Raw genomic sequence first — 70,808 nt, 5'->3', positions numbered from 1 at the left:
TCACTGTGGGCCAGGTGCAGTGGCTCATACCTGTAATCCCGGCACTTTGGAAAACCGAGGTGGGTGGTTCACCTGAGGTCAGGAGTTCGAGACCAGCCTGGCCAACATTGTAAAACCCCATCTCTACTAAACACAAAAAATTAGCAGGGCATGGTGGTGGGCACCTGTAATCCCAGCTACTTGGGAGGTTGAGGCAGGAGAATTGCTTGAACCTGGAAGGTGGAGGTTGCAGTGAGCCAAGACTGCACCATTGTACTCCAGCCTGGACAACAGTGAAACTCTGTCTCAACAACAACAACAAAAAAAGGAAGTAAAAAAGTTCACTGTGGGTCCAGCAACTCTTCAGGGTGACTCCCTTCCCAGTGGTGATTCAGAAATCCAGCCTGCTTGTGTCTTACAGCAATGCCATCTGGAAGATTTGGCTTCCGGGTCGCCATGGCAAGGAAGAGAAGCCTGGAACATCACTCCCTGGCTCTTAAATGTTTCATCCTAGAGTGTCCACATATCACTTCAGCTCACAGGCCACTGGCCAGACTAGTCACATGGCCCCACCTGGCCACAAGGAAGCTGGGAAACATAGGAGCACATGAATTCAATAAATAGTATGTGTTTCTGCCATAGAACAAACTATTCATCCCAGTCAGGCTGCATCATTAAAGGTCTAATACCCAATCGGAAGAAGGTGATGGGTCTGTTCAGTTCTATCACTCCCAGGCCATACCTGGAGTGTTAGATCTAGTTCTGAGTATTGTATTTCCAGAGGCTCCCATATACATTGGATTCCCAATACAAGAAGAGACCAAGTTAGGGAGGGGACCTGAAATTTAGTCTTGTGAAGAGTTGAAATGATGTTTCCTGGAAGAGAAGAGGCCTTGGATATCTAATTTCAGATTTTTTTTTCCCAGATACTTATAAGGCTGTCACGGGAACAAAAAAAAAAAAAAATTACTCTGTGTGGCTCCATGGGACAGAGCCCAAACCAGTGGAAGTTACGTGGATGATGCCAAGGGGATGGTGGGTGCTGAGCACTTTTACTGCCTCAGGACAGCATGTACTCTTGTCCCAGGAATATGCAAGCAGAGTCGAGAACGCCATTTGGTTTGGATGTTGTGGAAGAATCCCTGTATCTGAAGGAGTTGCAGTAGGCATCGAGTAAGCATCCTTACAGATAGAGTTTGAATGGCAGGGGCAGGGAGCACAGCCACATTCAAACCCTATAAGCCTGGCATCATGGGGTATCAGAAAGGACCTGGCCTCCGGAGTCCCTGTTAGTCAGATTAGGCTAAGCTTTGCTACGGTAACAGCAGCAAAAATGCAAAACGAAAGCTCCGTGGCCTAACAAATAACAGATGTATTTCTCTGAGTCAGGATGGACTGTCCAGACCTGTCCTCCCTGAACTTAGCCTTCTCTCCTCTGCTCTTCTGGTGCGAAGCTCTGCATCTGGGTGCCTCCCACTCTCAGGGACACTTATGAAGGACACCCAACGTGAAAACAAATAAAAGGAAATCACCCCATCAGAGCTATAAGTAATAATCAATAATTCAAAGCCTTGATAAAGTCTTGCTGGAGAGCGCTTCAGAGAGAAGGCACGGGCTGAGTTTCATGGTTAATTCAATGTCAATTAGCTGATTGCTAACTTCCCTCCAGCGAAATCGCATGCAGTGCAGGGGAGAGAAATCAAACGTGCTCTCGCTTTAACAAGCCTGGTGCTTCAATCATTCATCTCTGGCCGCAGGCTCAGAATCAATGTCAACAGACGTTCCCTCACAGTTTTATCAACCATTTCTACATGTCACTGTTTTCTCAGCTGCCCTTAATTGTCCCAGGACCATCTCTGGGAACCAGGGCTACTTGAAATCCTAAGTAAGTCAGAACAGCCTTCTGCTTCCTGGAAGGTGTAGGACCCACAGGTCCTGAAACACAGTTTCCCATGATAATCTCTTCCTCCAAGAGACACTGTAATCAGTCAATATGATACATGTAAAGTGAACAGCACCAGGCTTGGTACATGGTACATCCTTAATTAGGGTAGTTTTCCTCTGCCTTCACAAGTCCTGAGGTGGGTACCCTGCTCACCTCCAGTCTTCCAAGACCCTGCAGAGGCCATGGCCACCTTCAGCACCATGGCCAGAGCCTCTGTCCGGAAGTTGGAGGTGGGAGGGGAGGAACAGGCTGAAGAGAAGCTTCAGGGCTCAGAGCTGGAGAGTCAGTGGGAAAATTCGTGTGAAGGAATCCCAGAGATCACTGAAACCAGCCAGCTCCCTTTGCATAGGAGGAAAGGAGACCAGAGAGGCCAAGGGATTTGCCCAGAATCACAAAGAAGATGCCATGTCTCTGGCTCCCAGGCACAGCATCTCCACACCTCATGATCCGCAGATTGTAAGGTCAGGATGCAGGGTCCCCTCTTCCTTCCTGGGAACCTTTAGGGATGGGACACAAGAGGAGAGTTATTGATGTACAGGGAGAACCAGGAAGGGTCTGCTTGGGGGAATAGATGGCAGCAAGAAACCTGGGCTCTCCCTGGGGGCACAGCCCTAGCCAGACCTTCCTGGAAGAAGGTCTGCCTATCTCTTCTCCCCAGAGTTCTGAGCTGGGGCTTTGGTTGATCTCTCACAGGCCTAGCACTGCACAGCACTGGGAAGATAGGGAGAAGTTCCCTGCATGCATCCAGCAGCTTCTTTTCACAGGTAGACAGACATCTCTCACAAGCGTGGAGCATGCCCATACCTTGTGGACCGTACCCATGTATAGAATGAGTACAGATGCTGTGTCCTGTGCAAGACCGAAGACATTCCTTCCATGGCCCACAGAACCTTTGGATCTCCTCTCCTTCCCCTGGGCCATGGTGAGGAAGGCCACACTCTTTGGTCTCCTCTATCACAGCCTGGCTAGGCCTTGCCCAGTGTGGCCCAGGCCAGGGCTGGAAGACCTAGGAGTTGTGCCTATCAAGGCCACTTGTGGCTCCTCCTGGTTAGGGATATGTAAGATGTTTGCTTTTTTTTTTTTTTTTTTTTTTTTTTTTTTTTGGCAGAGGGGGAAAAGTCTCACTCTGTCACCTAGACTGTAGTGCAGAGGCGCGATCTTGGCTCACTGCAACCTCCACCTCCCAGGTTCAAGAGATTCTCCTGCCTCAGCCTCCCAAGTAGCTGGGATTACAGGTGTGCACCACCACACCTGGCTAATTTTTGTATTTTTAGTAAAGACAGTGATTCACTATGTTGGCCAGGCTGGTCTCAAACTCCTGGCCTCATGATCCGCCCACCTCTGCCTCCCAAAGTGCTGGGATTACAGGCATGAGCCACTGCGCCTGGATGGTTGCTTTTAGGAGAAGAAGAAAAACTACAATTTCTGGTCCCTGTTAGGCAGTGAAGCATAACAGTGAAATTCTACAGAGGCATCGAGACCTGGGTTTGAATCCCAGCTCCACTATATACTAGCTGTGGGATACTGGAAAAGTTACTCCCAGAGCCCCAGTTTCTTCATTTGTAAAATGAGGCTAATGATAGTTTCAAACTTATAAATTGTTCAGAGAATTAAATGAGATAATTCATGCAAAGTGCTTAGCATGGTGCCCAGCACAGAATAACTATTTCATAAATAAAGATGATCTTTCTTCAGTAAAAGTTTCCTTTGGAAAATTTCCAAGCCTCAGGGGTATTCCAGGCATCTGTCCATAGCAGAATTAGTATGAAAGTATTCAGGGGGTATCCCAGGCCTCTCCAACCTCCTGGTCCAGATGCTTTTGGGGCAAAATCTGAACCATGTTCAGGGACCATGTTCAGGGGCTGGGGTTAGGGTTCAGTGTGAGGACAGGTTTCAGGCTCAGTCTGGGCCCAAATTCAAAGCTCTGCAACTAACTCATAATATAGCCTTGGGAAAGTCCCTTCCCAATGAGCCTCAGTTTTCTCATCTCTAAAATGGGAACAACATCCTCACCCAGCTTGCCTCCCGGAGGCACTGGGGGAGGACTGTCGAATTATGCGTGTGCAGGCTCGTGCGAACCCCAGGGATCAGCCTCACTCTTCAGTGTTCCTTATGTTCCTCTGGCCCTCAGGCCTGCTGGATGAGAGATTCTTCTCCCTGTTTCCATGAGCCCACAGTGGAGGCCATTCCCCAGGGCTAGAGCAGCCAGGCAGGGGACCCAATGGAGACGGGGCAGGACACCCCAAGGCACTGCTGCCCCTCCCAGAAGCTGGGAACAGAAGGCTTGGAATTCACTACGCACATATTTGCTGACTTCTCTGCGCTCTGCCTGCTTCGGGCATTCACTTCCCAGAAGTTTATTTGAGGAGACGCAGATGAGCCGGATTTGAGTTCTGCAGACCTGCCCAGACAAATGGCTGAGCCCTTTCTCACTCCCTCGCTCACACACTCTCCACCTCCCTCGCTTTTTCTTTGTCTGTCTGTCTCTCCTGGAAGACCTGCCCTTTGCTCTCGCTTTCTCCCCGTGCTGTTTATTCTCCATTTGATCCCCGGGCCCAGATTCATGCCCTGCCCTTCTCAGCCCTGCGCTGTGCCCCAGGAGAGTGACCCCAGAGAACTGCCTGGCCTGCGTGCCCCTGGTTGGGTTCAGCTGGTGGGAGGCACCGACAGAGGTTGGAGGGAAGGGGAAGAGGGAGGTCAGGGATTCCCTCCTCACTCCCTCCCTCCTGGGCAACATTTTTAGCAGTGGCTGTGTTTCTCCATGACTACGGCTTGCACCAGGCATTCCCTCCTCCACAACACCATTCCCTCCTCTCATCCCATCAGCCCTTGAGGTGGTAAGGGCTTCTGACTGGTGCTAGTCCCTGGAGCCTCACCTCTCTTGCTGCTTCCTAAAATCTCCACCCAGGCCTCTGTAGGTAGCGCATTCATCACAGTCTCTGCATAGAAACCATTAGGAGTGGATTCTGTTTGCTGCCAGGCCCCTAACCAGACACTCTTCAACCCCACCACACACTTCACCGGTCCTGTATCACTCACCTGTCTCTGATACAGCTCTCCTGAGCTCAGGGTGGGAAACATTGAGAATGTTTCTGTCACATCCCTTAGTGGAGACCACCCAAGGGTGCTGAGGGCTGGGGGTAAGGGGTTCCTGCTGTTACACCCACACACGCGGAACCAAGAGCCCCTCTCATCTTCTGCCCAGGTCAGGGAGACTAGGGACAGCATGAAACTTAGAAAAGCTCGCTTAGAGCACCCCCTTTACCACAAACCAGCCAAAGCATTTAATAACCTCCATTTCTGCCAGTGTAACATAAAGAAATGCAGACCTCTCCCTGAGCGGTTAGGGGATCTATCTGGTAGGCTGATGGACGTGGGTGTGGTTTGTGAACTGTAACCATGAGACAGATGTGAAAAATTATTACGAGTTCTCATAAGAGGCCAGCAGGACTCCTCCCGTCTCCAAGCTGTAAGGCACGGTGGGGGGAAAGGATGACAGGCCTCTGGGACAGTCAACATCTGAGGAACGTAGCTGCTCCCTGCCCACAGGTGAGGAGGAGCCACAACTTTTGATCAGTGATGCTGGGGGTGAGGTCTGGAATGGGGGCTAAGGTGGAAGTTGGATCTGTATTTAAGTTGGGGCTGAGATACAAGCTGATTTTGAGATGGAAATAGGGGTGGGGCTACGGCTGTGATTCGGTTGGAGCTGGGGTGGGGTCAGGTGTTGAGTTTGGACTTGAGGCTGAGATCAGAGTTAGAAATGGATTAGGGGTTGAGGCTAAGTTTGGAGTTTGAGTTGGGTCAAGGGCTAAAAGTTGATGTTGAGGTGAAAGCTAAGACTGGCACTGAGTTGGGGCCTCGGCATGAGGTTCCAGAATCCTCCCTACCCACTCAGACCTCCACTGGGCTTTGGGAATGTAACTGACCTGCACAGAGGAGGTGTGGCCATATTGACATCTCCTCCTTCCCCTCCCTGGTGTGACTACATTCATTCATTCATTCATTATTCCATCCAGTCACTCGATACAAAATTTATCCATCACCTTTATGTGCTGTATACTATACTAGATCCTGGAAATAAACTGGCTTGTCAAGCAGGTGTAGCCACTACCCTCATGGAGCTTATGCTTTAGAAAAGAAGAAAGACAAGAACTCAATAGTCCTGGAACTAGATGCATAATTACGAGTGTGCAAAGGCCCAAGGAGCCATGTGTCAGAAAGCACAGCAGGTAGAGAGTCATGGAAGGCCACTGAGTGTGAGCAAAGCCTCCTAAGTGGTTCAAAGTCAGTACAGGAGAACAGACAACAGAGGGGATGACTCTAGCTAGTAACCGAGAAATGCTTGTGGAAGGGGTGGCACTGAAGTTCTCTACAGTCTCTTCTAACTATGACACTAGGAGGCAGTAGATGCAGTAGATTTGGAGCCAGATAAACCTAAGCTCAAAGCCAGACTGTGTCAGGTACAAACCAGCTGAGCTGTGTAACTTCGGGCAAACGACCTCCCCTCTTCAAGCCTCAATTCCATTCTTTAAGATGGTGATAGTAATTCCTAGTTTGTGGGGCTGGTGTGAGGATTCAAGACGATGTATATAAAGTTCCTGGCACTCGTTAGGTGCTCAGTTAATGATAGTTCCTTCCCCATCCAGGGCAAGGAGAATAGGAGGAGCTCAGTGCAAGCAGCCGACTCCCCACAGGGTCCAGCTGTTCAGGCTTGAGCTGTCACCCCTGCAGGCCCAGGCGTGATTTCTCCCTGCAGTTCACGCTCCCCAGGGTGCAGGCATGATTTACACAGCCATTGGGACAACTCCGAATTGGACTAAAACCTAATGACTGGAAACAAGACAAGTAATGAAATTCTACGCAGAAAATTTACAGGGGAGATTTATTAGGTGAGTTTTATTTATGATGCTGAGCACTTAGGGCTCTGGGGTGGGGTGTGGCATTGGACAAATAAATCCAGTCCACACGCTCCCAGCCCAGACATCACCTGCCCTGGCACCACCTCCACTCCACAGTCCTAGACTCCTGCTGGGCAGGAGACCTCTGCCCAGGCCCCCTGTGCCCACTGAACTCACAACCTTCCCAATCTCTTTCCTTTTTTGCCACCTCATCCCTACGTTGCCAGCCTCTCCAGGCCCTGGGTCTCTCCTGCATTCTTCTTGGGGCAGATTGTGCCTGGAGGCTGGACCTCAGGAACATGGAGGGAAGGGGCTGGAAAGCAGGAGCTCCAAGAGTGGCCAGTCCACTGTTAGCACTTTACAAGCCTGACCATGGAGTCAGTATTCCCTAAGGTGTGAGGGGCAGGCAGAGAGGGCAGCAGAAACCCAAGGACGAGGAAGACGCCATTTCAGACCAGCAGTGCCCTTAGGGCAGGACTTTCTTGTGGCCAGGACAGAGGAGCAACTGGTAGGAGTCTAGAGGGGAAATCGAGGCAATTCTGCATTGCAACTGGGTCTACAAAGGGCCAAAGACCCAGTCAAGAGCTGCAGGACTGTTTTTGGCTACAGAAAGCAGAGCCCTCTCTTCCTCCCTCCTCTCGAAGCTGTCCCTCTCCTGCTTCTCATAGGGCAGAAGGAAAAGCTGTTGCCTCTCATAACCCTCTCCATGCCCACCCTACACCACCACTGCCACTAGCCCTTCTTTCCCTCACTTGCCTCTCTTGACTCCAATAACTCCTTGACCAATTTTCTCCTCTGTTCTGCCCGCTCCAACCACACTGGTCCCCTTGATGTTGCTCAAACATGTCCAGCAAGTTCCTACCCCAGGATCTGCACTCGGCCTAGAATGTTCTTCCCCCAGTAAACAGTACAGCTCACTCCCTCACTTCCTAAACTGTCACCTTCTCAGTGAAGTCCGACAGGCTCCTGACCAACCCATCAAAATCTCAACGGCCCCTGGACACTTTCTAGCCTCTTCCCTGCTTTATTTTTCCCCTGAGCACATATCCCTAAATGCTTTATATTTTCATTCTTTATCTTGTTTATTAGATGTCTCCCCCACCAGAACATAAGCTTTGTCCAAGAGAACAAAGTTTTCGTCGGTTTTATTTACCACGATAAACCCCAGCTCCTGGAACAGGGACTGGCATATGAAAGGCACTCATCAAAATGTGCTGGAAAATGGAGCCCAGGCTCTAATAAGCACAGCTGCCCCTTACTGGGCATTGTGCACAGGCATGTGTGCCAGGTGCCAGGTGCTGTGCCACATGGTTACCCCCACTAGTAGGTCATTCAGCAAGCACCCTCTGCACTCATTCCTGGACCAGGTACTGAAGGCACCAGAAGAATCACACCCAGATACTGTGCTCAAGCAGCTCCCAGTCTGGGGGTGTCAGGAGAGACCTGGGCCCAGTAAGGACAATTCCAAGTGCATAGCTCTGGGGAGACAACAAAGGAAGTCACAGAGGCCCAAGTACCAGGACAGTCACAGAGACTTGTAGGAGGCACCCACATGCAGCCCTTGCAGGGAGGCAGGGACAATATAGTATCTGTCAGCACCAGCCATGGAGCCAGATAGGGGTCATAGCTGGGTCCCAGCTCTGCTGTTTATCAGCTGTGTGACCTCAAGTATTCCTTAACCTCTCTGTGCCTCAGTTACCTCATCTGTAAACTGGAAATAATACTCACTGGATGTGAAGTATGAAGTGAATCTTGTAAAGCTCTTCCAACAGACCCAGAAAATAATTAACAAGCACGTAAGAAATGTTAGCCAATATCATGACTCCTCTTATTATCATTATTGAAAATTAATAGGCAAGGCCAGGCGTGGTGGCTCACACCTGTATTCCCAGCACTTTGGGAGGCCGAGGCGGGCGGATCATGAGGTCAGGAGATCGAGACCATCCTGGCTAACACGGTGAAACCCCGCATCTACTAAAAATACAAAAAATTAGCCAGGTGTGGTGGCAGGTGCCTGTAGTCCCAGCTACTTGGGAGGCTGAGGCAGGAGAATGGCGTGAACCCGGGAGGGGGAGCTTGCAGTGAGCCAAGACCATGCCACTACACTCCAGCCTGGGCGACAGAGCGAGACTCTGTCTCAAAAAAAGAAAAGAAAAGAGGCAAGAGGGAAGAGAGGAAAGACTTCACGGGAGCAGTCGGCGAAGAGATAAAAGATAGAAAAAGTATAGGCGTGGCCGAGCACAGTGGCTCACGCCTGCAATCCCAGTATTTTGGGAGCCCAAGGTGGGCGGATCACTTGAGCCCAGGAGTTCGAGACCAGCCTGAGCAACATGGCGAAATCCCACCTCTACAAAAAATACAAAAATTAGCTGGGTGTGGTGGTACACACCTGTAGTCCTAGCCTCTCAGGAGGCTGAGGTGGGAGGATCGACTGAGCCCAGGAGGTGGAGGTTGCAGTGAGCCAAGATCGCACCACTGCATTCCTCCACCCTGGGTGATAGAGCCAGACCTTGACTCAAAAAAAAAAAAAAAAAAAAAAAAGGTATAGGCATGTTCTAGATGAGATGCAGCAGAGCCTTCCATACTGGTCCAAGAGCTGTGCTACTAAATGTCTAACAACTGGCACTAGGGGTGCAGAACCCTGATTTGTAGCATTTGCTGAATTATGTAATGTAAATCCTCCCGCCATGACCAATTTCAAACAACCAACGTGACGTCACTGAATAAGAAGTTGGAAAGAGATGCACACCTGGCACCTGTTGTCCCCTAGAGCCATCTCCAGCCTATGGGCCGGATGGAAGGGGCGGGCCCCTACCCACCCCACCCCACCCAACCGTAGTCCCTGACAGGGTGGCTCCATCTGTAACCTGCCTTTGGCACCCATGTTGGGCTCTAGAAAGGAAAAAGATTAGGCGTGGCGGGGGGGGAGGGCAGGGAGAGGTCAGCTCAGATATGGCCTGAAGTCCATGTGTGGCTGGATCTCAGAGATCTCTTATCATAGCGGACTTTGGGAGCCAAGCGCTCACTCTCTCATGCTCTCTCTCTCTCTTTCTCTCTCAAATACACACACACACACACACACACACACACGTACATTCACACGTGCATACATGAACACACACACAAACACACACACCCCTGAATCCTCAGCTCTGAGCCCCATGTACCCTAGACATGGGCACATCTGCCTCGGGGGAGGGCCAAGGTGATTTGAGCTGTTGGTGTCCTAGATGGATTGAGTGACAGGACCCTCCCCAGACCCCACATTCCAACCTCCCATGTGATTTCCCTTTAGGAGGTCCTGGTCCCTTCCCATGGGCTTGGATGGGGGAGGTTCTAGAAACCAACTTCAGAGACTTGGGGCCAACCCCCGCAGAGCTGCTCTACTGACAGGGGAGGGACCCTAGAAACTCCAGGGCTTGCCACCTTGCTCCCTCCCTCCCATCAGCCCTCCCCTGCAGGTTATCAGCGTGAAAACAGGAAGGCTGGCAGTGCTATTAATAATACATGAAGCCGAGCTCTGCCCTGATCAGGCGGGCAGAGGCGGAGAAGCAGCTCCAGTCCCCAAGGGAGGGAGACAGCCAGGCTGCTGGGGGCCTGCCTTGCTGGGCCTTGGGGCAGGGGTAAGGGAGCCCCTCTCCTCCTTCTCCCATTTGTTTCGTGTGCACCCAACACTGAGGCCAGACATTTGTGCTTCCTCTATTTGCTGTCGTTTCCCTTCTCATCCACTGCCTGCATCCCACAGAAGAGCCAGCCAATATAGAAAATCTTCTGGCCTGAGATGCAGGACCTGGGTCCTGGAATGTGGGAACCCACAGAGGCCAGAGGAACAACAATCTTTGGTATCAAACAGATCTGGGTCCGAATCCCAGTCTATGCCCTCCTGCTATGTGACTTCAGACAAATCACCCAACCTCTCTGAGCCTCAGCTTCTTCAACTGCAAAATCAGAGACTACTAAGAAAATAATGCAAATAAACAAAAGAATGGATATGAAATCCCTAGCATAGAGTAGATGTTCCATAAATGGTAGCTGGCTATTACTATTTCCATGCCTATGAACTTGGGCAAGATTCTTCCTTCCCTAGATCTCGATCTCCTCCTCCATAAAATGGGGGGATTGAACTAGTTATCTCTAAGAGCTTCCCAAGTGCCAATGGATTTTCATGACTACAGGATGAGAAACCCTAGGCCATGTATGTAATGTTACATGAGAGTTAACGTTCTGCCCAAGGGATTGGAGAATACAGAGGCATTTGTTTTGGCTATGATGGACAGAAAAGGCCTCCCTGAGGAAGGGACATCTGAGCAGAAATCAGAATCAAGTGAGAGAGTGAGCATATGGAGAGCTGGCAAATCAGTCCCTGCAAAGGGAACAGCAAGCAAAGGCCCTGGGGTGGAAATAAGCTTAGCAAGTTTAAGGAGTTACAGTGTGGCTAGAACAAAGGAGCATGTGCTAGCCACGCACAGTAGGAGGGAAGATCTGCAAGGAAGCAAGAGGGTGAATTACCCTCAAAGGGTCTTGAAGGCCATGGTAAGTAATTGGCTTTTATCTTGTGTGACAGGAGCTTGTAAAGGGTTGTGAGCAGATGGGCATGGCGGTGCACGCCTGAGTACCAGGTGCTCAGAAGGCTGAGACAGGAGGATCACTTGAGCCCAGGAGTTCAGGGCTATAGTGTGCTATAATCATGCCTGTGAATAGCCACTGCATGCCAGCCTGGGCCACACAGTGAGACCTCCATCTCTTAAAAATAAGAAAAGTAGCCAGGAGCAGTGGCTCACGCCTCTAATTCCAGCACTTTGGGCGGCTGAGGCGGGCAGATCACCTGAGATCAGGAGTTGGAGAGCAGCCTAACCAACATGGTAAAACTCCATCTCTACTAAAAATAAAAAAATTTTAAAAATTAGCCAGGTGTGGTGGCACGCGCCTGTAATCCCAGCTACTTGGGAGGCTGAGACACAAGAATTGCTTGAACCTGGAAGGCAGAGGTTGCAGTGAGCTGAGATTGTGCCATTGCACTCCAGTCTGAGTGACAGAGTGAGACTCTGTCTCAAAAAAAAAAGAAAAAGAAAAGTCATAATAATAAAGAGTTGTGATCAGAGAAGGAACATAATCACCAAGATCTTAAAGGATAACGCTGGTTGCTGTGTGAATAACAGACTTCAGAGCAGCACTGTCCAACAGAAATATGTTTCAAGGCACATGCATAATTTAAAAATTTCTAGTGGCCAGATGAAAAACAGTAAGGAATCAGGTGAAATTAACTTCAACAATATATTTTGTTTCACCCAAAATACTATCATCTCAACATGTCATCTATATAAAAAAAATTATTAGCGATGTTTTACATTGGTTTCTTTATACCATGTCTTCAAAAGCCAGTACATATTTGTATTTACAGCACATCTCAAGTTGGCCTAGTCACGTTTCATGCGCCCACTGGCTACATGTGGGGACTGTACTAGACAGCACAGCTCGAGTGCGGCAGGAGTGAGACAGCAGGAAGACCAGGTAAGAGGTGGTTCCCAGGTGCTGAGGGGCAGGGCTTAGAGTCCCACCCCTGCTGGCAGCAGCAGAACGGGCAAGTCCTACTTCGTGGGATCATTGTTGGGGTAAATGAGGTAGGAAGGGAACGAGAGTGCTGGGTGAACGTTATGGTTTGGTATTATTATTTACAGTTACCTGACCACTGCAATCTCTGTGCAGCAAGCACAGTACCAGAGACTAACCCTCAGAACTTCAGTGGCCTCTCATCTGATCCCTTAGACACTCAATAAGGCCAAACCCTGGCCCCAACAACAGAACTGGGTATAGAGAGGGAGATATGAGCCTGGAGCAGTGGTCACCTCTGAGACAATCCGTCCCTGAGCAAGCAGAGCCTCCCTGCCCAGAGATGCCACGTCCTGTCCCCTAGCCATGGACCCTAAGGATGGGGGAGAGAAGAGGCTATGGGGCTGAGAATTGAGGCTTGAGCCCAGCTTGGGAACTGGACACCAGGGCCTGGGTCTTCCTCAGCCCAGAGCATTGTATGACCTTGGCCCAGCCCTCTCTGCCTTATCTGCAGAGTTGCCAAGTGAGGAGCTTGCACTGCATGAGGTTATAGGGATACAGGGCAACACATGGGACTCCTTGTTCACTAAAGAAATAATTCCTTATGTGTGTGTGCATCTCTTAGACATGGGATCTACAGTCCCACCAACCTGGAGGATCAGGTGTTATCTTACAACTAAAAAAATAATAATAATGATAATAGCTAACATGGGCCATTTTGTGTTCTAAGTACTTTGATATAGATTAACTCATTTTGCCCTTATTACCCAAGGTCACCCAGCTTCTGACTGGCAGGGCTGGCATGTGAACCAGGCAGTCTGGCTCCAGCCCCCGAACCACCACATCTCCTGCCTCTCTGGTGGAGCAGAAAGGCGCCAGTCGTCATCACTCAAAACCATCAAGCACCTTTCATGTGCCAGACAGCACAGGGCCCTGCCCCTTCTGAGCTTACCCCCTAGGGGATGAGTTCTCTATGATTTTTCTTCTGGGAATGCACAGGGGGGTTTTGCCCAGGGTGGAGAGGTCTGGATGAACATTCCCTCCTCCTACAACTTCTCCCTGATACACACAGATACCTGTCTGATGTCGATGAGAATTAGAAAGAAAACAAGGATGGGAGGGAGGGGAGCTGAACTGAGTCCAGGCTGGTGTCCAGTGGTTAGCGTTAGTGTCATAGGTCAGAATCCCTGGAAATACTCTGAGACCGTGAGATTGGTATTGGCAAGGCAGAGAGGGCTGGCCCAAGGTCAGGCAAGGCTTCTGGGCTGAGAAAGACCCAGGCTCTGGTGTCCCAATTCCCAAGCTGGGCTTAAGGATCAATCCTCAGCCCCATGGGGCAAGCCTCTTCTCTCTCCCATCCTTGGGGTCCATGGCTCGGGTTCCAGACATGGCATCTGTGGGCATGGAGGCTCTGCTCACTCAAGGATGGATCGTCTCAGAGGTAACAACTGTTCCAAGTTCACATCTCTTCACCAGTTCTGTTGTTAGGGGCCAGAGTTTGGCCTTCTTGGGTGTCTAATCTCACAGCCTCACCATCTCTGGGGGAGTTTACTGGGGAGTAATCCCAAGAACAACAGGAAGCGAGGGAAGCAGGGTTGGGCAAATAGAGAAATTGATCTGCCACGCAGTCATACCAAAGGCCTCAGCCAATCTCCCAAGGACCTCTGGAACTGGGATGGCCCTTCAGTGGTGTCACAAGTTGATGCAAGGGGACTTGGCCTTTGTACAACCCCCCACCCCCAAAATCAATAGGCCATTGGATACAAGCTGCCCCCGGGGAGGAGGAATAACCTTGGGCAAGGTTCTCCCCCCACTTCCATCAAAGGCAATTCCCTGAGACAGATTCAGCTGTGAGTCATCCACAGCCCACACACCCAGAAGCTGGGGAGTGAGTGCCTCAGACCTGAAGGGGAATCTGAGCAAGCACCACAGCATCCACTACAGTCAGCAGCCGGGACTTGAGAGCGACGCACCTCCTCCCAGGAAACAAAGCAGCACTGTCATGGTGGCAGGAATGGTGAGCACAAGCCTGGCCCGGGAACACAGCTGGGGAAGACTCGGTCACGGCAGGGACTCGGGCCCAGCTGGGGGCTCTGTCTCTAAGCCACTCATCACCCCCACCCTGTGTTACCCACTCCAGCCAGTCCCAATTCCAGTTCCAGCTCCCATCCTGCATCATGGATGATCTCCAACCCCATCTCAGCCCAGCTATCAGGAGGCCTGAATGAGTTTTGGCAAGTGGGAAAGTTTGTTCACTGTAGGGTGCTGTCCACACAGGAGGGGGCTTTTCTTAAGCTATCATTACTCTCTGCATCCCCTGCCTTTGGAAGACCTGCTCCCCTGAGCCCACCACAACCCGCTTTGTTCCCTTGCCCCAGACTCCCCTCCCCTGATCCTTCTCTTCACAGTCCTTCGAATCTTCCCTCTCTCACTGACTCTGTCTTGCCTTTCTGAGTCTCTCTCTCTCTCTCTCTCTCTCTCTCTCTTTCTCCACCCTCCCCACCTACCCCCACCCCCTCAATCTCCATATCCCTCTGCTCTATTCGCATCTCTATCTCCGTCTGATTTGGGTCTTTGCCTCTGGGCCCTCCGCAGTTTCACTTCCAGCCAACACAGCTCAGCGCCTAGCCCGTGTGCTGCCGCACATCTGCTGTCCAAGCCAGGTCTGGGTGGGGCCGGGAGAACTGGCCTCAACTCTCAGGCCCATAGCAGCTGCTGGGTTCAAAGCTCATCTACCCACTCACCCCTCCGAGAACAGAGATGGCAACTACCGCAACCCTTCCTGGTCCCCAGGCCCAGAGTCCCAGACTTTTTTTTTTTTGAGACAGTTTCGCTCTTGTTGCCCAGGCTGGAGTACAATGGCGCAATCTCAGCTCACTGTAACCTCCACCTTCCGGGTTCAAGTGACTCCTGCCTCAGCCTCTCAAGTAGCTGGGATTACAGGCATGTGTCACCATGCCCAGCTAATTTTTTGTATTTTTAGTAGCAATGGGGGTTTCACCATGTTGGTCAGGCTGGTCTCGAACTCCTGACCTCAGGTGATCCACCTGCCTCAGCCTCACAAAGTGCTGGGATTACAGGCATGAGCCATCATGCCTGGCCCCAGACCGTTTTCTACAGTAGTGTGGAGAGGCTCTGCAGCAATACAACTGTATCACTCTAAAAGCTTGGTGCTGGCTGGAGGCCAACAGCCCCTCAGCATCATGGGCAGGCTGCCAGGCAACAAGGCCCCACCCCTGGAGCAGCGCAAAGCCCTGGCCCCGCTCACCTGGTGACCACATTGGCATCCTCCACAGCTGGGACTGAGAGTCATAGGCCTGGTGCAGCAGGGGTGGCAGTAGCATGCAAGATTCCCATTAACCAGGGTGCCCAAGCCAGGCAGCTGCTGCCAACCCCACAGCCAACACAGAGCCCCTCCTCTTGGCTCTACAGAGATGGAGGAACTTCACTTCACAAGGAGCTCTGTACAAACCGGGTGAGGAGAGGAAATGCACAAACAGAGGGGTCCTAAAAGCATAAATACTGACTAGCTCCCAGCACATTCACTCAGTAAGCATAACTGAGCTGGTGGCTGCATCAGGCAAGCAGTCAGTGGGTGGGTGGGTGGATGGATGGAAGGAAGGAAGGAAGGAAGGAAGGAAGGAAGGAAGGAAGGAAGGAAGGGATTATGGATGGTTGGCTAGATGGATAGACGGATTAATGGAATGACAGATGGAGTCATGGTTTCCAGGTTAGCACAGCCCATCATACAAGACCTTCCTTTTCCTTCACCCCACCCAGAAAACCCCCTTTACCAGGTTTATTTATTCACCGAAGATTACTGGAACTGCCAGATCTGTTCCATGGCCTCTGAATTTTGAGCAATTTTCTATTTAATCTTTTCTGCCCCTTTTCCTCCAGGGTGAAGAGGGTGAGGAGCCCTGATCACAGGCACAAGCTGGGTGCACAGGCACAGGTGGGCAGTCAGGAACTAAAAGGCCTGCCCTGGCTGAGGCCCTGTGAGCTGATCATCGTAAAGAAAGGACAGAGTGAGTCAGGCAAAGTGCGAACCACCCTGCTGCCCCCGGCAGAGTTAGTGAAGCCACAGGGAGTGTTCGGGGACTGCCCCATCAGAAAATGGATTTTTTTCTTTTCTCCCTGCCAGCAGTCTCAGACCTGAACTGGAACGTGGCTCCCTAGGTAGAGCCCAAAAACAGGGGCTTAAGCTACACAAAGGGGTTGGACGGAGGCCAGGAGCTGCGTGGTAGAGAAGGGACAGAGAAGGTATAACTGGAAGCCCCCTGGGAGGGGATGTTCTGAGGCAGGCCTGACTGGAGAGCACCCTTTCTAGCCTGTCTACTGGGTGGCTCCCAGGAGGCTCACAGCCTGAGCCTCGGCAGGGCCCAGTCAGGATGGGAAAGACCCTGCAGCAGTCATGTTCTCAGAACTGCCCCACCTCACCCACTGTGGAGATCCTAGTCTTCCTGGGTGGCACACACTGGGTGCCTGAGGTGGCTGGGAGATGGGAAGACGGTAGAGGAATCAGAGGAAGACCAACTGTCTCCCCAGACTTCACCAACTCAATGTGGTGCTGTGAAGACTAAATGAGATCATATACATAAAGTGCTTAGAAGCAGTGAGCACCAAATAAGTGTTAGCCATTGGCACCTAGGAGAGTGCCTGGCACAAAGCGAGTACTAAATGTTTGTTGAAGGAATAAATGAATCCTGTCCCCGCTTGGCTCCTCTACTTCAAATACTGGATCATTGGAGTCAATACTGTCTCCACAGCTACTGTGGAAGGTGGATGTACACATTAAGTTCATTCCCACCCCAGGGCCTTTGCACTCGCTGTTCCCTCTGCCAGGAGTGATTTCCCACACATTTTCACATAGTTCAGTCTCTCACCTGATTTAGATCTCTGCAGCTGGAAATACGAAAGTGCTCTGACCACTGCCTGCTGGGAGAGTTCCCCACTTCCCAAAGTTGTCTCTCCTTCTCCAGACCAGGACCCTCACCAAGTCTACACACAAACACACACACACACACACACACACACACATATCCAGGCAATCCTGACTAGACAGCCTCAGTGTCCCTACCCTATCCAGGACTGGGCCTTGAGCCAACAGAGGATCTGGCCTGGCAGGTGTCCCACCCATCTGCTGATAACTATCAGTGTCCCTGCATGACGAGGGCTCACTCAACCCATAGCAGAGGTCATGCTCTGTTCCCAACCATCTGCCCTTCCAATTGACCTTGGCAAAAACCACAGTACCATGCAAACAGGAGGGTGCAATGAACCAGGATTTAAGAATCCTTGCTGTACCACTTAAGAAAAAAACACTTTTACTGAGGACTTACTCTGTGCCAGTCACCATGCTAAGCTGTCCACACACTTGAGCCCATTTAACTCACAAAAACTAAATGATGTTGGTTTTATCCTTATTTTACACCTAGCTGAGGCAGAATAAACTCTCAAGTGCTTGGGCTCTGGAATGAAACAGAGCTGGGTTCAAATCTAGACTCCTCCACTCACTTGCTGTGTGACCTTGGGCAAGTTACTACAGCTCTCTGATCCCTGCTTCTCCCCTATAATGAGGAGATATGCCATTAACTGCCTGTCTGGGCCTTTGTGAGGATTAAAGGAGATAATGGATATAAGTACTGCATGGTGCCAGGTACAGAGCCTCCCCCAAGGTCAGGGCCTGCCCTTCCCTCCTTATCTCACCAGTTCTCCTGCCAAAGTTTACAGGCTAGGACTGATCTTCTCCACAGTTCCAGTCACAGGGCTGGGCATTGCCAGCACACAGAATATTCTTGCCGATTGGCAGATTTTCTCAATTCCTGTCCCAGGTCTTGATTGCAGAGAGCACTCCCTTTCTCAGAGCATCTAAGCAGAGGATTCCTGCCCTGGGCACCACCGGGGTGCAGGCACTCTGCAGAGACAGCCTCTGAGTTCTGCCTTGTTTGGAAGCCTTTCCCACCACCATGAGTCCTAGAACCTGAGCTTGTCCTGGCTCCCTGGGTCTGAGTTCCCACCCAGAAAATGTGGCTGCCACCCAGGCTCCTCCAAGACCATGGCCAACTGTGGGCCCACAGTCACTCACCCCAGTGCCTGGAGCCCTGACCTGCGCCCAGCCCCTTGGCTGGACCCTGCCACATGCTAACAGACATCCGCCACTCACACCAGCTGCCCAAATCACCCTAGAATACCAGGCTCCAGGCTGCTCACTGTGCCCTCTATGGCTGCCAGCCACTACCCACGGCTGTCACTTTCAGTCCACCCGAAACCGCCACATGCTCACATGGAGCCTGCAGCCATATCCATGCCAGCCATGCCCTTGCAGGGCCCAGAAGCCTGGCAGAAAAATCACACAGGCACTTTGACATTAATCAAAGACACTCATAAATAAATATGTGTAAATTGTATGCAAACCAAGGTAGGAATTTACATCTTTCTCTGCTGAGTCAGCATCTCAAGGCACCAGGGAGGCTGCCTGTAGCTCAGGAGGTTTGGGACAAGAACCCTCAGCATCTAGGGGTCCATCGAACAGTCCCAAATTCATCACCTGAAGTTCTAGAACTTCTAAGTTTGAAGAATCAACCACCATTTACTGACTGCCTGCTACACACCGTGCATTATCCTACATACTGGCTACTACAGGTATGAAATGAGATAGCCTGTAAAGTGCTTAGAAGCACTTACTGCTGGCACCTATAAAGACCTAATATGGCCCGGCACAGTGGTTCCCAACTGTAATCCCAGCACTTTGGGAGGCTCAGGCGGGAGGATCATGAGGTCAGGAGATTGAGACCATCCTGGCTAACACAGTGAAACCCCATCTCTACTAAAAATACAAAAAATTATCTGGGTGTGGTGGCGGGCACCTGTAGTCCCAGCTACTCGGGAGGCTGAGACAGGAGAATGGTGTGAGCCCAGGAGGCGGAGCTTGCAGTGAGCCGAGATCACGCCACTGCACTCCAGCCTGGGCGACAGAGCGAGACTCTGCCTAAAAAAAAAAAAAAAAAGACCCAATATATGTGAGCTCTGATTAATATCCTCCAATTCAACCCTCACAATGACAATAATCATTAGTAAAACTACCATTAATATTATCAGTAATAATTACTGTCATCGATTGGGTGCTTCCCATGCCACAAGCTCTCCATGAGTAGCAGATAGTGCTGGCACTCCACCCCCATTCCTCCAGGCCCTACAGTTTCAGTGTACTCCAGCCTGACTTCCAAATGCCTGCAGCTGCATCTTTGCCTGAGGGCTTCTTCTGGTCTCCAGGAGGCTGCTCTGCCCTCCCAAGGCAGGACCAGAGTGCTGGAGAATTAACCTCCACTCCAACCCCCAGAATGACTGACATGACAGTACATAAATGGCCTGGCTCCCTCATCTAGCAAGTGGGGTAACTCTCAGAAGTGTGTTCAACACAGGCACCCAGTGATCCTCAGTGGCACAGTTACCCATAATGTAACTCGCAACTTGCTCCAAGGGGCTCCCTCTGTGGGCTTCCTCCCCTCCCAGTCTCACAGGCCCACTCCTTACCAGCATTTCCTGGAATCACTTTCCTGCATGTGTTCAAATCCTTATCTCAGGATCTGCTTCTGGGGAAACCCAAACATGCATATCTTGTTGAACCCTCATGAGAACCCTAAGAAATAGAAATTCACCCTCAGCAGGATGTCAGACTCCTGACCACATTCTGCAAGGGCCTGCTAGGTCTGCATCACTTCCCTCTTGGATCTCAGCTCCAGCTGCTCTCTCCTCTGCCACTCAGCTCCAGCAACACCAGCCGCCTTCTGTTCCTTGGACACACAAGGACACCTTGGCATCTCACAGTCTTCCCTGCCAGGACACTCTTTCCATGGCTCTCAGCGTGACCGGCCCTTCTCATCCCCAAGCCTCAGCTCCCACATCACATCCTCAGAGAGGGTTTTCTCAACCACTGCATCTAGGCCCCTCCAGCAACTCTCTCATAGCATCCGATACGGTCCCTTCAAAACTCTTAGTACAATCTGTAGTCATCTCATGTGAAACTGTTTACTTCTTTCCTGTCTGATTCTCTTCCCTCCTCTTCTAGAATGTACATTCTCTGAGGACAGTGACTTTTTCTATCTTTTTCATGGCTACATCCCCACTGCTTGGCCCAAAACAGGTAATAAAAAAATATTAGTTGAGGCCAGGCATGAAGGCTCATGCCTGTAATCCCAGCACTTTGGGAGGCCGAGGCAGGTGGATCACCTGAGGTAAGGAATTCCAGACCAGACTGGCCAACATGGTGAAATCCCATCTCTACTAAAAATAAAAATAAAAATAAATTAGCTGGACGTTGTAGTGGGCGCCTGTAATCCCAGCGACTTGGGAGGCTGAGGTAGGAGAATTGCTTGAACCCAGGAGGCAGAGGTTGCAGTGAGCCCAGGTCACACCACTGCACTCCAGCCTGGGCAACAAAGCGAGACTCCATCTCAAAAATTTTTAAAAAATTAGTTGAAATGTAAAGACAAACTATCTGTAGGCTGGTGCGGTGGCTCATGTCTATATTCCCAACAGTTTGGTAGGCCCAGGTGAGAAGATCGCTTGAGCCCAGGAGTTCAAGACCAGCCTGGGCAACATAATGAGGTCCTGTCTCTACAAAACATATTTTTCTTTTTTTTTTTTTTTTTTTGAGGCGGAGTCTCGTTCTGTCCCCCTGGCTGGAGTGCAGTGGCGCGATCTCGGCTCACTGCAAGCTCCGCCTCCCAGGTTCCCGCCATTCTCCTGCCTCAGCCTCCCGAGTAGCTGGGACTACAGGCACCCGCCACCGCGCCTGGCTAATTTTTTGTATTTTTAGTAGAGACAGGGTTTCACCCTGGTCTCGATCTCCTGACCTTGTGATCCACCCGCCTCGGCCTCCCAAAGTGCTGGGATTACAGGCGTGAGCCACCGCGCCCGGCCAAAACATATTTTTCTTAAATAGCTGGGTGTGGTAGCACGCACCTGTAGTCCCCAGCTACTCAGGAGGCTCAGGTGGGAGGATCGCTTGAGCCCAGGAGGCTGAGGCTGCAGTGAACTGTTATCATGTCACTTCACTCCAGCCTGGGCAACAGAGCGAGACCCTGACTCAAAACACACACACACACACACACACACACACACACACACACACCCCTACCCCTATTTGTACTGTATTCCTGGGTTAAAGTTAAGTATGGCTAAGACAGTTTAAGCAAATTGCCCCTGGTCACACAGCTGGTAAGAGGCAGCACCTACACTCAGAATCAGGTCTGCCTTGCTCCAAGCCCATGATCTGAACTACTGTGGTACTCTATTTTCATTTTACAGATGGGGAAAACTGAAGCACTGGGAGGAGCCGGAACAGGGACTTGAGCAGGTCTCCAAGCTGTAAAACCAGCACTCCCTTCCCTATACCTCAGGCCCCACCCACGCTCCCCCCAAACCACAGCCTGATACATAAATCCTCCTGCGGCATTCCTGAGAGCAGCTACTCTGCCTTTACTCAACTCCTCCAGCGTCAGGGAGCTCAGTCTGTGACAAGGTGGTCCTTAGAATGGGGAACCCGAACGCTGGCTCCCTAAAATATCCATGGTTTGATCTGAACTCTGCTCCTTCAGGTCACAAAGAGTTTATCTGCTCCCTGGGGCCCAGGACAGCCCTGCAGACAAGAGGCAGAAGCTGCAATCTCAATGTCCATCAGTAGATTTTAAATAAATTACAGTGCATCAACACAATGAATACTGCACAGCCATTTCAAAAGAGTAACATAGATGTATTAAAAAAATAGACACACATCCAAACACCGTGAATTTAAAAAAACAAGTTAGAGGCCAGGCACGGTGTCTCACACCTGTAATCCCAGCACTTTGGGAGGCCAAAGCAGGCGGATCGCCTGAGGTCAGGTGTTCGAGACTAGCCTGGCCAACATGGTAAAATCTCATCTCTACTAAAAATGCAAAAATTAGCCAGGCGTGGTGGCACGCACCTGTAATCCCAGCTACTCGGGAGGCTGAGGCAGGAGAATTGCTTGAACCCGGGAGGTGGAGGTTGCAGTGAGCCAAGATTGCGCCACTACACTCCAGCCTGGGCAGCAGAGCAACACTCCATCTCGACAATAACAACAACAACAAAAAAAACAAGTTACAAAACACTGTATGCACTGTGGTTCCATCTTCTGCCAAAAGAATTCATATCTCTATCTATCTATATATCTGTACATAATAGATTCATAGATACCGATACAGATTACTACCTGGATAACCTTGGCAAGTTTGAGTTCAACTCGCTGAGTCTCAGTTTCTTCATTTGTAAAATGGGAATAATAGTTGCAGCTAACCCATAATGTTTTTGTGAGGATGCAATGCGTAAACTCAGGTAGAAGCATTTAGCACAGTACCTGCACATCATAAACCCTCAAGTAACCTAAGCTATTAAGTTATTAAGTACTGTGCGTCCACACAAAAAAGGTTCTGGAAAGATATAGCCACCAGGAGTAGTTATGAGGAGTGAGGCAGAGAGGCTGATGGAGGACTTCCATTTTCTATTCTGTATACTACTTTTCTAGTGTTTACAAATGAGCTTGTATTGTTTTGTTTTTATCATCAGCAAAAAACATAAAGATATTCCTATTTGGTGGAATAAAAGTCACAAAAGCAGAGATCATGTCCTCGGAACATTCACTTCTCAGCTACCTCTTCACGGTCTCACATGGCCCCCTACTCTGGCCTCTGTCCCCATACACATTCCTAGGGATCCATGTCCCTCTGAAGCTGGTTAGGTGCCAGAGTGTCCTGACCAGTGAAAGCAGCTTGCTCTGGACACAACATTGATATTGATAACACTTTTTGTGACTTTCCCTCTCTGGCAAGACGAGCATACCTAGGAACCCTGTAACTTCTCCATTCGCGCTGAGCCAGGCCTCTATTCTCCCACCTGTCCCCGAGGAGTTGGGTTTGGACCCAGGTCAAGGTCCTGACATTTGCCCGACACAGTTCTCCTTATTAGACTTAGTCCCATCCCTGCAGCCCACAGAGAGGCTATTATGCCTGGATTCATTGCTGCCCTCGACCTTCACTGCACTTTCCCACTCCTGTCAGCAGCAAATGTATCGACTCTTACCAGCCTATATATCTTCGTCTTGGTCAAAGATAAAGAACCTTGGAGAGGACAGGGCTCCACCAGGCTCTTGTCCAGGGCACTCTGGGTCCATTACCCAGTGCTTTTGGCTACAGTCAACCAATCAGGTATGAAAAAGACATGCCGTCTTCTCTGAAGCCCACTTCTTCTTCTGAGACTGAAAACCAGTGTCTATAGTATCCATCTTACCCCCATTTTAAAAAAAAGAAGGAAATGAGATCACAGGGGCACAACCTGTGGTCATTCAACAGGCATTGTTTATTGGTGCCTACTATAGACCGGAAATTGAGCTGGGTGCTGGGGGGCAGAGGTGAAGCAGATCCAGTCCCAGAGCCCCAGAGCTCACAGTCCCATGGGAGAGACAGACACACAAAGAATTAATGACAACACAGGCCTGTAAAGGCTAATGCACAAATGGACTGTGGAAGCAGGACAGAGTCTGTGGCTTAGTCTAGAGTGGAAAACTTCCCAGGGCTGGTGACCCTTGTGCTGGAATTTAAAGGATATAAAGCAGAGACAGTGGACGTTCCAAGGAGAGGGAACCATGTGTGCAGAGATAAGGGGTCTCGGAGGGCCACGTGTGTTTGCAGGAACAGAGCTCAGTGTTGCTGGATTCAGAGGGTCAGCAGAGGCAGGATTACCAGGGACTTTGGGCCTGATGATGTACATAACAGGGAGCAATAGAAGTGTTCTCAGGAAAATTAGCCAGGTGTGGTGGCACGCACCTGTAGTCCCAGCTACCCAGGAGGCTGAGGCAGGAGAATAGCTTGAACACGGGAGGCCGAGGTTGCAGTGAGCCGAGATTACACCACTGCACTCCAGCCTGGGCAATAGAGCGAGACTCTGTCTCAAATAAATAAATAAATAAATAAATAAACAAATAAATAAATAGAAGGGTTCTCAGGAGCCAAGTGCCAAGTGACATGTCCAAGTTGTATCTTAGTGGGAACACTGTGACCTGACTCAAGTACCTAGATGAGGGATTGGAGGAAGGGAGAATCATCCTAGACTGGTCGCTGGATTTTATAACCTATCAATCTCCCCATACGTTCTTTTGACTTTGGTTTCCCAAAGCCACTGGGGTTGTAGGCTTTGGCCAGTGCTCGAGGTACCCAGAGCAACCAGGTCAATGGGCCAACAATTGAAGGTAAACTGAGGCATTCCACCTAAGATCCCTTTCCTCGGTAGAAAGGAGAACAGGGACATGAGCCCTGTACACACTCTGTGTTCAGCCACAAACCAAAGCTGAGGCTCAGGGGTAATTTTATCTGCAATGACAAGTCCATCCCCAGGCTCAGACAGGTATTGTTCCAGGCCCAGCAGATGTCCCCAAGTTAAACACACATCCAGGGCTCAAACAGACATTGCCCCCAGGCCAGGAAGATGATGTACCAGGCCCAGACAGATGTTATGCCAGGTTCAAACACATGTCCTGAGCCCAGACAGAAGCTGTCCCAGGGCCAGATAATGTGCTGGGCTCAGCCAGGTGTCCCAGCCTCAAACAGATGTTATCTCTAGCCTAGGCAGATGCTACCCTAAGCTCAGACAGATGTCTGCCACCAGAGATATAGAAAGATGCTGAGAGGTCCCTGGCAAAATATAATTCCTAAATCCTCCTTCACCACTTCCACCCTCCACTTGCTACCCCCCAAGAAAGCTGAAAAAAGATCAGCAATAAGCCCAGCCAACTTTCCCCAGACCTTCCCACCTTGCAAAAGCCAAGTCGTTGTATCATTCCATTCTTCCCCCTGACTACAGGCTAGACTACTACATTAGAGGTGTGGGGAGACATACAGTGGGATGATGAACGAGGCACATGTACAGGAATACAGGGCACCTGTGCCATCTGGGGAGTAGTGAACGGTGATGCCCAGGCTAGCCAAGCTGACCCTATATTAGGACAGGGAGGTGGGGGTGGTTAGAGGAAAATGTGGGTTGATGTAAGGACTAGGCCCATTAAATCCCACCTCAAACCTCACACTCTGTGACTAGAAAGTCCTGTCACAGAGGGACAGTCCTGGGGAAGGGAAAGTCCTGACTTCATCCCCGTACACACACGCTCTGCTCAACACCCAGGGAATATGATTACTGGGTCATGTGAAGGTAATTACTACTCCAAAGCTGGGCTGCATTAAGCTAGGGAGAAAGAGAGGAATAAGAAGGCTGATCCAGTGTGAACAGAGAATGGGGAGGTGGTCCCATTTATCAGCTTAATCCTGGCTGGAAGAATAACCTTCCTTCCCCAAGATCCCTCACAGGAGTGTCCAGAAACTGACAGCTTCCTGATAGAGTGGCCACATTACTCTTACCCTACTGGAAGCTAGAGTTATGTGTACTGTGGCTATGCAGAGGTCAGGTTTCAGGAATTGTGGGTGTTGGAGGTTCCTGAGCCATGGGGTGGAGGCAGCCACTACACCTGAGAGGTGTTAACAGTGACAGCCTGACCTCCCCATCTGCCCTAAGAGGTCTCCCACTTGGGCTCAGACTGAGTCTCTTCAAGAGAGCTCCCCAAGCCACCAGGCAGCTAGTCATGATTATGTAAATCAACCTTGAGCCACACCCCCCAGCAGGTGCTGGTTGGGACTGCCCTCCTGTTCTACCTTCTTCCCCTAGGGAGCTACCCTGAGGCTGAGGAGGGTGAGATGTGGTCTCCCACCAGAGGGGATGTACTCACACACACAATAACACAGTATCCCAAAAACCCTGTCAAACGGAAGCACTGTCTGACGCAATTACAAACCAAGTGTCTGACACTAATACAAACCAAGCAAAAGCACCCTAACACAAGCACACAAATGGGCATCTATAAAGTAGAAACATATGAATTCATGCAAGCATGCTAACATAAAGTCACCATATATACAAGCACACCAAGCCACCTACACACTATTATAAACATCATAACACACATAATCACAAGGGAGCTGCCCCCCCTTCCTCCCATCCCACCCAAACTGCCTACTCCCACCCTTCAATTGGACTACAAAGTCAACCCCAGGCCCAGGAAGGCATCTCACTTTTCTAATGATGGTGACAAGGACTTAAATTATCGTCCACTGCTCCCACCCTATCCTGTGGTGGTGAATTTTGCAGCCATCCGGATAAAAAGTATGTTTAAAAAAAAAAAAGAAAAGAAAGAAAGAAACTAAAGCCTGGTCCCAGCCTTTCAGAGTGATTAATCCCCACTAATGATTTACCGATTTGCAGAGAGCGTGTTCTGCATAACCGGATTGTGGGCATTAACACCGGCTCAAAGGCTGATATTCTGCTAAAAACGAAAGTAAATTTCAAGAGGAACTGACCACCCCTAATTTGAATATTCTACTGACACTCTGGGAGGACCCCTACCCACACCCATTGCCTAGGGGCTGAGGCAGAAAAACAAAAATACAAGGAAAGATTCTTCCCCAAGAGATATTTCACCTTCCGTCCCTCCTTCCCTTCACTAAGACCTGAGATTAAATAAGTTAGATCGCTCCTTTCTCTTCTGCCAAAGGCAGCAACGGCCCTGCAGTTACTCCTCTCCTCTGCCTTGGGCTCTAAAGACCACAAGGAGGGCAGAAGAACTGGACACCTGGAGGGGCTGAGCTTCGAGGGAAAGAGGTAGGGGCTTTGAGGGCTCAGAAGGGTGAGCTCATCCTATGTGAGGAAACTTTAGGATGGTGGCAAGCACTACAAATCTGTCTAGACGGCACCCACCCTCACCAAGGTAGTGGATCAATAAGATGACCCTGGCACCCTCCTAAGACTGGGAATTTATGACAGCTAGGACCCTGCCAGACTCTTCCAGTCAAAACCACAGTGCAGCTCAGAATGAGCGGGCAGCAAGCCCCAGTGGGTGTGGTCCCTCCTGACACTCTTTAGCAAGAACTGGTTAGGGGAGTAGGCAGGTTCCACGCCTGCTTACACAGCCTCTTACTCACCCCAGATGGCCGGCCAGGGAGGGAAATCAAGCCACACTTTCCCTTTCCAAGTTTTCTTCAAGCAGTGATCTCACCCCCCATCTTCTCAAGCAGCCAAAAGAGACCATATTGCCCAATTTTTAGATGAGGACACAGAGGGTTCGGAGGCTGACACTGGCCCAAAATGAGGCCTGAGTCAGGGCCAAGATGAAACCCAGGACCCTTGACTGCCAAGTCAGACCACTCTGAAAAGGCAAGATCCAGGGCATAAGGAGACTGCCAGGAGGGAAGGGAAGTGGCTTGCGGGTGCTGCCCCGGTCCAGCCAGCCTCAAAAACTCAAAGTCCCTGCATGCAGGAGGCATCCTGAGATACACAGCCCATCCAGCAGCACTTCCCATGGGCCCCATCTCTCCTCTTTGTATCTTCTCAGCATTCCTGACTTGTGAGGAATCCAGGTGGAGCATCCTGGAGCCTGTCTTCCCCCAGCACTGAAAAGGCCTGAGGCCTGAAACTGCATCTGCTCTCAGCCCATCCTGGACTCCTAACCAACTGACCAACTCGCAGAAGACAGCTCAGGGGCTCAGAGACCAAAGGGGGAAAGCAGCCAGACCCAGCTGCCTCCAGGAGACGCTGAGCAAGGCTCTTCCTCTTTCTCCTTCCCAAAGCTGTGCTCGGCGTGCCATTGTCAGGCCCCGGTCATCTGGGATGTGTGTCTGGAATACTGCCCTGCGTATGTGGCCGCCAGGGTGCTGATGGCGACTGACTCGTGAGTATAGTTGTATTCTAGGGCCCACATCTGTAACCCAGGGCTTTGCAGAAAGAGTATAAGGAGCTGGAGCTTGTGTAGCCTGTCCTTCATCCCTGCAGAGCCTCCCTCCCACTCCCAGCCCCCCACAGCCCCCGGCTCAGAGACCCCCCACAGCGAGGGCCCCATCTGCTGGAGGCTCGGTGACCTGTGTCAAATGAGCAGGCGCTCGGTCACACTCCAGAGCCTGGAGGAGGCCGCTGTGCTCTGGGAAAGCCCAAGCAGCTCCTGCCTGGGGGCGGGCTGGGCAGAGGCCCCGCTGGGGAGGGAGGCCCGGGAGCCTCTGAAACTGGCGGCGGCCTGGCTGGGAGCTGCCCTCCACAGACAAGGAGAGTGGGAAAAAATATGAAAAGAAAAGCCTTCCCTGTTTCCTTGTACCTAGCGCTGCAACCAAACCATGTGGACCATACTCTGGGCTGGATGCAGCCCCTTCCTCTGCTTTCTGATCCCCTGAGCACACCTGCTATTTCTTACAGGGTATGGGTAGATATATCTGTGTGTCTCTGTGATGTGTGGGGTGAGCCTCTTTGTGCATCTGGGTGAGAGGGTGTGCATGGCTGGCTCCACGTGCTCATGTGTGTGAGTATGACGGTGTGCCTGTGTGTGTGACTTGGCACACCCGCTGAGAGTTTCCACATTTGTGGCCCCAAGAGCCTGTAGGTTTCAGGTATCTCTGTGTCAGCAAAGCAGTGCCTACTTGAGCGTATTTCAGCCTATGTGCGGGTTCTGTGTATTAGACACATGCCTGTATTTACCACTGGGTGTTGCTTTGTGTGACTACGAATATTCAGCCTAATGGTGCAAGTTTGTGTGTTCCTATTGTGGATCTGTACATTCGGTCCTGTGCTAAATTGCAGGGTTGTATCTGTGTGTGTGTGCGTGCACACACCTGTTCTCATGCCCAAACCACTCTGTGTCTGCATGGGCCAGGTGGGTGTCTGACCTCTCTGTGTACACCCTGCCTACGTGTTGTGGGTCTGAGGATGAGTTCTCACCAGGGCCTGAGAAGGTGGTGCTCCAGGACAAAGGGGTTGCTCAGCTGCAGATGTTTCTACCAGTGGCCATGTCTCAGCCCTAGTGTCCCACACAGAATCTTGAGAGCGATGTCAAGACTTCCTGGGGGAAACTTAACTCAAACACAAGAAAATTCTGACTCAAGACTAAACCCATATTCTTGTGGAAGGTCTAAAATTTCCAAAGCAGAGAAAGGAATTATATCTTTCCTACTTCAAACTTCTTCCCACCCCAGGCCAGCATCTAACATTTAAAGGGCACCTAAATTGCATGCCTTATTTCATCTGTGGAGCCTCAGAGCAATCCTGAAAAGCAGGCATTATTGTTCTCACTGTAAGATGCACAAACTCAGGATCCAAGAGGCAGTGTGGCTCACACAAAGTCACAGGGCTGCTAAAGGGCGTGGTGGGATCGGGACTTTGATTTGCTGGGTGACAAACTGATAACCTAGAAGCCTGGCTACTGCTCTACTGCTGATGCCTCTCAATTCAGCACAGACCTGGGAAGATGGTTTCAGGAGCCCCAGCAGGCCCTGGCCTATGCTTGAGAACTACCAGAAACAGGGCTGTGGGCTCTCTTTGCTGTGCCAGCCAAAGCTGCTGCCTCCATAGGCCCCCATCACATGATAATGGGAAGAATGATGAGTGGAAACTCACAGGTCCTGTGCCCTTGGACAAATCTTGGGTCCCTTATCTAGGCAATGAAGATAATAATCTCAGTGCTTTCTCACAGGGCTGAGAAGTACAGGTAAAATGATACATGTAAAAGTACTTGTTAAAACACCATGCCTGTGTGTATATCTATGTAACAAACCTGCACATTCTGTTCATGTATCCCAGAACTTAAAGTATAATTTTTAAAAAAACAAAAAAAGAACACCTTGCCTGTTGGTCATTGTTCTTCTAGCCTCAGTGGAAATCGAAACACCTGCCCACTGTCCAGACTTCCTCCAACAGGAACTAAGACAGATTCACAGAATCACAGACCATGAGAGTGAGAAGTGCCAGAGAGGTCGACTAGTCCAAACCTCTGCAATCCCATGCTACAGGTGGAGAAACTGAGATTTAGTTAGGGAGGGAGAATGCCTTGCCCCTCACTGAACAGCAACAATGGAAACGACCAGAGTAAACATCTATCTGAGAGCTTTACGCCCCCTTTGTCTCACACTACTATCTGACCTACCTTAGTGAGAGAGGTGGGCCGCCTATAGTACTGTTATTCCCAACATACAGGAAGGAAAACCAAGAGCGAGGCAGGCTGGACCAGAGTTACTCCTGCCCAGGGAGATGATGGCAGCTCCAGGTTGAAAGCCCAAGCTTCAACATCACACAGGCCTGGTTAGGGCTGGCACAAGCAGAAACTTCACTGAGGGATTACCAGCCTTCCCCCTACCTCCTGGGCCTGAGAAAGGTGAAAGACCTGGGCTGCCTCAAGGTGACCATTCCCTAGGCCAGAGTCCAGGAAAGCCCAGTATCTCTAGCCGGGTTCAAACACAGAGCTCCATCGCAGCTCTTACAGCTAGGGTGGGACCACGGAGCCTGCTCAGGGCAGTGGCCAATGGCCGGACAAGGGCCCTGCTCTGTCCCACTCCTTCCCTGGCTGGTCCTAGGGCATTCAGGGCCCACATGATCAAAGTCTGTGCCCAGGGTGACCCCTGTCACTGTCAACTCTGTCCCAGAACCCTGGATCATTCCAATGGCAGCTACCACCTGAGCCCCCAGCACCTTTTTTCACACTAAGGCTTTATTCCACAGACCTGACTTGCCCAATGGGGCCTTAGCTGGGCCCCCAGCTCAGTTCTGTGATCTGGGACCCCAGGGCCCTGTAAGCTATAAATCCACTTGAGGCAAGATCCAGGAGAGAAAAGAGGGAGGACTAGGAGCTGAAGACTCCCTGGGACCCAAGCCTCAGTGTGGGGAAGAGGAGAGAACACAGTTCAGTCCTCTCAGCCTGGTCGGGTAAGAAGGCACAGAGGAACTGCAGTGAGGTCCAACTCCACTCAGGATCCTTCAGGGAGTCATCAAGGGCTGGGGTGTGAGGAGGTAACTGAATTCCACTGCCCACCTTTTCAATAAGGCCTCCTCAATCTCAATTCCTTTTTCAGCAGCTCCAGGCAAGTCCGGGCAAACTCCAGCCCGGGGCTCTTCGCAAGGCTGGACAGCTCCCAGCCTGCACGCCAGATTTCTGGAGTGCCCGCAGCCCTTCCCTGAACCCATCCTTCTCCTCTCCTCTCCCGGGGCGTGATCCCACCACGACCACAGCCGATGAGCCGTTCAAGCTGGGAGAAGGATCGAGAAGGCTGCAGCGGCGAAGGTCAGATACCCCTGGGCCCAACGTACACCCCCTGCTAGCGCCTTTGCCAGCAGCGTTTTCCCCGGAGCCACAGTCTCCACTTTCAGATCCTCTCCTTCTGGAACCCCGGAGCGCGGCCGGGTACCAGGGGCTCGCGTAGGACTGTAGAACCGCTGCCGCCCGCCGTCCCTGCCCCAGCTGCCCGCGCGGTACTCCATCCCTGCCCCAGCTGCCCGCGCGGTACTCACCTGGGCCGCAGTGCCCGGGAGAAGAGGTGCCCGCGCGAGGCGTGAAGCCCGAGTCCGTCCGACTCCGCCCGCGCTGGATGCGCTCTCAGGGCAGCGGAGATCGGCGGACTTGTGACGCTGGGACTAGAGGGAGGAGAAGGAAAGCCGAGACGGGCCGGGCAGACGCGCCGAGGAGCGCCCAGTGCACGGGGCAGCCGCGGGAGGCAAGGCGGGCGCGGTGAGCAGTCGCGCCGGAACCGAGCCGCGAATCCGCGCCGCCTCGCGCTCGCAGCCGCCAGGACCCGCGGGAATCCTGGTCCGCCGGCAGCGGTACTGCGGAGGGAGGGGCGCGGGGCTGAGCCGCTTCTCGGAGCCCGAGCGCCTCCCGGAGCCCGCAATTCCTGCTGCCCGGGCGGGATGCGGGCGAGAATTCAGCTCGCGTGGAATGTGGGACCGGCCGGGCTCGGAGTCTCCAGCGCTGGGGGAAAGCGGGGCCCACACAGCCAGGACGAGAGGGGGTGCGGTCCGAGGGCCACCCCCGCGCCACTCCCCACGTGGCGGCCGCGCCCCCGGGGCGTGAGTGTGTACGCGGACGGTAGGGGGGCCGTGAATGAAGCCCCAGCGGCCAATCAGCACGGCCGGCGCGCGGGACCCCGGGAGCGACGCCCAATGGAGAGCTCTGGGCGGCCGGGCAGGGCGGCGGGCGGGCGCGGGGGGCGGGGGCCGGGCCGGGGAGGCGGGAGGTGGCTCCGCGGGCAGCCAATGGGCGGCGGGCGGGGTGGGGCTCCGGAGCGCCGAGCGGGTCGGGTCTTTAAGCCGGCGGAGCGAGGCGGCGGGGCCCGCAGACGGAGCGGAGCGGCGGCGGCGGCGCGGCGCAGGGCGCGGGGCGGCATGGCCACCACCGCGCAGTACCTGCCGCGGGGCCCCGGTGGCGGAGCCGGGGGCACCGGGCCGCTCATGCACCCGGACGCCGCGGCGGCAGCGGCGGCGGCTGCGGCCGCCGAGCGACTGCACGCAGGGGCCGCGTACCGCGAAGTGCAGAAGCTGATGCACCACGAGTGGCTGGGCGCGGGCGCGGGCCACCCCGTGGGCCTAGCGCACCCCCAGTGGCTACCCACGGGAGGAGGAGGCGGCGGCGACTGGGCCGGGGGCCCGCACCTAGAACACGGCAAGGCGGGCGGCGGCGGCACCGGCCGAGCCGACGACGGCGGCGGCGGCGGAGGTTTCCACGCGCGCCTGGTGCACCAGGGGGCGGCCCACGCGGGCGCGGCATGGGCGCAGGGCAGCACGGCGCACCACTTGGGCCCGGCCATGTCACCGTCGCCCGGGGCCGGCGGGGGCCACCAGCCCCAGCCGCTCGGGCTGTACGCGCAGGCGGCCTACCCAGGGGGCGGCGGCGGCGGCCTGGCCGGGATGCTGGCGGCGGGCGGTGGCGGCGCGGGGCCGGGCCTGCACCACGCGCTGCACGAGGACGGCCACGAGGCGCAGCTGGAGCCGTCGCCGCCGCCGCATCTGGGCGCCCACGGACACGCACACGGACATGCACACGCGGGCGGCCTGCACGCGGCGGCGGCGCACCTGCACCCGGGCGCGGGCGGCGGCGGCTCATCGGTGGGCGAGCACTCGGACGAGGATGCTCCCAGCTCGGACGACCTGGAGCAGTTCGCCAAGCAGTTCAAGCAGCGGCGCATCAAGCTGGGCTTCACGCAGGCCGACGTGGGGCTGGCGCTGGGCACGCTCTACGGTAACGTGTTCTCGCAGACCACCATCTGCCGCTTCGAGGCCCTGCAGCTGAGCTTCAAGAACATGTGCAAGCTCAAGCCGCTGCTCAACAAGTGGCTGGAGGAGACCGATTCGTCCAGCGGCAGCCCCACCAACCTGGACAAGATCGCGGCGCAGGGCCGCAAGCGCAAGAAGCGCACGTCCATCGAGGTGGGGGTCAAAGGCGCGCTCGAGAGCCACTTTCTCAAGTGCCCCAAGCCCTCGGCGCACGAGATCACAGGCTTGGCAGACAGCCTGCAGCTGGAGAAGGAGGTGGTGCGCGTCTGGTTCTGCAACCGGCGGCAGAAGGAGAAGCGCATGACCCCTGCGGCCGGCGCGGGCCACCCGCCCATGGACGATGTATACGCGCCTGGGGAGCTAGGGCCCGGCGGGGGCGGCGCATCGCCACCCTCCGCGCCCCCGCCGCCCCCGCCGGCGGCGCTGCACCACCACCACCACCACACACTGCCCGGCTCCGTGCAGTGACCCCGCGGGCCGGGCCCCCGCCGGCGCGCTGCAGGGCGCGGGCGCGCAGCCCGCCCGCGCGGCCTGGACTCTTTTTGTTCGGTTGCTTTGGATTTTACAAAAAAAAAAAAAAAAAAAGCCCAGAAACTTTCGAACAAAACCAAACACCCGGACGACCCTCTCCGGTGAGCGGCGAAGACGGCCCGGTAGGCTGCGTCGCCCGAGCCCCGGGAGAGAGGAGCGAAGATCCGGAACTCGCCAACTCACCCCGGGCATCCTGCCCGCCGCCTGCTCTCTGCCCCCACCCATCCCCTCGACGACCCCCGCCCCTGCCCCCCGGGCTGTTCGGGGCCGGATCCCGGCAGCGGCCTCCCCAAAGCGACAGGTAACGCGGTGCGGGGTTAGGGATTCCCCGGGAGAGAGGACCAAGCGAGGAGAGTTCTCCATCCCCTCTCCCCGCGTGGACTCCTGAGCCTGCGGGTCCAGGGTGGGGGGCTGTCACTTTATTCGCTACACACCTCTTCTCTCCTATAAGGATGCGCCCCACCCCCTTTTCCCCTTTCTCCGGGCTTGGTTTTTTTACGGTTTTTATTTATTCGTGGAGCCTCTCGGCTCCTGGGGTCCTTCTAACTCCGCCCGCGCCCTTAATTTAAATCGCTGTATACTGTATTTATCGGGGCCCCGGAGGGGAGGTCGCGAGAGCCGCGTCTGTGTATAAAAGCAGGAAATAGCCAAAGCTTTAATCTAGCCTAATTTATTTTTCCCCTTATCTTTCCCTACCCTCCGCGCCCAAAAAAAAAGCAAAAAAAAAAAAAAAAAAAAGCTAACAAAAAAAATTTCGAGTGTTCATTTTTCATTTCGTTTCATCCGAGCCCCAGCTTGGTTCCCGGCCACGCCGGAGGGGTCTGCGCTCCCACATACCCAGATGGGAAGGGGCTTCTGCCCTGCTGCAGACCGACCGCCGCACAGCGGGGCCCCTGCTCCCCGCGGGGCCCTGCCCTCCTGGCCACACCAAACGAAACTTGGAAAAGTTAGAGAGATTTTTTTTAACCAGCTGTAGAAATAAGCCGTTCCCTGAGAACCCTCCGCCTGATTCCCTGCAGCTTCCCTCTGCTCCCTTTCCAGCCCGCCGGGATTGCGGGATGCCAGGGGAGGCCGGGAGAGAAATTCCCCAAGTTTGGGGTGAGGTGGGAACCATGTAAATATGTGAGATATGTACACACTGGCGGGGAGAAGAAACATTTTGTGCTTGGTTTTTATTTTTAGTTTTCCGGGTTACCCGTCCTTCCTACCCTAAAGGATTTTGTATACTGACTAATCCGAAAAAGATATTTTAATATGATTTCCGAATTTCTGACCCATCTCTATTTATTTTCTGGATGTGTTTGGAGCTTCCCCCTTCTCCATTTCTTCTTCTGTTTGTTAAGGTTTGAATTTAAATTTTGTTATTTTATTTTTATTATTTTTTGAAACAATGTTTCGGTGCATTCTCTTTGTATCTTTATTGCAAAAAAAAAAATAATGTAGACTGGGAAGTTCCCTTTATATTTATGTTATAGTAAATATTTTATTACTCACATAAACATGTACCCCAGGGCTGTGTCCTGTCCTCTTTACTGCTAGGGCTGGGTGGGTTTTGGGGTGAAGCGATGGGATCCCCTGCTTCACCTCCCTAAAGTTCTGATCTCACTAAGAGATCTTGGAGGAAGATGACCTTGCAGACCTTCCAGATGGATATCAGGACATGGGCAACAGTTGGGCCCCTGCCTCAGGTGCATCAGTTTAGGGAAGATGAAGCTGCCTCGGGTCCCCCTGCCATAGACAGACTCTCCTAGACCAAACCAGGGCCTGGGACAGTGAGCAAAAGACACCACATGGAATTCGGATCAGCCATCGCCCATGCACAACTCGACTGCTCTCCTCCGCCAAGAAAGAAGCCCGCCTCGGCCTGGGTCACCAGCCTAGAATCTATAATCCCCCACCTGACACCTCAACCCACAACTTTCATTTCACCCTGCACTCTATATGAGGGGTCTGAGCCAATTTTACCATTTCCAGTCCTAGGGCACCTGCAAGCCTAGTCAGGCCCCACCATCCTACTCCAGCAGGCTCTCCACCCAGTCCCCCCTGGATGCACTGTGAATTCTAACAGCTTAGACAGAGGTGGGTTTCATGGTCCTATGTGAGCTGGGTCAGCCTAGGGAGGGAGCTCTGCCAATTTGCTTGGACAAAGTCAGTCCTACATCTCTGCAAACAAACCACTGCCCCAGCTTCTCTTGGAAAGAAGTGGAGGCATGAGCAACTGTGCCACCAGAAAGACCTGATATCTCCTCTCCAAGGGTGTGGGTACCCAAGACCCTCACCACCACCACCACTGCAGGGAGTGATGGGAAGGAGAGCACAGACCTTCTCAGATGCTGTCTTCTGGAGTGAGTCAGGATATCTGGGGGCAGATCTGGTTCCCAGTGCAGAGCCGCAGACTACCTGGGTTCCAGTCAAGATCTTATTTTCTCCTTTAAAGTAACCCTTCTTAAAAATACTGATAAAAGAGCTCTTCCTGCTTCCTCCGTACAGGCAGTTCTTTTCCCCCTTCAGGAGAAGCCACATGCAGTTTCTCTCACTCTTTGTGAAGTCAAAGCTTGAAGGCACAATCTCTTAGCTGGGGAGAAAGTTGACCCTAGTGAGGGGGCGTGGGGGGCCCCTCCTGCCAGGGAAGCGGCCTAAGTCCAGGCCTGTGAGAGGCCTGGGCTCCAGCTGACAGCGTCAGGGATGTCCAGAGAGGTGTCCCCAGGGCCCCAAGTTGGTGCTCCCTGGTGGAGCAGGGGCCTCGGGATGGCTGTGCCATGCTGAGAGTTCTGGTGACTTTCCGCGCTCGGCCCTCACTCTTGAGGCGAATTGTCTCTGCAAGTATAAAGGCTGCCTTGGTTTCCAGAGGCCCAGCCCCTCCCTCCCTGCTCCTTTTTTCTTTCCCTCCTCAGTCCAGCCAGGTGAGCAAATAGCCCTGTAATTGGCACCTGTGTCTCAGCTGTTCCCCACACTGGTGGGCCAGGTAGCCTTCCCTCCCGTGTTTCCTAAAGAGGAAGATGGGAACGTTCGGGCCAGCTGGGCAGTGGCACAGCCAGGAGCCACTGACCACCCTGCCTCAGCCTCTCATTTCCTACTCCACCAAGTACAAAACTTTGAAGCCGCCATACACTCCTCCCTGCTCCCTCATTTCTCCATTCCTGGATTTGTCCCAGCCTCAAGGTTCTGAAATGGAAGTAAATGAAGCTGAGAGCTCCCGCCGCCCGCACGGCCCAGAGCCTCAGCAGGTTTTGAGGTTGGAAAGGGCCACCGGGAAGATGAGGCCTTTCACCGGCCTCTGCCTGCAGCTGACACCAATTGATTGATTGATTTCCTAATTGTCTGCTTAATCCTCTACAAGAGGGTGGGTTTATTATTTAAGCAAGTCAACTCAAAAACAGCAAAACAAAGCAGGCTCCCAAGAACCAGCAGCAGCTGAGGAGTAGAACAAAAAAAATGAAAAAAAAAAAAAAAAAGTGGAAAAAGGGATGGAAGAAAATCTTTTACTTTGCAAGGATTTGGCTTAATGAGACACCAGCGTGGGATAGCTACCCGGTGATCAACCCCTCGGTCGCAGAAGGCCCCTAGATGGTAGGAATCTCAGCACTTCACAGGAAAGAGAAATATTTTTCCCTGGATAGAATAGAGTTAGGACAAGCACAGCCAACTGTGGGCTTGATGCAGTCTCTCTGTCCAAGGGTATGTGTATCTACCTGCTTATGCCTGAGAGCCTCAGACTTCCTTTTGTTCAAGAGAGGTATGTGTCCCTAGCATTGACCTCCAAGGAAGTTCAAGCTTTCCCTAGCATATTGGGAATTTTCTGATCCCATCTCCCTCCGCATCTCACTTGAACAAAATTATTGTTTATATTGATGTGACCACAGATTCTGGTACTTAGAACTCTCTCCCCATGTGAACCTCTGCAAGTTGGTGTAAGAATTTGTGTGTATGCTGTTGTGTGTGCAAAGCCACAGCCAATCCCAGAGGTAGGAGAGGGAAATGGAAACCCAGGCCATACTGCTAACGCTTTGAGCTAGAAGAACTTTTGTAGAATGGAGGTTGGCCAATACCAAAGGGAAGGAAAATGGTCATCTTAGTCACCTGTGGTCATCAAGGCAAACCCAGAAGGTAGTCTGCCCTGAGGCGTGAGGACATTATATTCTCCCCCACCTACTGCCCGGAAGGTTGCACTAGTTTATATGTTGCCTGCCTTAGGTCCTATGCAATCATCCCTTGACCCTAGGACTTGACTTGATGTCCATAGGACTAACTGATCCCCAATCACAGCTGCCCACTTAGGGCTGTTTAGAACTCAGCCTCCCCTGGAGAGGCTCTGGGCCTCCAATGACACACCCAGGGCCAGGCTGCCTCCCTCCCTGGAACTTCCCCTAGCAGGGCTTCAGCTCCAAAAAGGAGACCCACCTAAGCAGAGGATGGAGTGAGAGGAGATTGGTTATCTGGCCTAGTTGCTCTCCTAAGCTCAACCGAGATGATCTACTCAGGGCCTCTGGCTCAGAGACTGAGACCAGAGGTAGCTGGAGGAGCCATCTGTTTTGTCCCTGCCTGTCATATTTAAAGGCTTTGGAGTTGAGCCTTTCAGGGTGTTTGGCCATTCAGGGCTCCCCTTGCTGCCTCTTGAGGCCTCCGTGTGGGAGGACTGCCCTCTATTGGTCCCTGAACTGGGACCTGGCAGCAGTTACCAGAGCCACCTTGAAGCTAAGCGTCCCCTCAAAAAGTCAGCTTCAAGTGGGCTCTTCGAGGACTGCCAGTTAGAGCAGAGGCAACTTTAGCCTCCAAAAGAAGCAAGCCTGCCTCTCTCTCTCTCTCTCTCTCTCTCTCTCTCTCTCTCACACACATGCTTATCCATGACCCTTCCCTCTCATCTGCCACCCCGCCCATTCACACAACCACTCTCAGAAACCCACGATCATATACACCTCCTCTCTCCACTCATCCCCATCCCCATCACTCCTTCCTTCAGCCAGTTAAAACCCTGATCCAGGCTCTCACCACCTTGCTCACTCACACGCATGCTAAGATACCCATGGTCACACCCACACCACAGTTTGGGCGGTCTAAGACCAGCTTTCTGGTCTTTGGCACTGAGCTCTTGAGAGTCACTGAGTACCTGGCACATGTAATATTTGATTAAGCACACACAGCCATCCTTTGCAACATTTGACCCGGTCCCCTTTCCCTCAGGATTTCCAAGCACTTGCCCCTAAACTGCTTTCCAAACACATTCCTGTCCATCATTGTCCCAGCTCCTCCCAGATCTCTTCCTGCTCCTTTCAGATAATTAAAGTTAGGCTGTGTGTTTGTATGTATGTGTGATCTTATTTTTTAAACACACACCCCCACACATACATATGCGTGTATATATACAAACACACACAGCAATTAGATCTATCCATTCCTGCCGTAGTCCTTCTTGTGCAGTAAAACCTCAACTATGCATATGCCCCCACATTGCTATGCAATGAACCCAGCATCACCTAGTCACGGGCTCCTGATGTCACACACACACACACACACACACACGCACGCACAGTGGCACATTCACATGCCTTTCTCCAAGGGCATGACCCACCTCCCACTACCCACCCCGCTCCTGGGCATCTGAGCAGGCTCTCCTCAGACGACCTAAGGACCAGGAGAGCTTTGCTCCAATCTCTCCCCCCAACACACACACGCCAGTGGACATGTCTCCCGCTGAGCCTGACCAGGGTGGGTCTGGGTATTATTAGGCTGCAGAGACAGCACGGAGGCATATGGTCTCGTACACAAGAAATAATGTTCATGTTAAATCAGACCTCATGCATAATGCATGGTGCCTGATCTCACATTATTTTGGGTGTTCGTCAAAATCAGTGTTCTTTCTTATGAGGGCTCCTGAAAAGAAGTGAAAAGGCATTTGCTAATTACACCCACAGCCTGGACCCAGAGAGCTGGGAGTGCCCCCGGGAGCCTCGCTCTGGCCCCACTTCACCCACCAGTGGGTCCCATCTCTCTGCCCCACTCTGTCTTCCCACTTGGAAGGAGGGGCTGCCTGGGGTTTGTGGCAGGCGTAAGGCCCCGTGTTATTTTTATTTCTTTTCTCTCGGCTCTCTGTCCCTGGAGGGTTCTGGGGAATAGCAGTGGCTCTGTCGCTCTCACACCCGATTCATTTGCCGTTTTATGAACTCCCCGTTGATTCATCGCCTCCCTAAGTCAATGATTCACTCCTGATGGCTTTTCAGAAATCCTTCTTCAAAGGCTCCAGATTATTCAGCTCTGAGCAAGAGCAAGAGCTGGAGCAGACCTGGACCCTGCGTTGCCACTGCTCCTGTGGCCTGCAATGGGATATTGTCCCCATCCTTGGGCCTTCCCTGGAGCTGGGCTGGCCTGGGGAGGAGGGAGTGCTCCATCCACACAGAAGCTGGTAAAGCTGACCCAAGCAGCTCATGGACAGACCTAGCCCATGGTCAGGCACCCTCCAGCCTCTGTGGGTCACCTGCCTTCTTCCCTTGTCATCACAGTCCCTACAGAAACTATCCATGCCTCCGAGGAGGTAAAGAGCAGAATGGTGAAAGACAGGGGCTTTGGGACCAGACACCTGGGCACAAATCCTGTCTCCACCTCTTAGTTTCGTGACTTTAGGCCAACTACTTACATTTCTGTGGCCCCGTTTCTTGGTATGGTAACAAAGGCAGTTCCCTGATCATAGAGTTGTTTTGAGAATTAAGTGGGATAATATGCATATAGAGTTTACATAAGTGATGAATAAATGAAAGCTGTTTTTTTGTTTTGCTTTGTTTTGTTTTGTTTTGTTTTTTTGGAGACGAAGTCTCTCTCTGTGGCCCAGGCTGGAGTGCAGTGGAGCAATCTCAGCTCACTGCAACCTCCACCTCCCAGGTTCATGCCATTCTCCTGCCTCAGCCTCCCGTGTAGCTGGGATTACAGGTGCCTGCCACCACACCCGGCTAATTTTTGTATTTTTTAGTACAAAATTACAATGCTGGCCAGGCTGGTCTCCAACTCCTGACCTCAGATGATCCACCCACCTTGGCCTCCCAAAGTGCTGGGATTACAGGTGTGAGCCACCACACCCGGCCTGAGAGCCATTTTATTGTGAGGCCTGAACAGGGCATTGTGCAGAAACAAGTGAACAGGGAAGAAAACCATAAGGTAATGAACTTTTACCATGGACCCCACTCTGTCCAAGGCATTCTGAGATACTTTCCCATCACTCCTTTGTGTTTTATTTTCACTACTTCACATTAATTATTTGCATTTTATAGATGAGGAAAGTGGTGCCCAGAGTGACTTGTCCAAGGCAGCAAGATTTGTTAATGACAGAAGTTGGGATAAAGCCCATTTTCTCTGACTCCCAGAGCCCACTCAGATGCCCTGGATATGGACCTGGGACATGGACTCCCAGGTCCATGGCACCCCCTGCTGGGGCAAACAGTGTGTTCAGTGCTTGGGTATTTGCCCAAGGAAGGGGAGGTTCCAGGACTCAGGACTGGGCCAGGGAGAGAAGCTGGGGACCAAGGGTGATGGGATTCATTGGCTAGAAGCTGCTCCTCTCTCCACTACCCCACTATCAGGGTGGGTTTTGAAAACACAGGGACTCATTTTATCTATCTCTGTGCTCAACATAGGGCTCTTATCTTTCTCTGTGCTCAACGTAAATCTCATGAGGCTCAAGGAAGTTGTGTAACTTGCCTGAGATCATCAAGACCGTCAGGAAGCCCTTCTGATTGATCCACTCCAAGCCGCCACGTACTGAACAGTTACATGTAGTGCCTAAGAACGTGGGCCCTGGCAGCTGCCCAGACATTCATCCTGGCTGCAGCACCTATTACCCATGAGATTTTGGCAAGCTACTTAAGCCCTCCAAACTTCAGTTTCCTCATCGGTAAATGAAGTAATAATAGTGCCTTCTTTGTAGAATTGCTGTGAGGAGTAGATGAGAGATTATATATGTAAACACTTATAAGACAGCCTGGCACATTGCAAGTGCACATTAAATGTTGGCTATAAAAATAATTTTTTATGTACAATATATATTATTATATTATTGCTGAGCTTAAGCAGTGCAGAAAAATAATGCCTAGTGCTTCCTCGGCCTAGAATTATTTCTCTTCATTCTCAAAACCACTCTGGAAAGAAAAGCTCAAGATCCCCATCCCCAGCCTACAGGTAAGGAAACTGAGGCCCAAGTATATTGAGGGCCTTACCTGAGATAACCCAGAAAATTAGCGACAGATATAGTCTCTCAACCTATTCTCTACTTCTGCCACTTTGTAGCATCCCCATGACCTCAGTCATGTGCACTGGTCCCTTTCTATGGACTAAGGTTCTGTCCTGGGTTCTGGGGAGATAGCACCCAGAGGGTCAGGGAAGGCCTCATACAGGGTGGTACCATTAAGCTGGGTCATAAAGAGTAAGTGAGTGTTTGCCTGGGGGAAGGATGCAGGGGGGTCCTGGCTCTGGGCCTAATCCCAAAGAGCCAAAGTCACTCAGCCTGAACCCTTAGACTCCACTCATTTACTTTCTTGCCCTGCCCAGGACCCTTCCATCAGTGGCCCCCTGCCCCCTCCTTTAACTCCAGCACAGAAAATTCAACTCAGGGTCAAAAACCCTGTAGAGTCACACACCATGAGACTAAGTCTGCCTATAGATTCCTTTAGGTCTCAATTCTTGCTTCTACTGACTCCCTGTCCAGAGGTTGACCACCAAACCATGCCACAGGACAACCAAGCCTCAAAGGTGGTGCCCAGGTACCTGCATCAAGGCCTCACTCCACTGTTCATCCCAAGTTGGGTCATTTGTCATCCCTGGACCTCAGTGTATGAAATGGGCATTCTCCCATTCATTCATGCATCCATCTATTCTACATCCATCCACTCACCCATTCATCAACCCACCTACCCATCCATTCATCCATCTACCCACTCATCCACTCACCCATTCATCCATCCACCCTTCAACTACCTATTCAACCACTTACCCATCCATCTACCATCTGCTCATCCAATTATCCAATTTAACAACCAGGCCCTACGTTGAGCACAGAGATAGATAAGACCAGTCCCTCTGTTCTCAAAACACTCCTAGATTAGTCCCTTCCCTTCCCTAACTCTGAAGTCATATAGGGTAGGTATATGAAGGCCTACGTGAAAACATTGGGAGTAAACAATGAAGTTGATTGTTGCATCTATGCATCCTATGTGTCAGAGATTGGGAACCTCCATGCCCCACTCATTTCTTGAGGGCCCCACAGAAAGTGTAGTCCATATGGACTCTGCATGGCCCTAGGACTCCCCTTAGCTCTATTATTTTTTCTCTGTTGTCAAGGCTGGAGTGCAGTGGTGTGATCATAGCTCACTGTGACTTCAAACTCCTAGGCTCAAGCAATCCTCCCACCTCAGCCTCCCAAGTAGCTAGGGCTACAGGGTACAGGCATGTGCCACCACGGCTGACTAATTTTGTTTTCTTTCTGTAGAGACAGGGTCTCTCCCTAGGTTGCCCAGGCTAGTCTCAGTCTCCTGGCCTCAAGCAATCCTCCCACCTTGGCCTCTCAAAGTGTTGGATTACAGGTGTAAGCCACCGTGCCCAGCCTCCAATTCCTTACTTCAGGGACGCAAGTGCTAACCTAAACTAGAGAGATTTCAAAGGAAGTGGGGAAGAGGAAGGAGTTCACGAACATAACTTCTACCGCAACTGAAGTCACCAGTGGGACTCAGTTTCTGTCAGAAATGGCAGCAGCATCTCCAGGAAGATACAGGGAGACATCACCACCAGCTGGGGCCTGTCACCACCTAGCTGTGTGGCTTTGAGCAAGACCCTGCCATTCTCTGGATCTCAGTTTCCCCAGCAGTGCAGACCGTGGGATCTATGGCTTTTCCCAGTTTGAGGTGGTCCTCTTCAGTTCTCACTTCCCTTCCAGCCTGGGTGGGCCTGCTCCCCTGACAATGGGCCCTCTCTGGCCGTCCCACACACGAGGCGGGGTAGGAGATGACGTGGTTGGCGTCCAGGGCCTGGAGTCCTCTGGCTATTCAACCCCCTCCCCTGACACAAACAACCCTCAGTTGCCTCCCCCTCCCAACCCCAGAATCTGGGCACAGCTGGGGCCTGCTCTGCCCTGGCCACCCCATGAATCACCCCTCTATGGTCCCCGGGGGAGTGGTCCAGGGAGCATCCTACGCCCCACACGGGGTGAAGGCCAGAATCTCGGCCCTCAAGCAGGCAGTGTCCACAGGAACAATGGGGGCCTGTGGCTAACAGCCGGAATGCAGCCATTGTCCAGCCCTGGCCCCCAACCCCAAGGCCTCAGGTCCCCAGGCTGGGCAGGCTGGCGTGGGTCGGTGCGTCAGGCGCTCGTGTGCCAGGGCCGGGGACACATGGCCTTCTACTTCCCTTCACTGGGGAGGCAGACGGGTAGGCTGATGGGCCAGACCCACCTCCACACCCAGCCTCACAAAGAGTCCCATGCATAAAGAGTCCCATGCACAGGGTGAAGAGAGGCAAGATGGGGTGCGTGGAGCAGATTCTCAGAAAAGGGGTCTAGCAGCTCTAAGACCCCAGCTATACATCACAGTGGGGAGGGGGACCACATTAGACTAATGCAGGATTAGAGTGGGGTTGCTATAGCGACGCATGAGGGCAATACATCTAGGGAGCCCAGCCCCTTGGTGATGTATGACTCTGCTCGGCTGTGGGGAGCAGGGGGAGGGGATGTGTCCCACCCCAGCCTCCAAGGGGAGAGCAGACACCAAACATTCTCTTCACCTGGGGGAGAACATCTGCCTTGAACTCCAAATAGAGGCATCTCAGAATCCTGTCAAGAATGAAGGAGACGCCCTTCCAACCCAACCTCCAACATCTCACTTTAGTCCATGTTCGACTCGGCTCCAACTTCAAATCCCAGCTCTGGCCTCAGCCCTGGCCTCCGCCCATTCTCAAACTCAGCCCCATGGGGTTATACAAAGCCTCCCTCCCAGCCCCTTCAGGCCCTGTCCTTTCCACTCCACTGCTAAGGACCATTCCCATACTGTCTCCCCCAGTACCTGAGGAGATTCAGAGGACTCTATGCAGGGTGGCAGCCAAAGGACACAAAAGGGAGGAGGCAGGATCACCCAGAAACACTCCTTGGCCACACCACCTGAAGTTGTTAATTTGAGAGAAGCCTGCAGAGTTTGAGGGCGCATGTGCTGTCCCCTCTCACCCAGATGCCTCCTCATGCCCATGTCTAGGTGCCCCACCCTCATCTCATCCCAGGCAGGAGCTTAGCTTCCTGCCCCAAACTCTCAGGGCCACCAGAAAGGTTTAGGGGTGGACCAGCTCTAGTGAGAAAATTGGATGGTTCTCCCAGCAAAGGAGTATTCATTGGAAAAGCTTCACATAATATATGTAATGTTATATGACAAAGTCGGGCCTTGGGCTTCCTTTTAGCTGCTGTGTCATTCACACCGGTTTGCCCCTTCTCTGAGGCCCTGGACCTCAACCCCCTGGGGACTTCAGGGGAACAGTCTCTTCAGATAACCCCCTTTACTATATCCACCTTAGCATCTTGGTGAGGGAAGAGGTGGGGCAGATAAACCCCTTCAATAATCCTAAGTGTGGGCTGGGTGCGGTGGCTCACACCTGTAATCCCAGCACTTTGGGAGGCCGAGGTGGGTGGATCACCTGAGGTCAGGCATTCGAGGCCAGCCTGGTTTCACATGGTGAAACCTCATCTCTACTAAAACTACAAAAAAAATTAGTTAGGCGTGGTGGCAGGCACCTGTAATCCCAGCTACACGGGAGGCTGAGGCAGGAGAATTGCTTGAACGCAGGAGGCGGAGGTTGCAGTGAGCTGAGACCGCACCACTGCACTCCAGCCTGGGCAACAAGAGCAAAACTCCATCTCAAATTAAAAAAAAAAAAAATTTTTTTTAAAGTAAATAAATAAAAATAATAATCCTAAGTGTGGCCCAAGCACAGTGGCTCACACCTGTAATCCCAGCATTTGGGGAGGCTGAGGTGGAAAGATCACTTGAGCCCAGGAGTTTGAGACCAGCCTGGACAATATAGCAAGACCCCATCTTTACAAAATAGTTTTAAAATTAGCTAGGTGTGGTGGCATGCACCTGTAGTCCCAGCTATTTGGGAGGCTGAGGTGGGAGGATCATTTGAGCCCAGGAGGTCAGGGCTGCGGTGAACCACAATTGCATCACTGCACTCCAGGCCTGGGCAACAGAGTGAGACCCTATCTTAAAAAGATTAAAAAAAAAAAAAGTGACACTCTGGCTCTGTCACAGCTCTGGTTCCAACCTGAGCTGGAAGATTCTAACCATAGAAGTCACCCCTCCCACCAGAGGAGGATACAGGTCAAAGGACAAGGCAGAGCAGGGGGCACTGCCCTCCACATGAGCAGGTGCATCCACTCCCATGCACACACATGCAGAGGCACTCGCACATACACCTTGGGCCCATCCGTAGTGTTGTCCCCACAGTGGAAGAAACTCAGCCTTTTTTTTTTCTGTCACCCAGTCTGGAGTACAGTGGCCCGATCTCTGTTCACTGCAACCTCTGCCTCCTGGGTTCAAGCAATTCTCCTGCCTCAGCCTCCCAAGTAGCTGGGACTACAGGTGCCGGTCACTATGCTCGGATAATTTTTTTTTTTTCTTTTGAGACGGAATCTTGCTCTGTCGCCCAGGCTGGAATGCAGTGGCGTGATCTCGGCTCACTGTGATTCTCCTGCCTCAGCCTCCTGAGTAGCTAGGACTACAGGTGTGAACTACCACATCCAGCTAATTTTTTGCATTTTTAATAGAGATGGGGTTTCACCATGTTGGCCAGGCTGGTCTCGAACTCCTGACCTCAAGCAATCTGCCCACCTTGGCCTCCCAAAGTGCTGGGATTACAGGCGTGAGTCACCACACCCGGCCTCACCCAGCTAATTTTTGTATTTTTAGTAGAGATAGGTTTTCACCATGTTGACCAAGCTGGTCTCGACTCCTGATCTTAAGTGATCCACCTGCCTCAGCCTCCCAAAGTGCTGGGATTACAGGCATGAGCCACTATGCCTGGCCTTTTTTTTTTTTTTTTTTTTTTTTTTTTTTGACACGGAGTTTTGCTCTGTCACCCAGGCTGGAATGCAGTGGCCCCATCTCTGTTCACTGCAACCTCCGCCTCCCAGATTCAAGGGATTCTCCTGCCTCAGCCTCCAGAGTGGCTGGGATTACAGGCACGCACCACCATGCCCAGCTAATTTTTTGTATTTTTAGTAGAGACAGGGTTTTCCCATGTTGCCCAGGATGGTCTAAAATTCCTGAGCTCAGGCAATCCACCCACCTCAGCCTCCCGAAGTGCTAGGATTACAGGCGTGAGCCACTGCGCCTAGCTGAAACTCAGTCTTTATTCCTGATGAGGAAGAACCCAGAAAGAGGGTCTCTTCTCTCCCTTTCACCGTATGCCTCACTTCTCACATTCACACAGACACACACTCTCACACACAAATACACACACATTGTGCACATGCTCCCACACGTGGCAGAGCAAAGAGAAAGACTAAAGAAGAAGGTAGGTGGAAGGCAGAGTGTGTGCCCAGAGGGCAGTTCCTAGGGTGGGGGTGTCAGGGTGCCCAGGGCATGGAGTGGGCAGGAGCCTTCATGGCTTCCTCTCTTCCCTAGCCAGCGACCAAAGGTCAGCCCAGGCAGCTCATCCACGTGCGGTCCACCCACCCTGCCTGGTCAGGTCATGTGAGACCAGGACCGAAGCCTCATCAACACTCCATTGTCTTCCAGAGCCCAGCCTTATGCTAAACCTAACAAAAGCCCCTTCCAGCCCAGGACTGGTTGGTGGCCCTCCAGAACCTTTGGTTCCCTCCTGAGGGATCCTCTGCAGGGGTCTCACAGTCCCTGCCTTGAGGAAAAGCTGGGTGATGTTCAGCCAGATCCCAACCTTCTCTGGGACTTTACATCCCCTTCCGAGAAATGGGGAGGAGCTGGCCTTCCATTTGCACAGAGAAAGCCTAGGGTGAGGAGTGGGGAGCAGGGGAAGAAGGACCCTCTTTCTCATGTTCCCTCTGGGGGCACATACCCCATCCCATGCCACCTCCTTGCCCATTCTCCAGATGCTCAGCAGGGAAGGAGAGAACAGCAGAGGGCCAAAGCGCGGCCCTGAAGGTCATCTTGCACGTCAGCACTGGGGCGGCCCCAGAACCCCTTGCGCCCTGGCTCCCCGCCTGGTCCACAACACAGGCTCCATTGACTCCTGTGCGCCCTCCTTCCCAAGATGCACACAAAGCTGTGGGCTCGTGGTTACTGCCCACGGGCCCCTGAGCCCCACAGGACCCACCCAGGGAAGGAGGCCAGAGCTGGCTGGCTGGCCGCAGCTCCCAAGGGGCTGGCAGGAGGGAAGGATCGTGTACCTATGCAAGAATCTCCTGGTTCTGGGCAGAAAGCCCTCATAGCCGACCTCTAGGCCCTGTTCTACCCAGGCTGGAATGGAGTCAAAGACCTTGGGGACCCAGCTGGGACAGATTCTCTGCCAGTGCCACCTCTACCCACCCTTCATCCTGTTTACATCTTGCAAAATCAAGGACACCCACCCTTGCCACTGAGACTAAACCTGGAGCAAAGCCGCCCTGGCCCACCCTCTGTCTCCCACAGGGGAAGTCAGGTGGGGAAAGATGCTTGTGTCTGGGGGAGGGGGACTGGAGAAAGCCGGGGCTGAGAAGCTCCAGCCCCTCTGGGGGCTTCAGTTAGGGGAGGGCTGCCCCAGCAGGATGACAGAGAGATGATTAAACCCACAGAGAAGATTGATAAGGGAGCTAAACAGCTGCAACTCTGCAAGGTAGGCTGGGACAAATCTCATCTTGTCCTGGCGGCACTCAAAGCACTGGGGGGCTGGGCCAGCCTGGCTGAGCTCATGACCTACACAAGCTCCAGAGCAGGAATGGGGGCAGGGGTGGTAGGCTGCTCCCACCTTCCTCCTCAGGGCCCAGCCCCCATTTCTGCCGCCTCAGAGCTCCCTCCCTGCACACCACCATTGGCACCTAGGCAGCGTGCCCCTCCTCCCCGGTGCCCCTTCACCCACAGCACCTCCGTCTCAGCTCTCACTCTCGGTATTATTAGATGTGATTTACAGCGGAAACGCTGAGTCAGACAAAGCAAGACTTCCCCAGACAGAGGCAGTGGGAGAAGAGAGGAAGAGTCCAGGGCAGCTGGCCTCCCTGGGCAGGGTCTTCAAAGGGAGTGAGGAGATGGGGACAGGGGTCCCCAGCTTCCAAGATGAGTGGGAAGTTTGCCCCTCCTGTTTCTCCTTTCTGTCCTGGGCCCAGGATCCTCATCTGGGACTCCTGGATATTCAGACCCCTTTTCTGACTCCTAAGCAGCCTCTCAGCCTCAGTCCTGCCAGCCCCTGTCTCTTCCTTGGCAAGTTTGAGAAAAACAGCCCAGGGATCCTGGAGCCTGGAAACAAGGTGTTTCTGCTGGACCCTGTTTCCTCATACCAAGGCCCCCGTTCAGAAGGCAGCCCCTGACTCCCAGAGATGAGAGGCAGGAAAAGTGCATGGCTGGGGTCCCAGTCCCCTGCTCTACAAACAGAAACACGGGCAGTGTGTGCTCCTGGGGCGTCCAAGGGCCCTAGAACCGGTGGAGAGCACACATTTCTGCTTCTACCGTGTGCGGAAGAGCACAGCGGGCAGGTCCGTCTCTGCTCCCTGGGTCTCTGACTCCCTGGCAGGGAGGAACTGGGCATTGTTGCCAAAAATAAACGTTCCCTCTCCCGCTCCCTGGCTCCCGGCTCCCGCTCATTAGGATGCGTGGCGTTTGGCTGCGGTCCCACACCTTGCAGCTCATTATAAATATGCAGTCGCTGCTGGCGCTACCCCAATCATCTCTGCAATCAGAGCTTTTAATTAGGTTAATTAAATTGTATCAAATCTCGCAGGGACGCAGTTCACTGATGCTGATGAGGCAGCCAAAACAGACCCCAGCTCCTCCGCTAATGAAGGCCGCTGCCTGCCTGAGCCATGAGGGAGCAGGAGCGCATAATAAACGGGCGCGTCCTCTGGGAGGAGCTGCTGCCCAGGCCCTGAGCTCTGGGGACCTGGCAGGGGATCTGCATCAATCGGTCCAGGCTCCAGCTGCAGCAGAGGCTCCCACCCCAGGAGCCGGCCCCTTCACACGAGAACTAACCAGGGCAGCTTCAGGAGCCCAGGCGCTGACAGCCTGCCACCCTTACATGGCAAATTTGAGGGGGCCCCCAAGATCCACTGACCCTCGGGCTCCTCTTTACTTCTCCCCCAGAATGGCCCAATAAGGCCAGGGCTCCCCCTCCTACACACCTACACACACACACACCGGCAGTTAGCCCTGTCACTGCCCCCGGATTGTCTTATTAGCCAGAGTGGCCAGGCTGAGACTAGAAAGCCCATCCTGCCACTGCCGGCCTAGTCTCCATCTGCTATGGAGACCATCTGCCCCTGGCGGGGGGCGGAGGTGGTCTACAATGCTACCAGCCAGCCAGAGGAGGGGGTGCTGCCCCCTAGGCTCCATGTGCCAGATGGACCTTCTATATTTTACCTACCACTCCACCTCAAGAGCCCTCTGCTAGGGAGGGACACCTGTCCCAGACCTTCTGGGATCAAATTAGCTAGGGAGGGGAGATGGACCCTTCCTTCCCTGGTCCCTCGCCACCCTGAGCTCACTGTCCCATGCCCTGGCAATCCACCTCTGAGCACTGGAGACCACAGGCTTCACAGCTGGAGGGCCCTGCAAAGGTCCTCCCCTGTCTGTAAGCAGGAAGGCAGGTGCTGCCACCTCCAAAGGGGCTGTCCCCAACACTCCACTCAGCCTGGCTCCACCCCCTCCCCTTAACCCCTCCGTCACTGGTCTCAGTGTCTCTGAGCAGATGAGGAGAGGGATGGGGAAATTTTCAGTGCTCTCGGGACAAGTTGTTTCTGCTATAGAAGCTGGTTTTTTTTGGTTTGGAAAGGTGTTTTTTTTTTTCTTTTTTCCACCCAGTAATGTGAAAACATGAAACCCGAAACCAACCCCCTACATTTGTCACCTCTGAGAGAAGCCTTTGGGGTAACTGGGAGAAAGCTGTAAATGAGTCAGGCTGATTCAGGGCAGGGGGGGCTGCCCAGCTGCCTGGGGCACCACAGTTTCATTAACCCGATCTGAGCATGGCCGTCAGGTGACAGATGCGGGGAGGGGAAAGGGCTTCCTTTCCATCCTCTGCTTACCCCCAAACACAGCAGTTCCCTTGACACATTCCTCTTGCCTAGAAAAAGCTGGGTCCTTAGCTCCGTTCTGGACGAGCCTTTCCTACCACCACGCAGGAGCACAGGGCTGGACTGTGCAACCACCCCAGCCCCCAAGCAGTTTGTTCCCTTTGTATCAAGCGAAGCAGACAAGACGAACAGGGAGAGCTAGGTGTACGCTTCACCTAGGAGAAGTAGATTGGACAAGACTTCCTAAATGTGATGATGATGGATCCAGGAATAGGGAGCTGGGAGATTCCTTACAGGGAGCCTGAGAAGCAGCGGAGACGGTCTTCCCTCTGGCCAGAGCAGTTTAGGAAGAACAGGCAGAAGCATGAACTAGGCAGCCTCCTCTACACTCCAACCTCTCAGCAGTAGGCTTGGGAAGGGATGCTCTGCCTCCCTTTGCTTCACAGTTTCTCTCTGATCCTTCCCTGCACTTTTTGCTGAAACAGATCTATGGAGCCCTAGTTGGGTACAGAGAGCGCACCCTCTGACCCAGGGAGGCAGCTGCACAAGCCCAGGAGGCCTGCCAGCTCCGCCTCAAGACAGTACTTCAGGTCCGCCCCCAATTCCTCCACTCACCTGCAGCTTTGAGCCAAGACTCCCACCCACGGTTCAGCCCGCCCTTCCCCAACACCCTGCACATAAGGCTCCAGGAACTGGCATGCTGGGAGAACTTGAAGGGGGAGCCCAGCACCACACACCCACTTGCCTCACTGTTTCAAGTCCCAACAGGCCCTGGCCTCACCGGCCTCCACAGGTAGGCAAAGCGAGTCTGTATCTGTTGGCTGCCTTCCCCGCTGGAGGACGTGCAGCTCTAACTGCTCAGTGCCCCACAGTCAGGAGCATGGGGGAAGAGGACAGTGAGCGATAAACAGATGATTAAAGCTGTACAGAGGGAGACCCCTCCCAGGTCTGGGTGGAACCACCCTATGGGAAACTTGGGGCTCTGTGACGAAGACCTCCCTACATGGTCCTCACTAGAAACAGGAAGGAAAAGTACCTTCCTGCCCAGTCTTCCTCCTGGGGCCACACTCATCTCAAACTCAGGGTGAGAAAATCCCATTTCTTCATGGGCGCTCGCCCCCCGGCATTAAATTCAATAAGCAAACACATTCAAGTACCTCCGTATAAGGACACTTCTGAAAGAACCCAAGTGTGTTGGGTGGGTGGACACCAAGTCCCTGAGAAGGAATCCCAGCAAAGAGGCAGCAGCTCCACCTGCTGGGCCCTTTTCCACCCTGGCACCAGGAAGCAGTTAGAAATCAGAAAAAGATTGGCTGGGAGCAGTGGCTCATGCCTGTAATCCCAGAACTTTGAGAGGCCTAGGAGGGGTAGATCACCTGAGATCAGGCTTCCAAGACCAGCCTGGCCAACACTGCGAAACCCCATCTCTGTGCCTGTAATCCCAGCTACTAGAGAGGCTGAGGCAAGAGAATCGCTTGAACTCAGGAGGCAGAGGTTGCAGTGAACCAAGATCACGCCACTGCACTCCAGCCTAGGTGACAGAGCGAGACTCCATCTCAAAGAAAAAGATGAACATATTCAAGAATAAAGCTAGGGCTTGACACTCTCCCACTTTGGTGGGAAGGGCCCAAGAATGTGGCAACAGACTAAGACTGAGCCAGGCTCACTGAACTCTCTGTTGGACAGACCTGCAGGGTCCACATCACCATAGAGCTGCTATTTGGAGACTTGGTTTGTACAAGAGACCTGAGCCAAACAAGTCCTGACTCAGAAAAGCCCTCCAGCTCCATAGGCTGCCCACAGCGCCCCTTGGCACAGCTAGAGCAGTATGCCACCAACAGCCCAAATCGCCCCTAGGCCAAGAAGGGTGGATCCTAAGCAAACAATACTCTTCCCTCCCCAACAAGTCTGGGGTCCCACTGAGCATGAAAGCAGCAAAGCCCTGGCCGATTCTCAGAATCCATGGGGCTGGGGCCTGTCTTTGCTCAGTCACAGGGACAGCCAATCTCTTTGCTTAAAATCCTTGAGCCTTGGAGACAGCACCCAGTATAACAGCAACTCAGAACACCCAGCTCCCCTTACAGCATTCCGATTACCTTCAGCCTGGAACTCACAGTACACCAAAAGGATGGACTTTCCTGCTCCATTTGGCCTGGGAGCGCACCTCTTCAAGTGTCACTGTGCTCCTGTGCCAGAGGGTGTGTAGGTATGCCTGTACCTGTTTATGAGGCCTGGGTTATATGTGCCTTGTGCATCTGTGAACATGAGATTCCATGAGGCGAGCCTACCTTCATGTGGGTGTATGGTTTGTGAGAAGGCATTTAGGTCTATTCCCTGTCCTCTCCCCCACTTTCCCATCCAGCAGGGGCAAAAGACGGAGTAGCAGCATCCAGCTGCTTGACCCCCGGATCAGACTGCTGCTTAGTCTGCTCACTCCCCTGTCCAGTATCACCATGATGAGCCCCTTCCCTGGTTTCATCCTCAAGTCTCTCAAACGGTCAGCACTGACTGAGCTCAGCACGTCCCCAGAAGGGAGTGCACACACACAATGGGAAGGACTTCCTTCCTGAAGGCAAAACCTACTGGCTTCTGTTTCCTGGCCCTTCCTGTTTTCCAAGGCCCCTGATGTAAATTCCACTGGGTACACCCTGAGGAAACAGGCTTCCAGTCTAGGCTTGTACAGGAACCTCACAATCACGGGCACTTATTAACAAATTTCTTTTAAAGCCTTAAAATCCACACATGGCTGTTCTCCCTCCATGGGGTAAGGGCTGAGCAAGTCCCCCAGAACCCCGGTCCCTGTTCTCCCATGTTTGCTCTAAGCATGTTCAGTCCTGTCCTTACTGGCCTTGGCCTATAATCCTGACATGAGCAAACAAAGGAAGGAGAGAACCAGGGAAGAGAAAGAAGCTGGCTAACACACCCAGGGGTCCATATTCCCAGAGTGAAGGTCTGCACCAAGCTATTCTGGCCTTGGAATTGTGAGTTGACATGGTGTGCAGAGGGCAGAGACACAGCCAGGCCTATTCTGATTTGGGCTTCATCAATAAAGAAGAGGTGCTCCCATAGGTTCCTTGTTCCAAGAGTTTCTATCTGCAGCTTTAAGTGAGAGAAAAAAATTCCTCCTTGGATAATTTATGAAGCCACCTGAATAGCTAATAAAAGAAGAATGAGTGACGGTAAAATCAGTCTATCCACTAGATAAAACACTACGCAATCATTAAAAATAATGTCTATTTTAATGTTTACTCTAGCATGTATTACTGTAAAAATTTTTGTGATGTAACAAACTGGGAAAGAGCTAATGATTTAATTAAAAAGTAGGACATCAAGTTGTTTACTGTAAGTACAAAACACAAAAACATGGACAAAAAGTGATGCGTTTTACAAAATGGAGAAAATCAACTAGACTACTCACAGTAATTGTCCACCTCCACAGCTCTAGCTCCTAGCACAGTTAACTATGCAATAAATATTTGTTACTATTGAATAAGCACTGGGATTAGGAATGAATTAATCTATTTTCCAAATCTGCTGTAATGAGATCCTATGTTTCATAATAAAAAAAATTTGGGGCTGGGTATAGTGGCTCAACCCTGCAATACCAGCCGGTTGGGAGACCAAGGTGGGAGTATCACTTGAGCCCAGGAGTTCAAAACCAGCCTGGCCAACATGGCAAAACCTGGTCTCTGCATAAAATTTAAACGTTACTCAGACATGGTGGCACACGTCTGTAGTACTAGCTACTCAAGAGGCTGAGGCAGGAAGATCACTTGAGCCCAGGAGTTCAAAGTTACAGTGAGCGATGATCACACACTGCACTTCCAGCCTGGCAACAAAGACCCTATCTCAAAGGAAAAAAAAATTATGTATATAAAAATAAGACTAATTTCACAAACCAAAAACAATTACAGAAGAGAGGGAGATTTAATGTTGTCCACAGAAAGACATTAAATGTCAGACTGACAATTTAGTTATGGTTACAAACCATGCCATTTGGACTAATGGAATTTGAAGTTACTAGAAAAAGACAACAAATTTTAGATGCAGAATGACGAGGCTTATCTATAACATGTCAACGTTTTCGACGACTCTGAAATTTATAAATAGCTGGCGAGTTCACCGTTTCTTTCTTCACCTTCACTTTCTGAGTTTTATCCTACAAAAGAGTAAAAAGGTAATCAGTAAAGAGAAGGAAATGGTTTTGTAAAATCGAAAGGTTAATAAACTACCTATTAGCAGCCCTTTTCAAAGTTGAGAACACACAAAGCCCTACTGCCCAAGGCATCCACTGTAGGCAATGAATTAACTTCTCCCCTAGGCATCTAGAAAGTACTAGCTGTGTACAGTCCTGGGAAAATTGAAAAGAAAGGTGTTCAAGTATTTGTTTCATTTAAAATTATAATTTTAATTCTCTCACGGAACCCCAGTTGAGAAAGGCTAACCTAAATGATCTACAAAGCTAAAGAATTTGACATTTAGAGGAATGATAAGAATATGAAAGAGGCATCTTATATTCCTCAGCTCTGCTATTTAACTACACAATGTTGTCTATTTTTAAACACCAATGAGTGACATGCACTGTTTTGTTAACCTGTTTAAATGTTACGGGAGCTGCTCATAAGCTATAAAGTTCATATGCTACCCGATCCTACCCTTTGCTGTTCCAAAGCACTGACTAATAACCCCCTTATTACCTTCTTAATCAAGGCACATTTCAACACTGTCAGAGTAACAGACACTGGCTCAAACCACTGCCCCTGAGGAGCAGACATTTTCACTGGGGTTGATTTACACACAGCTGAAATCCAGTCTGAGTTAAGACCTTTACAAGAAAGAAAAGGGAAAAAAAAAAAAAAGGCCTAAGGCTCTCTCTCCTCACCATAAGATCTTTGCGTGTTTGAATTTTCTGAGCAATAACGAACAATTTCTTCTCTCGTTCAATCCGCTGTGTCAGGCAGTTATATTGCTTTTGCCTTTCTTTAGCTATTCGCTGGAGAAGAAACACACACATTCTCAGTGAACAATGAACAGGACAAAAATGAGTAAGAAACTGTTTCTTAATCCATTTAAGCCAACTGCATAGTTCATCAACTCCCTCCTTTCGCCAGAATCAACATAATATGGTAACAATAAAGTTACCCATTTTAGGAACATCACATTCTGCAGCTGAAAGGAACCCTGGGCCAGATGTAGTGGCTCACGCCCGTAATCCCAACACTTTGGGAGGCTGAGGAGGCAGGGTCACTTGAGCCCAGGAGTTCAAGACCAGCGTAGGCAACATAACGAGACTCTCTCAAAAAAAAAAAAAAAAAAATTAAAAAAGGAACCCTGTAGACTATCTTATCAAAACCCGTCATTTACAAATGCAGAAAAATGAGGCCCAGAGAAGTAGTAAGTGGTCCAAGGACACATGGCTCACCTGGAGCAGAGTCAGGACTGTCCCCCTCTCACAAATCCCAGGAATCTTTCCACTACTACACTAAGCTGCTTCAACCTTTGTGTGAGTGCCACAGTCACCTGAGATGATAGCAGGAATGAATCAGTGTTGGAAACCCTACACAAAGCGAACGGAGAGCAACAGAAGAGTCTGCAACAGAAGGTCCCCAGGCAGTGTGCTGGTGCCTAAAACTCTTACCACTCAGAAAGCAGAATAATTTTTTCAGCAGAAGCTGACCAGAGAATTCTCACTGCTAATGACTCCTCAAAGATCAGTGGGGTCCTTAGGTTTTGGGAAATCATCAACCTTAGAGAAATTGATGAAAGCTTTGGGATCTTTCTTCTTTTTTTTTTTTTTTTTTTTTTTTTTGAGGCAGAGTCTTGCTCTATCACCCAGGCTGGAATGCAATGGCACGATCTCAGCTCGCTACAACCTCCGCCTCCTGGGTTCAAGCAATTCTCCTGCCTCAGCCTCCCTAGTAGATGGGATTACAGGCGCCCACCACCATGCCTGGCTAATTTTTGTATTTTTAGTAGAGACAGGGTTTCACCATGTTGGCCAGGCTAGTCTCGAACTCCTGACCTCAAGCGATCCACCTACCTTGGCCTCCCAAAGTGCTGGGACTACAGGCATGAGCCACCAGGCCCAGCCTGGCATCTTTCTTGAGATAAATGTACATACATGTTTGTAAAAGGTTGTGCAAGCACATACCTATCTGCACAAAATACCAGTGAGAAAGGGGGGTTTTCACAGACCTCCTAAAGCTCACTCATGGGTTGTCTACCCACTCCAAGTTACAGACAAAATATCCTTGCAATCCACCCACCAGCAGTGTCTTAATAAAAATAATTTTGCAGTAAACAAAACAGAAAAAAACAACACTACTAGACAAAAATGGCAAAAATCTAAACCTCCCTAACTTCTCAAAAGCTATGCTGATGAACTATTCTACATGGAAATTTGGAATACCAATCTCTCTAGGGACTACCACAACTCTTGAGAAGTGTCAGTGACATGGCTAATTGAAAGTACACCTGCCGGGCGCGGTGGCTCAAGCCTGTAATCCCAGCACTTTGGGAGGCCAAGACGGGCGGATCATGAGGTCAGGAGATCGAGACCATCCTGGCTAACACGGTGAAACCCCGTCTCTACTAAAAAATACAAAAAAAAACTAGCCGGGCGAGGTGGCGGGCGCCTGTAGTCCCGGCTACTTGGGAGGCTGAGGCAGGAGAATGGCGGGAACCCGGGAGGCGGAGCTTGCAGTGAGCTGAGATCCGGCCACAGCACTCCAGTCTGGGTGACAGAGCGAGACTCCGTCTCAAAAAATAATAATAATAAAAAAAATTAAAAAATAAAAGAAAGTACACCTAATTGCCAGGCGCGGTGGCTCACGCCTGTAATCCCAGCACTTTGGGAGGCTGAGGCGGGTGGATCACAAGGTCAGGAGTTCAAGACCAGCCTGGCCAAAATGGTGAAACCCCGTCTCTACTAAATATACAAAAAATTAGCCAAGTGGTGGTGGACGTCTGTAATCCCAGCTACTCAGGAGGCTGAGGCAGGAGAATTGCTTGAACCCAGGAGGCAGAGGTTGCAGTGAGCCGATATCGTGCCACTGCACTCCAGCCTGGGTGACAAAGTGAGACTCCGTCTCCAAAAAAAAAAAAAAAAAGTACACCTAATTGACAAACAACAGGGTTATCACAAGAACACTCGTGAGCAAGCTCTTTGGCTGGAAGTGTTATCTACAGAGGGAAATATTACTGGGCCTCAGACTTCAACAATTCACGGATTCTAGCACAGTCTCACAGCAGTGGTTTCAGACAGCTTTTGTTTTCGCTTTATTGCACAGACTGTCAGATTTATGGGATTACCCAATATAGTCAAACTAATTAGGGGTATTTATATTACTAAAGCAAGTTTAGCTGCCTCTGAGCTAGAGAAAACTGCTGTGAAATTAAACATTGGAAGCAAAACTGATGCGGTGTAAATGATTCAAATCAAAACAGAACAGCTGTCTGCTTGAAACACATTGACAGCATTTTTTTTTAATGAATCAGTCAGAAGAGTTCAACTCCAGAAGGCTTTGAGGAAAAGCATGTCTTCTGCACAACCTAGTTACAGTGACGGAAAGCACCATAAGGAAAAGCCAAAACAAAATTTTTGCTACAATACACAATATGAAAGACCTTTTGGGCAGGCATGGTGGCTCACGCCTGTAATCCCAACACTTCAGGAGGCCAAGGCAGAAGGAAACACTTGAGCTCAGGAGTTTAAGACCAGCCTGGGCAACTTAGCGAGATCCCGTTTCTACAAAAAAAAATTAAAAATTAGCTAGGCATGGTGGCACACACCTCCTGGTGTGTGTACCCAGTTGGCTGAGGCAGGACGATCGCTTAAGCCCAGAAGGTGGAGACTGCAGTGAGCCATAATCACACTATTGCACTCCAGCGTGGGTGACAGTGAGACCCTGTCTCAAAAAAAATAAAAATACACAAAGAGCTTTTGATGTGCGTATTCACTGCTAAAGGTTCAATATTGGCCAGGCGCGGTGGCTCAAGCCTGTAATCCCAGCACTTTGGGAGGCTGAGACTGGCGGATCACGAGGTCAGGAGATCGAGACCATCCTGGCTAACACAGTGAAACCCTGTCTCTACTAAAAAAGATACAAAAATATAGCCGGGCAAGGTGGTGGGCGCCTGTAGTCCCAGCTACTCGGGAGGCTGAGGCAGGAGAATGGCGTGAACCTGGGAGGTGGAGCTTGCAGTGAGCTGAGATCCGGCCACTGCACTCCAGCCTGGGCGACAGAGCAAGACTCCGTCTCAAAAAAAAAAAAAAAAAAGGTTCAGTATTAAAGTTCCAAATCCTTTAATCTTCAGTAATTCCTTTCTCTGCATTTTCAAAACACTGGCATTTGTTACAAGTATAAAAGCACAAAGTGCAGGGTCAGAATTGGGATTCAAACTCAGGTTAAAGGCCAGAACCTAAGCTTCTGACCACTATACCACACATCTTCTGATCATAGAAATCAGAGAGCCCTTCTCCACTTCCATCCCATCATCAAATCCTCCTACAAATCCACTTTTGTAAGGGAACTCATGAGTTTTCCATAAATAATTATCTGAGACCAGCCACAGTGGCTCACGCCTGTAATCCCAACACTTCAGGAGGCCAATGCAGGTGGATCAACTGAGGTCAGGAGTTAAAGACCAGCCTGGCCAACATGGCGAAACCCCATCTCTATAAAAAATACAAAAATTAGCTGGGTGTGGTGGTGCACACCTATAGTCCCAGTTACTGGGGAGGCTGAGGCATGAGAATTGCTTGAACCCAGGAGGCGGAGTTACAGTGAGCCAAGATCGCACCAATGCATTCCAGCCTGGGAGACAGTCAGACTCTGACTAAAAAATAAAGTAAAATAAATTTTAAAAATTCTTTTAAATGCAGTGGCAAAAAAAAAAAAACCACCTAGATTCCCCTAAACTCACATGTGAAGAACAACAGATAAAATTACCTTAAGTCCAGTCTGATTGGTAACTCCTTTCACTTTTTCTTTCTGCAAGGTCTCTATCCTGGGCCTATTAAAGACTCTGTCGACTAGCTCCGGGGCTGTTTGCAGGTGAGTTGCAACGTCAAACTGTTCAACTAAAATTCAAGACAATCCTTAAGGCACTGTCTGTTTCTAACACCAAACGACACAGACTGGCATGGTAGACTGTCCCAGAAACCTTCAAACATTTCATACCTTCCTTTTTGGTGTCAAAAAAGAACACATGCTTGTTCTGTTGCTTCCCCTGGAAATCCAGCAGATGGAGCTCTGATTTTAGTCTTTCAATTTTCTAGAACACAAAATATGGTCTCACTTTATATTAGATTCTTCTGGGGTACCAAAAAAAAAAAAACTGCAAAAGTTTAAACCATTTCACATCATTATTGCCAGCCAGCAAAGAACTTGCTTTATTCTTTTAAAGGAAAGGATCCCAACACATATCAGGTACTGGGCACTTCCCAGGATGCACTTAATCCTTGTTAACAGGCCGGGCGCAGTGGCTCACGCCTGTAATCCCAGCGCTTTGGGAGGCCGAGGCGGGCGGATCACGAGGTCAGGAGATCGAGACCATCCTGGCTAACACAGTGAAACCCCATCTCTACTAAAAATACAAAAAAATTAGCCGGGCGTGGCGGCGGGCGCCTGTAGTCCCAGCTACTCCTTAGGCTGAGGCAGGAGAATGGCATGAACCCGGGAGGTGGAGCTTGCAGTGAGCCGAGATCACGCCACTGCACTCCAGCCTGGGCGACAGAGCGAGACTCCGTCTCAAAAAAAAAAACAAAACAAACAAACAAACAAAAAATCCTTGTAACAGTCCCCTGAGACAGAAATGAGGGAAGAGCCTCAGGGAGTTGAATTTGCCCATTGTCATGAGGCTAGTAATTGGCAGTGCCAGAACTCAAACCTAGGTCTGTCTCATTTCCAAACCTGAACTCTTTCCACTCTACCATGCTAACTATACTTCTAAATCATTATTACAATCAAGTGAGATTGTAAATGCCAGAAGAAATTAACAAATACCTTGAGATTGATATATTTAAGTTTCCTTTCTTAACCAATAAAACGAATCAGAACAAAGAATGAATTACCTTAGCTTCTGCAACCCTCTTCATTTCTATATATTTGACGTCCTGAGTTCTCATCAGCTTTAGTTGTTCTGGGGTTACTTCTTCCTTAGTCTCCTTAATAATATGTACTCCATCCTAAAATCCAAATTTAAAAGATATATTCCCTATTACATTAAAAATCATTAATAAGTTGTTGGCACAGTGCATGTGCCATCAATCTAGAACAAAGACAACCATAGACCAAGTGTGGTCACTCACACCTGTAATCCCAGCACTTTGAGAGGTCAAGATGGGCAGATCACTTGAGGTCAGGAGTTCAAGATCAGCCTGACCAACATGGTGAAACCCTTTCTCTACTAAAAATACAAAAAATTAGCTGGGCACAGTAGTGTGTGCCTGTAGTTCCAGCTACTTGGGAGGCTGAGGCACGAGAATCACTTGAACCCAGGAGGCAGAGGTTGCAGGGAGCCGAGATCACACCACTGCACTCCAGCCTGGGCGACAGAGAGACTCCATCTCAAAACAAAACAAAACAAAACAAAACAAAAAAAAGACAACCAAATGCTGTATGCTAACAGCAATCCTAGATACAGGCCCCTGAGGCACACGTTCAGTGTGGCACCTCCAGTCATCCATCCTAGAACAGCTCCGGGTGTAAGATAACCCAGAATCAAAGGCAGAAATGCACACTCCTCTGGAAGTAGAAGGTTTGCCTTGGACACTGACCAAGAGCACCTGGAGTAACCAGAGAAGGGTTAAATTAAGGCCAAGGATCCTTCCTCTCCATCTCCTCTCTGCCCTTATTTTCCAATGTGGGGAGCTCAAAACACCAACCAAGCCACTGGGCACCCACCTGGAGTTTAACCCGAGTCATTTTGTAGTAGAATTCATCTGGATTTTTTTCAAGAGCCTTCTTACGGAGAGCTCTGAGGTATTCCTGTTTTTTACGGTAGTCACTAAAAGACAGGTTAAATGAGGTTCATAGCAAAAAACAAAAAGATAATTTTTAAAAACCAAAACCCACAATAAGCAAACTTTACAAGCATCTAAAAGGCCACACAGAGCGAAACTCAAAAAAGCCAAAGCAGTGACTGGATCTGATGGACACTCCACTGTCACTGAGCTGAGCTCACGCTTCGCAGGGTCCACAATCTAATCAACAGTTCCTACTCCAGTGGAATCTGAAATTAACTGTCCCCAGCCCACATATGTTTCAGTGCCATTTATATCATTACAGGGAAACACCAAACAAAGTACAAATTAAAAGTCCTTAGACAGGATATGGTGCAAGCTTGGGCACCAGATGACCACATATAACTCAGAAACTACACAGTACAGTATAGCACAATGACTAGAATCATGGACTCTGCAGCCAGACAGCATGCGTTCAAATCTGGACTTGACAACTTCTGGCTAAGTAACCTTGGATAAGTTATCAAACCATCCTGCATCCCAATTTCACTTGTAAAATGAATACGATAATAGTAACCTATCCCAGAAGGTTGTTGGGAGGGAAGAATCAGTGTAAAAATGGTAAAATATCCTAGAACACTGCCTGGCCCAATAACAACACTTAATTATCATTAGGCTTAAAATCTCTGGGACCTACAGAAACCCATTTAATCCATCACCACCATCTAGACCAGGGGCATAAGAAGGACCTCAGCTGGCCAGGCACGGTGGCTCAAGCCTGTAATCCCAGCACTTTGGGAGGCCGAGACGGGTGGATCACGAGGTCAGGAGATCAAAACCATCCTGGCTAACACAGTGAAACCCCGTCTCTACTAAAAATACAAAAACTTAGCCGGGCGTGGTGGCGGGCGCCTGTAGTCCCAGCTACTCGGGAGGCTGAGGCAGGAGAATGGCGTAAACCCGAGAGGCAGAGCTTGCAGTGAGCTGAGATCCGGCCACTGCACTCCAGCCTGGGCAACAGAGCAAGACTCTATCTCAAAAAAAAAAAAAAAAAGAAGGACCTCAGCTGACATGTATGGCTAACAAATAATTAAGAAGTATTTTGCAAATAAAGTGCTAATAGAGGAGAAGAATGGGGATAATTGTTTTATAAAATGCTTTCAGAGTTCATTATCACCCACGCGTGGTCTCATGAATCCATCTTTCACATCTCTTCATTCCACACCACACACATGGTATGTAAGAGACTCAACAAATGGAATTTCAGATTATATCTTGCACTTCAAGAAAACAAAGAGAAAAAACATTCAGCTTTGGGCTCAAACACCAAGGCAGAGCCAAATCAAAGCCACTATGAGAAAATGATCTGGAACAACATAATACAAATAATTCACAATGCAACTACAGTTAAATAAATAATGATCTGCCTAAACAAAGAGAGAAATTTAGGGTCACAGAAAAAATTATCTGACAGGCTGCCAGAGCTTTGGCCATTTTATCAATGGCAGGAAATTATCCCCTGTTGGACACTCAGGCAATTCAGCTGCAGTGCAAGGAGGTTGTAAGCTTCTTGGCAGCGCCTCTACCAGAAAGACTGAACTCACTCTGCACGAAGTTTATAATCTTTCTTTTTCTCCAGCAAGCCCAGATGTTTTCGAAAGCCAGGCTAGAAGACAAAAGAAAAAACAACATTGTTTAGTTTCCTCCGCGAACACATATCCAAATCAACATGACACCTAACAGGCACAGGAGTTTCTGAAGCGCTCAGTAAATCCAGTCCTTGGAGCTAACCCATGACCCTGTCCCCTCCCCTCCCCACAACTGGGCTCTGCCCAAGGATGAGAGGGACCCTGCCAGCACCAGACAGGTCACAAGCACTGCTGTAGTAGGTTTCTTGGCCTATTAAGGACAGAGAGAGGCAACAATGACTCGGCACTAAGCAAGCAGTTGCCAGTTGTACTAAAATTACTACCAACTTAATCCAAGGGTTTATAAAATACTACAAAGGGAAAACATAGTAACAGGGAGGCAACTGTGGTAAGGGAGCTAAATTTAGAGTCTGGAGATGTGGGTTCAAATCCAAGTTTTACCTCTGAACAATCTGTGACCTTGGGCATGTCACTTAACTTCTCTGAACGGCTATTTCCTGACTGTAACATGAAAATAGTACCTGCTTCTCCGTGTTATCCTGAGGATTCAAGGAGCTCGTGTAAGTGGTAATGCCTGCACATGGCTTGACACATTGCAGCTAGCCAGCATGAGTTTACTATCATTATTATACTTGTGGTACTAGGTATGAGACAAAAGTATGACAGAAAGTCCTTTCTCTGACGTAGGCTTGGAGAGCACGGAAGGTATAAGGATTAAATCTTGGTATGATCTTTCTACATACTACTATTTGTTGAGCACTTAGTATATGTCAGGGTCTTGCAATGTGCTATGCTCGTTACACAATTTCATTTAATCCCCACAACAACCTTGTAAAGAAGGTGAAACAGGCACTATTGCTACCCCAGTTTTCCATAAAGAGAATGACGTTTAGAGAATGATATGCCCAAGAACACAGAACTAATAAGCAGCAGAGCCAAAACTAGAACCCATTCTCCCTGGGGCCATCACAGTAGACTGAGTCCTCTTCTGTTGCGAATAATGTTAACATTTTGGGAAATGCACACACTTCTCTAGTGTTGCAAACTTGTATAATAGGCTGGGTGCAGTGGCTCATGCTGTAATCCCAGCACTTTGGGAGGCCAAGGTGAGTGGGGCACCTGAGGTCAGGAGTTCAAGACAAGCCTGGCTAACCTGGTGAAACTCCGTCTCCACAAAAATACAACAATTAGCTGGGCATGATGGCGAGTGCCTATAATCCCAGCTATTCGGGAGGCTGAGGCGGGAGAATTGCTTGAACACAGGAGGCGGAGGTTGCAGTGGGCCAAGATCGCACCACTGCACTCCAGCCTGAGCAACAGGGCGAGACTCCGTCTCAAAAAACAAACAAAAAAAATTTGTATAATAATAATTTGGGTAAGATTTTTTTTTTTTGAGACAGAGTCTTGCTGTCGCCAGGCTGGTGTGCAATGGTGCGATCTTGGCTTACTGCAACCTCCGCCTCCTGGCTTCAAGCAATTCTCCTGCCTCAGCCTCCCGAGTAGCTGGGAATACAGGTGTGCACCACCATGCCCCACTAATTTTTGTATTTTAGTAGAGACAGGGTTTCACCATGTTGGTCAGGATGGTCTCCATCTCCTGACCTTGGCCTTCCAAAGTGCTGCAGTTACAGGCGTGAGCCACTGCACCCGGCCTAATTTGGGTAGGATTTTTAACAGTCATCTTTCTCATCTTTTATGCTTCAAGTGATGCAATAAATAGCTATTTAAGGCCAAGATCACATGTGCAATCCCAGCACTTTGGGAGGCTGAGATGAGCAGATCACTTGAGCCCAGAAGTTCGAGACCAACCTGGGCAACACAGTGAGACCTCATCTCCACAAATTAAAAAAATAAAATAAAATTAGCTGGGTGTCACAGTACACGTCTGTGGTCCCTGCTACTCAGGAAGCTGAGGCAAAAGAATGGCTTGAGTGAGTGGGTCGAGCCTGAAGTGAGTCGTGATTGCCCCACTGCACTCCAGCCTTGGCAACAGAGGGAGACACTATCTCAAAAAAATAAGTAAAATAACACCAAACCTCCCCTAATAATTTTAACTTTAATTACAGCAGACAAAGGGAGGTTGACAGAGTAGAGAAAGTAAGCTAAAGGGTCAAAAGAGCAACAACATGAGGTGAGGCAGAACTCTTGAAATCTCTCATGTCCACCTGAATGTACACCCGCATTACAGAAGGAAACCTGGTATTGGATCTAAAACAGTTTACGTAATAACACATACACCTTTCATATAAAATATCTTCAGTAGCTCCCCCACTGCCCTACTGAAGGATCTACAGGATAAAGGCCAAACGACTCAAATATGGAACGTTTGTGTCAATGATTTACCCACATTTTCAGGATGGCCTTTTTCTCACCTCTTCCACATAGGCCTTCCGTTCCTACTCAGCCATGGCCATGCCATGTCCACAGCCAGCTTTGAAAGCCCTCTGTTTTCTCTGCTAATCCAGTTCCACTACTTACAACTGTGACTTTGGATATACTATTCAATCTTAATCTTTAAGCACCAGATTCCTCATTTGTAAAATGCAGGGCTGTGCCTAGCATATAGTAAGTGCTCAAAAGGTGATAGTTTTGGCCAGGTGCAGGGGCTCATGCCTGTAATCTCAGCACTTTGGGAGGCCAAGGTGTGTGGATCACCTGAGGTCAGGAGTTCGAGACTAGCCTGGACAACCTGACAAAACCCCATCTCTACTAAAAATACAAAAATTAGCAGGGCATGGTAGTGCGTACCTACAGTCCCAGCTACTCGGGAGGCTGAGACAGGAGAATCGCTTGAACCCAGGAGGCGGAGGTTGTAGTGAGGCCAGATTGTACCACTGCACTCCAACCGGGGCAACAGAGCGAGACCCCATCTCAAAAAAAAAAAAAAGTTTGATATATGCTATTAAGCAGGAAGACTGAACTGTAGTTAAGAGGCCTTAGTTCTATCCCATCAGTCAGCTGCACAACTCTTTCCCCTCTCTTCCTCATCTGTAAAATTAAGAGGGAGCACGCATGTATGCTAAGGGCCTTTCTGAATCAGATATTAAGCACGGGATTCCTGACAGTGTTTCAATTGATTCTGCACATAAGCTTATTTCTACTCAACCTCCCTACACAGACGCACCCACCATAGAAACCCTAGAACTGTTTACTCTGCCTGAATCTGGTGTTTGTAACTGGACAAGTCATCACTCTGGACCTCAGTTTCCTCATCTGTATAATGGGAATGGAAAAGGCCAACATTAAGGGGTAAGACATAAACAAATAGCACATGTGGCAGATCTTCATGAACCACAAGCCCAGTGTGATGATGATAACACATTAGTAAGGACAGTCTCTTCGGTCAGGACCCCCATATGCAGCAGGCGGAGCTGAGCATTAGACATGGGATCCAATTTCAGCCCGGCAGTTTTGCCTATATGAGCTCTGACCTCAACTCCTCAGAAAAGGCCAGGCACTTGACAGGCATTATCGTACTCAATCACCACACTGAAATCTTCCAGAGTAGGTTTTATATCCCCAAGGAAAGGGGAGCAACCCTGCTCTTCCTAGAACGGAAACGACAAATCCCCTCCACTCGTTCCCACGAAGCTCCGCCCCAGACACACCAGCGTCATTAGCATACATTTGCGTGCATTTACATACAGTTTGGACCCGGATCCCACAGTGGCGACAGGGTTGGGGGGAGAGTAACACATGGCGACAAGGGCCAGCACTCGTGGGGCCTGTGTGGTCCTACCTGGCTTCGCTCTCGGTGTTCCCGCTGCCGGGACTTAGCCGCCTTTCGAAAAGCCGCCGCCATCTCTATGCAGCCTTGGAAAAACTCACTGGACGACGCCGGATCCGCACTGCCTCAGCAGCCGAATCCACTAATTCCTACCGGAAACAGGCCTAGCCCCCCGTGGTTTAGAACCGCCCACTTCCTCTAAGCAACCTATCCGGAACCGGTTTTCCGGATGTACGCCATCCAACACAGGCAGTCACCGCAGGCTGCTTCTGGGAAGTGTAGTTTCCTAGATCTAGTCTCGTGACTCTCCAAGAACCAGTTCTTATTCGCTAGCGCCTCTCCACGCTACCCAGATCTCGCCTTCGCGCTCGGTCCGCGTGGGCACTTGGGAACACGTGGCTGGCACTGGCCTCCGTCTGAGCTGGGTTCGGAGTGTGCGCATGTGCGGTCACTTACGGCTCGGCACGGGTTGCTGTATTTAGGCGGTATGTTTAAAGCTAGAGCAGTTTAAAGCGGATTTTCGGATTTAACAGTGTTGGGGCTGGCCGGGGGCGGTGTAATCCCAGCACTTTGGGAGGCCAAGGCAGGCGGGTCACGAGGTCAAGAGTTCGAGACCAGCCTGACCAACATGATGAAACCCTGTCACTCCTTAAAAAAAAAGTATACAAAAATTAGCTGGGCGTGGTGGCGTGCACCTGTAATCCTAGCTACTCGGGAGGCTGAGGCAGGAGAATCACTTGAACCTGGGAGGCAGAGGTTGCAGTGAGCGGAGATTGCACCATTACACTCCAGCCTGGGCAATAGAGTGAGACTTCGTCTCAAAAAACAACAACAAAAAAAAAACAGTGTTGGGGCTCAGGACACGCCACTCCAAAATATGACTGTGGGGGGCCAGAATATGCCACCCCAAAATATATATTTCTCTGGCTTATTTCTTTCAGCTGGTTATGCTGAGAAACTGCAGACACGGGAGTCCCTCTGAAAAGCTGTCCTTCCTTTTGTAGAAATAAATTTACACCTACAAAGGAAATCTACATTTTTAGTGAGGTATCTGTGTCAAGAAGAGGGCTGACAACTATTACTTCCTGAGAAATTTTATCTCCGTAACAGGACATTTCTTCCCCTCACCTTCCCATAATTTGTGTTGCCACCGGCCCCCAGAGGCCCCATGCCACTATTCTTTTCTGTGACTCAGGACATTATATAAACGTCATTCATCTGACCTGTCCATTTTTTGCTCCTCTACAACAGTGTACTGGAAAAAACATTCTATAGAGAGACAAGAGACCTTAAAATCATACCTGCTCTGCCACTCACTTACAGGTTGTGTGATTTTTGGCAGGTTTCTTGACTTTAATGAGCATCATTTTTCTCAAGCATAAAATGAGGATAATAATAACATGCACTTCTTGCCTCATATTGCTGTCAAGAGCTCACAGTTGAACTGAGGAGTCATATCTGTAAAGAGCATAGAAGGGAATCACCCAATGACAATAGCTATAAAGTTCCGAGTCCCTCACATCCCCAAGGGAATGGCTGGTTGACGATACGAGAATCAGAGGCAGTACAAGGTAACGACCCATGAGGTGTGTTCTGATGCCACCCCAGTCAAGGTGAAGTTCGATTCACTGAGCCTCCATCTCCCCATCTTGAGGTAATAATAATACTATACCCACAGGACTGTTTTGATGATGAAATGAAATATGTTTAAAGTGCTTAATGCTGTTTTTATTCCTTAGCAAGTTCACAATAAAATGGAGTTACTATTGTTATTTTTATTATTACTAAACCTGCTTTTAAGTTTAGAGAGAGGATTGGGCACAGTAGAGCGTTCCAGAGGCATTTGGTTTCTTTTCCACCACATGAAACAGGGTGTATAATTGCACCCATTTCTCATGACAGGGGTAACTCCTCTAGCTCAGGAGCTCTAGGGAAATCCTCTCGTTAGTCCCCAGAAATGCCAGTCCAGTCGACCAGTGGGTATGAAAGAGCTGAAAGTATGAGTTTGAGCCTTGCCCATTTAGGGCCTCCTGCATTAACAAAATTCCATCTCATGTATCACTTATCATTGGAAGACAAGGCCCTTTATAATCTGCCCATGCTCACCTTTCCAGCCTCATTTCCGTTAAGAAGACGAGCTATCAGGCAGGGTGACTAGGTGGCAGCCCCAGCCACTCCTGCCTCTTCCCCTGAAGAAGGCACTGGGTGACCAGTATACCCAAGAGAAGCTAGCTCTGTACATTAGACAGGGGGACCCTGGTGTTAGCCCTGGCTTTATATCTATCACCTATTGTCTTGTGATTTGAGGCTATGATGTCAAACTCTGAGCTTGTCTTACTCTGTCAAATGGTGATGATGATGATAATAATAATAACCACCTCATCTGTTTTTTGTGAGGACAGAAGGAGGTAATGAGTACCACATGGCATGGTGCCCTTCACACAGTCAACATTTAACTACATTAATTCTTGCTCTGCCCTTCCCACTTCCCAAGCTCTGTGAAAGTCACTTACTTATTTCACCCTCTCCACCCACAAATTCAGTGTCCAGCTTGGGGTCACAAGGAAAGTTTCTAGGCGGCCAGGCACAGTGGCTCATGGTTGTAATCACAGCATATTGGGAGGCTGAGGTGGGCAGATCACTTGAGGTCAGGCGTTCGAGACCAGCCTGGCCAACATGGTGAAACCCCGTCTCCACTAAAAATACAATTTGGAAGAGGTTATCTACAAAGCCTTGAGGCCTTCAAGGGCTCTAGGCAGCCAGTAAGTAAGAGTGAGCAATACACCCAGAGAAGAAAGGCTGTGTTCTCACTAGGGGGAAGGAGGGCCTGTGGTTACAGGCATCAGAGAGTGATTCAGCACCCAGAGGAAACCATGAGAGGCCTGTCAGTAGCCACCCAGGGCCTCCTTTTGAAAACCCTTGCAGAGTGAAAAAACACCAGGGGTGCCCTAAGCATGAGATAAAGAAGAGTGTGTGGGGACCTCTAGGGTGAGTGAGGGACAACAGGATCCTACTCACCCAAGGCCAGTCATCCAGCTCTCAGGCTCTGCTTCCAGCCCCAGTTCAGACACACCTGTTTCCCAGGGAGGGGGAAGGACAGACAGGGAACAGGAACAGGGAGTCCATGTGGTTGATCCCTGGACTTCCCTGGGGCACGTCCTCTTGGGCCAACGAAAATAGAGTGAGCAGGGAAATGTGAGCCTACTGGGGAGTGGAAATTGAGACAGGGAG

At 50.8% G+C, this 70,808-nt stretch overlaps 2 protein-coding genes across 3 annotated transcripts; one reads left to right on the top strand and one right to left on the bottom strand.

Annotated features, from left to right (window-relative positions):
* Nucleotides 1-32,558: 32,558 nt before the first annotated feature.
* POU3F1 (POU class 3 homeobox 1) lies at nucleotides 32,559-34,782 on the top strand. The gene has a single exon (XM_003919467.5). The coding sequence runs from the start codon at nucleotides 32,626-32,628 to the stop codon at nucleotides 33,979-33,981; it is 1,356 nt and encodes a 451-aa protein (XP_003919516.2). The 5' UTR covers nucleotides 32,559-32,625; the 3' UTR covers nucleotides 33,982-34,782.
* A 19,673-nt stretch (nucleotides 34,783-54,455) lies between these two features.
* Nucleotides 54,456-67,784, bottom strand: UTP11 (UTP11 small subunit processome component). 2 transcript variants are annotated; one of them, XM_003891627.3, is made up of 8 exons: nucleotides 67,590-67,783; nucleotides 63,806-63,867; nucleotides 62,143-62,245; nucleotides 61,311-61,424; nucleotides 60,418-60,511; nucleotides 60,187-60,317; nucleotides 56,118-56,228; nucleotides 54,456-55,394 (listed from the first exon to the last, which is right to left on the bottom strand). In XM_003891627.3, exons 1-8 carry the CDS (start codon nucleotides 67,650-67,652, stop codon nucleotides 55,311-55,313), a joined length of 762 nt encoding a protein of 253 aa, XP_003891676.2. In that variant the 5' UTR covers nucleotides 67,653-67,783; the 3' UTR covers nucleotides 54,456-55,310. The 2 variants fall into 2 exon arrangements, with proteins under 2 accessions (XP_003891676.2, XP_021795324.1); XM_021939632.1 differs by lacking the exon at nucleotides 54,456-55,394 and adding an exon at nucleotides 56,658-56,755 and having other exon boundaries at nucleotides 56,128-56,228; nucleotides 67,590-67,784.
* Between the last annotated feature and the right edge of the window lie 3,024 nt (nucleotides 67,785-70,808).

This window comes from Papio anubis, chromosome 1, assembly GCF_008728515.1.
Source record: "Papio anubis isolate 15944 chromosome 1, Panubis1.0, whole genome shotgun sequence".
NCBI classification, from domain to species: Eukaryota; Metazoa; Chordata; class Mammalia; order Primates; family Cercopithecidae; genus Papio; species Papio anubis.
The sequence above is the reverse complement of the archived record's forward strand: the minus strand, read 5'-3'. Positions and strand labels throughout refer to the sequence as shown.

Bases quoted from the DNA above. Each gene is read 5' to 3' on its own strand.
- UTP11 (XM_003891627.3), bottom strand. From the start codon at position 67,652: ATGGCGGCGGCTTTTCGAAAGGCGGCTAAGTCCCGGCAGCGGGAACAC. The intron at 63,868-67,589 runs GTAGGACCACAC...TTTGTCTTCTAG, and splicing joins AACACCGAGAGCGAAGCCAG to CCTGGCTTTCGAAAACATCT. The intron at 60,318-60,417 runs GTATGAAATGTT...CTTGAATTTTAG, and splicing joins TTTTGACACCAAAAAGGAAG to TTGAACAGTTTGACGTTGCA.
- POU3F1 (XM_003919467.5), top strand. From the start codon at position 32,626: ATGGCCACCACCGCGCAGTACCTGCCGCGGGGCCCCGGTGGCGGAGCC.